The following is a 72,089-nucleotide window of genomic DNA, read 5'->3' as shown; positions in this document are numbered from 1 at the left end:
AACCTGCCACATTCCCTTCACCAAAAAATGTGTAAAATGGCAAAATTTGGCCTAAATTGCCACAATGCTTTGAGTAAATGGGCTTTTATTAATTTGGATTTTTTACCCACATTAAGGGGCAGGTTTATCAAGGGTCAAATTTCGAATTTAACCAATTGAAATTTATTTTAAAAAATCTAAGCTTTTTTTGGCTGAATAGGTCAGTTTTCGATCGAATAGGTCCGTTTTCGATGGAATTCGAATTGTGCAAATCAAAGTAATAGTGCATTCGAATCGTACGATTCTAAGTTTTTCCAAAAAAAAAAACTTAAATTTTTCAAAGTCCTCCAATTGACTCCAAATAGGTTCTAGGAGGTCCCTCATAGGCTCAAGCAGCAATTCAGCAGGTTTTCGATGGTGAATGGTCCAAGTCGAATGACAGTACATGACACATTTCCAAATTAGAATTTTCGAATTTTTTTCAAATTACAATCGAATTTAGACTATTCCCTAGTCGAAGTACACAAAAATGAGCTTGAAATTCCATTTTTTTAATTCTAATTTTCACTTCAACCTTTGATAAATCTGCCCCTAAATGCATTGCAAGAAGTGGGGTGGGGGGTTGCATTTTTTTCCAGCAACAAAAAAAAATTCCAGGTAAAAAAAGTGCATGAAGACTTTGCAAACAAAACAGAGAAAAAAAGTACCCCGCTCACAATCTTACTTAGGCAGTTACTTGTATAAATTGTTTCAATACCTGTTAGTTTAAGAATTGCATATATTTCAGTGCGAACCCTGTGATTGTTGTTTAGACCAATCCCATGAATTGTTATTAACTAAAGTGCCGTGCTACAAATTCATTATATAATAAATAAGAATTAAATGATAGGAATTAATTATAGATAAAGTGCAGTGCAATGGAATTGATTCAATTAAATGAATCGATTAAAAATTGTGGCAATATTGTATGATAAGTGATTATGGTAACTGCGTCCAAAATTGGACAACAATTAATTAGTAAAGTGCTTTACAGTGCTAAATCAAAAATTCATTATAACTCAGGTAATTGATTATAAATTAATTAGAGTAACCGCATTAACTAGGATAAATATTAAAAAACAATACTCAGGTTCTTGAAATGAAAATGGAAAAGGAGAGAGGTGGAGTTGTCCCAAATCTACTACCTAATTAGTTTTTAATCCCTGGGACACCACAAGGGCAAAGGGGCAAATGCACTAAGATTTGTAGTTGCGCCAGGGGTAACTTCGCTGCACTTCGCCGCACTTCGCCACACTTTGCAAGGCGTAGTTTCGCCAGCGCTCCGCAAATTCACTAAAATCCGAAGTTGCGCTCAGGGGTAGCGTAAGGTTGCGAAGTTGCGCTAGCGTTGATTCGCTAAGCGAAGCGAAGTTACGCTAGCGACGGTTAATTTGCATACGGCGTCAAATTCAAATTTCAATGGAGGAATACGTACAATCTCTACAAATGCCTGGAAAACCTTCAAAACATCAAATAAAAAAATGTAGGGGGGAAGGAGGGGAGCCCCAAAAAATTTTTCGATCTTTTTCAGCCTATCACCCATAATATAGAAAAAACGCCAGCGTTTTTTGGGACTTAGAAAAAATGTGAACTTTTTTTGAAGCAATCCCTATCTACTCTATTGCGCTTCGCCTGGTCTGAGGTGGCGAAGGAAGTCTAGCGTAAAAGGTAGCGTTCAGTACACTGCGCGCGTTAGTGAATTTGCGTAGTTACGTCCGTTGCGCAAATTCGCCAGGCTTAAGGGTGCGAAGTAACACTAGCGAATTTACGCCAGCGTTCGTTAGTGAATTTGCAAAGTAACTAAAATGACCAACGCTAGCGAATTGACGATTCGGCGCATAGTGAATTTGCCCCAAAGAAGGCAGAACAACAGGGACTGTGGTCTCAGATTTTAATCTAAGCCCTAAATTGTCAAGAGCTATAACGGCCTAAAAAAACACAAATCCATGGCCTTCTGTGAGTTCAGTATTGCGAGAGAAGAGAAAAAGTGAACCGAGTACTGAATTAAATCTCCACCACCCCTTTCATTCCCATTTAACCCGAATTTTTAAAAAGCTTTTAAAAATTGAAATCAACTGGATTCAAACGCCGACGCGCGTTTCTCTATACTAGCTTTTGTCAAGGCAGAAAACATGGAGAAATTGTAATAAAGCTGTTGCTACATTTCCTGGTGTAAAAACTGCACTTTTTTCAAGGGAAAAAAAATTCATGGAAAAACAATAATACTTCCATTGTGGGTTTTTCAGGCGGTACTTTTCTTGAGCAAAATACAATAGAAAACGCACAGCAAAATTCTAGATTTGCACACTTCATTTCCATATTGGATTTCCAACAGGTTCTGATAATTCTTGACAAATAGCGATGGGTTTAAACGAAGTAGAACTTTTGGTACAGGCAGCAGCCCAGACAGATAATGGTGTTGCCAAACTCTGGATATGTTGAGCATCATTTGTTATCGCCTTGGCTACTACCACCGCACCCCTCAATACATGAAATTTTGCACTTAGGTATTTTATTATTTATAGAGAGTTTAATGGTCCCTTTAAAAGAGTAGCTGGTGGAATACAGGCTACATAACTTGATCTAGAAAATGATCATTTAAAAAGATGGCAATGACATGGTAAAAGTCTAACATTACATAAATAATTATGATTTTTTTTTTTTTAAAAAAAAGTGTATTTGCATTTTGTTATTGCGAGCAGACAGACGCCATGCAGGTATCGACTTCCAGTCTGAGAATCCATGGATGGCGGTTAAAATGACAACATTGACTTGTGGTCATTCCAGAAAAGGTCAAAAACTATGTGGAGCTTAAAACTAAGATTTGTTGTCTCTTTAATTACTATAACACACAGAGGGACTTGTATAAAAATATGTGTCGTGGATATTTTAGCAATGAAACTGAAGCTGACAGTGAATGTGCTTATATTCTTCCAGCTGGCCCTCAAGTATTGGGATTCTTCTTTCAGATATCAGCTTCTCCTGTAGGAAACACAAGTGTTTACACATAATCAATATACGTAAAACATATATATATATACAGGAATGGGACCTGTAATACAGAATGCTCAGGACCTGGGGCTTTCAGGATAATGGATCTTTCCATAATTTGGATCTTCATACCTTAAAGGGCATGTAAAGGCAAAAAAATAAAATCCCATTTTTACTTTCTTTAATGAAAAAGAAACCTATCTCCAATATACTTTAATTAAAAAATATGTACAGTTTTTATAAGAAACCTGACTGTATGCAGTGACATTCTCCCTTCATTTACTGCTGTGGATAGGAATTGTCAGACGGTCCCTAACTGCTCTGCAGGGAAACAATCATACTTATGAACAGCAGGGGGAGCCCCCGCCTTACTTCCCAGCCATGCAGAACTCAAGCAGCTTTGTTTATGACGATCCCTAAGCAGCCCAGACCACACTGAGCATGTGCACAGTCTTAGTCTTGCAAAGATGTATAACAAAGTTACAAGATGGTGACCCCCTGTAGCCAACTTTGAAAGCATAAATCATTTGTTTGATTAGGCTTGTGGTGCAGTAAGTTCATGTTTATATTTAGTAAACAAATACAGCATTTCTAGTCTTGTTCTATTTTAGACTTTACATGCCCTTTAAGTCTACAAGAAAATCATATAAACATGAAATAAACCCAATAGGCTGGTTTTGCTTCCAATAAGGATTAATTATATCTTAGTTGGATCAAGTACAAGTTACTGTTTTATTATTACACAAAAAAAGGAAATATTTTTTTTTTAAATTTCAATTATTTTATTATAATGGAGTCTATGTGAAACGGCCTTTCTACATATATATTTCCAGGTCCAAGGTGCACACCATTGACAATGTTACTGCCCGGACATTGAGTCTCTTAAAGATTTTTTGTTTTTGCATAAAGCTCCCGTGAGTGCCTCATTCTGCATTATATTATATAAATATACATAAAAACTTTTTTTTTTTAAATTTAAAACATATATAATGAAATAATGACATACTACATATACATAATGACACATATATTTTGCTGGGTTAGGTTTCTGATAAATATAAGTAAATAAATATAAAAATAAGAGACCCGCTCACGTAATTATAACCTGCTTGAAAGCAGCATTTTTATTGCTGCAAAAGTCCTAGTCCTTCAGTAGGAATGTGCTGTGCACTGTAATAACCAAATTATCAAATGATATTACACTGCAAGATCCTCATATTTGTGCTTAATTTTATTTACTCCTTTTCATTAGATTCACATTCATTTAGTATCTGGTTGATCACAGCTTTTCCAACGTGCCATATAAAAGCAGACGAGAATGCTCTGGGCCAAAAGTGTCCTTTGGGGCAATATTTCAATTCTGTCTGTAATTTATACACAAAAGGATGATGTCTTTAACATCCCTAAATTCTATTGAGAAACATGACATAATAAACACAGAAATAGATCAAGGCTACTGTTTATTGCATTCAATATCATGTATGAATCAATTCATATTCCTCCTTAGTGGTTTCTCAGAGCGAGGGGATGAAAGTCCATAAAAAGATAACACAGTTGGTGATTGGTCAGATTCAGATTCCTTAAATAACTTACAATAAGTCTAGATTTTGTGTATCTGCTCCTTGGAACCTGCCAGTCTATCTCCCTCTACCTCCAGAGCCAAACGAACGATTTTATCGTACAATCGAACGATTTTACTTTGACTTAAAAAAACTTAGAAAACTGCTGTAGAAGGTCCCCATAGGATAACATAGCACTTCGGCAGGTTTAATTTGGTGAAGTATTGAAGTCGAAGTTTTTTTAAAGAGACAGTACTTCGATTATCGAATGGTCGAAGATTCAAACTATTTTACTTCGAATCAAATTCGAAGTAAATTCGAAGTCGTAGTATCCTATTTGATGGTCGAAGTATCCAAAAAATTACTTTGAATTTCAAATTTTTTACTGCGAAAATTCCCTCGAATTCACTTCGACCCTTTATAAATCTGATGATTCAAAATTATCAGAGGCTGCCAGTAAAGAGAAACACTGAAGTCCATACAGCATTGATACTATAGCACTGAAGCCCAATATTAAATGAGTCTCTACACCAGGAGTGCCCATACTTTACTAATGTGAGGTCTACTTTTAGTGAACTTATATATGATCTATATCTAGTGATGGGCGAATTTGTCTCGTTTTGCGATGAAATGTGCAAATTTCCTGCGAAATTCTCGAAACGCCCGAAAAATTCACGAAACCTCGTGAAAGTTACCTTGGTACCTGGTAATCAATTTTTTAATAGTCTATTTTTTAAAATGTTTTCATCTTTTCCAGATATTGATTCTTGGATGGATGTATGTATGGATTTGTTCCAGTGATTTAAAAGGAAGAACTTGATGTATAAAATGTTCCATGTCAATTTGCAACATTGTGCTTTTTAATTAAATTAAGGAATTTCATCTGTGTTTTTTCTAAGTGAAGTAGCCAATAGATGGCGCTATGTTGAGAGGTATAAAAACTGCTTATTAATGTGTACTCAGTAGCTTGAGGAAAGGCTGTGGAAACATTGTTATATAAGTTATATAACAGAGAGATTGGCTGAAATAAAGAAGAAATAAATGATGCTACAGAGCCTGGGGCTCCTCACCTCAGAAAGGTACCAAGTAGAATATGAACTGTATATAGGTTAGATAATGGTTGGCTAAAGTTGTGGAGCTCACTCTAGGCAGTGAGTGTGAGTAGTAGGTTAGTTAGATGAGCTTCTGAGGCTCCACCAAGAAGAGGCAAGAGGAACCAGTATCCTAGTTGTACCTTGCTCAGATAGGGACTCATTGGAAGAGGGGCTACATTGAGTTGAGCCTAGTGTGCCTCGAACACAAGGCTGACACTTGTGCCAAAAGTATGAAATAAGGTACAGTATTCCTGACTGGAAGGAAGGAGAAGGCAAGTAGACGGCAGGCTGGGACACCTTATGTTGGCAATATTGTTCCTTGGGGAATTAGTATTCCAAAACTGCGTTGGTGGCTGTAAATAAAGTGTTCCTGTGTTTATTTGCAACTTCATGTGAATCTTTAATTTATTCAGTACTAAGGTGTGTTACAAGTTTCCCGGGTGGATGTGACTGTGGAGAAAACACTAGTTGAGTGTTTCTAGAAGCTATAGGCCACAATGTTACATATACACCAGCAGAAATGTATCCTTATCAGCCTTATCAGTAGCCTTATTTTTATTTACAAGTCCTTTCTATCCGTCGCCGTATACTTCTCTGCCACATGGCCCTTATTCTATGTATCTCATCCTTTCATTGTATCAATGTCTTTTTTTTTTTCGCTAATAAGTGTATCATCCATACAAATATTTTATGCAAAAAAACTAACGTTTTCACACTCAGAGACCATTAATCAATCTTTTTTTACGTCATCAAATTTGAATGCACAGATGATTGAATTAAAATAATTGCAAACAGAAGAATTAGCCATCTAAAGATAGAACTGGCACATCCACATTAACAAAAATACCTGATGCTTTGTTCAGCAGCTAATTATGTAAATGATGGTGCTTCAATAACAACTTTGATGTAGGTTTGCCAGAAGCTGTAAGCCAGATGATTAGTGATGTGCTACTCCTAGTACAAAGGCTGCCAAGGAGACCAGACTCCAAAATACTTCACTGTACTTTAATGAGCAACAGACAATTCCAACGTAGCAAGAGAAATACGATTCCTACATTCTTCATGTAGCCCTGTCTTAATTTAACACCTATTACTCAAGATAATAGTTTTTTTCTGCTTTCTAAGGGAGTCAGGAGGCCATACTTCTCAGAAGAAAGAATTTCTCCAAATGTTTAAAGCTTTACATAGCCTTTAAATGATTATTTTAATTAGTGATGGGCGAATTTATTTGACATTTTTTGCGACAATTCCAACGCCGGTGAATATTTGCCGTAAATCCATGCCTGACGAATTTATTCGCCCATCACTAGTATCAAGTTATCAATATGAGCTAGTATGGTCACATCAATATTCACCACTTCAGAGGCAGGCTTGGCAGGATCCCACTTTACTGCAGTGATAGACTTTAATAGACCCAGGTCACCTTCAGTAGGAACCTCTGGAAAGTGCCTTTATCTTGAATTAGTAGTCAATGTGGTCACTAAACTAATAGGCAATATCAGCTGGGATAGAGACCTCCAATCTCATTTCTAACTTTTTTGCTGTCTTTCTTATCGTAGACTCACATTGAGGGTATTATTACAGCCACTTGTCTTTCACTGTTTAATTATCTCCCACCCAGGTATCCCGGTTACAGGTTCAAAATGCTCAGGACCTGGGGTTTTCCAGATAATGGATCTGCTATAGGGCTGTGGTTGCATTGGGCTGGTACAGAAGCACAAAACATCATGTATGACATTTCTGTCCCACTTCTTCAGTTAAGCTTTAGTTCTCCCTTAACTAAATTTTACATGGCATTATCATTTACCCTATATGTCCCCTGTAAGAGAAAAAAATGTTCTAAAAAGTTTACTTTTGTGCTCTGTATTGTTTTCCCTTCTCTGTTCCTATTTTGTTGCGTCGCATGGGGATCTGATCTGATTGATTTGCTGCGGATAACATTGTGCCAGTTGTGCAGCCATGAAACTATGATTAAAAAAGCATAACTACATAACTGAGCAGATGAAAACTTTGGCCTGCTTTAAGCAAGCTCTAATACAATCCAGCCCACAATCAGAGCCCTGCAGAACATTACAAACTGAAATAGAGCACAGAAACCCCAAAAGTTATTTTAGCCTTTCTTTCAAAATATTTATTTGATTATTGGATACCCTCTACTGATCATTTATATTCCCTGTATATATTTTTAGAGACAGATAATCCCCCAGTTCATACAGTGAATGCTGAAGACATGATTTCACATTTTTACTGTTTTTCTTGTTAAAGCCAAGTCATTTGGCTCCATACTGGAGACTTATCAGGTGTCCGGTCTGTACATATATTCCTGTCTATATTTTATAAACAATGTCAGAATTAACTTGCAGTTCTTTACAAAGATAATTTAGACTGAATGCTGAAAATCCTGGTGGGGAAAAAAAAGAACCTGAAATATTGTTATTGTTTTGGAAGTGTCTTTGCTCTGCCCCATCATTGTGACCTGAGACCTACTCTGTCTTCTGTAACCTGCAACTTTCCAGCTTTGTCTTCAATACTTTACTCATAAATGAACTGTTGCACTCTTTATTCACAGCCAGGTCCTGTCATTTATCATAAATCTGTAGCTATTTTGACCAGTAACAGGATAATGTAATAATACAGCAATAAGATGCTTGTTTTCAATCCCCTGCTTGGTGCTGGCAAATCCTATATTCGGTTTCTATGGGTTATTAGACCAGTAGCTAAATGTCACCTTTTACTACTGCAAAACTATTTAGGAAATGGAGCACTCCCTGGTACCCATAACCTTCCTTGTTCCTACCCAACCTGGACAGCCAGTTGCAACTCCCTGCAAATTCCTGTATTACATGGGGCTAGTGATGCGTGAATTTATTCTCCAGGCATGGATTTGCGGCAAATTTCCATGTTTTGCCGCCCGCAAATATTTTCATGAAACTGCGGAGAAAATTTGCCATGACAAAAAAAAATGTTGCCCGTCAAAATTGGTACGTTCATAAAAATTGTCAATTTTCCAGATGACCATTGACTCCTTTTAGACAAAATAGTCGTGCATATAAAAATTGTCGCTCATCAAAATTATTTTGACGCCCATTGACTTCAATGCATTTTGCAAATATTTCCAAGTTTTGCAAATTTTTCAGGGCAGATTGGCCCATCACTACATGGGGCTGTTTCCTTGAGTTGGGGCCTTGTTGCGCTGTTGCAGGAAATATTAATCACTTTGAATTACACACACAGAACTAATCTTAAAAATGTTACCTAGGTATAGTATTGGCAGATACCTAGAGGTACAGTAGTATTCACTTACAGTATAGGTGATTTAGTTCCCAGCGCTAGTGGATGCACACAGTGGTGCCTTACTCCAGCACTTTCTTATTTTGAACCTGAACACTTGAGTCCCTATACTAGTGGGTAGATGTTCTACTAACTATCCTGATCCAATTTCTTACTCCTAGCGCAAGCTGTTACAGATGTTTCATGACTTCTCCTACTGAGTCCTACCTCCACCTCAAGTTCTTCTGTTACCAATCACCCCTAGTAAGTGGAGTCCAAATAGAGACCAATGGTGTCTTCTCCATTTTAAAGACTGAGGAACCTGAAAACCCTGACCAACTATAAAACTGCCACTACCAGTGTTTTGTATCAGAATTTCAGGCCGGAATAAATTGATAAAAAACCCTTACATGATTTTTTATGTGAGCCATATCTACTGAGCCATTATGGGACCCAGATAACCTGTTGGCTATAATTCCTGTAGTGATTTACACACACACATCTGCTTAATTTGACCCAAGTTTGATCCATAACAAATGGAAGTGAGATGACAGGACTAATACTTGCAGGAGGTAACGCACATATTTTATATACTGGGCTTGATATACCAACAGAGCAAAGTGTTAAGTGCAAAAAAAGTCCAAATGGATAGTTTTTCCAAAATGTATCATTATTGTGCTGTCTGCAAGTTGAGTAAAAATTATGCTTATGGCATTAGGTCAGTAACTATTTTAAAATGTCTTAATTGTGCACAATGTTACATGCGTAATAAAGGGAGCACAGGTAAAACACAACAATGAATTCTGTAGTTTTGTTTTCCCCAGTTGCAAAGAAATTTAGTTAACATTTCAAATACTTAAGTTTCCCAGATACCCGTTTTTCAAGATTTGTACAGTAAATTGAAAAAAAATCTCAAAAACTTGAATGGCGGTTGTCTTTTCCAAATTGAAGCAATTATTTTCAAAATTAAAGTTTTCGAAATAAACTTTCGATTTTGCAGAAAATAAATAGTAGAATGCAACTGATTTAATGCTATCACTTTTCTTGTGTAATTTTTTTGCATATGAGCTGGAAATCAAGAAAAATACTGCATTAAAGCTGAATCAAGTTTTTTTTTACAAACGCCTCAAATATTTTTAGAAAAAACTGTTATTTTGGCATCTTGGCAATGCACTTGTATTTATGAACAGTATATATGTTAATAAAAGGGCAAATAAAGGTTAGTGATTCAAAAAATGATATATGGTGTCAATGCTTACCATATTAAGATTTTCAAGATTGTCTTTGAGATGCAGCTGGTACTCACATTCATTTTTATATCTAAAAATCAAACTAAAGATTTCAAATAACTCAGATTATACAAATACTTACAGTGTAGGCCACACAATGGATCCTAAAATGGTTAAACTCAATCCATATTCTCACTGATGACTTTGAAAGCCATTATGTTCATATAGATATTATATCTTTCAAAATAAAACCATCACTAATGTTAGCTGTTTTCCAGCCATCTCTGCTTAGAATGTAGTTACATCCTGATGTATGTGTTCCTAATACCACTACACCGTATGTCATTGATATTATAGTGGAGCTCGAAGTGCTTCTTTCCCAATCCCACGCATATCAGACTATTTTCATGAAAAGGCCTTAAGAAACATCCTACTAGAGAAATTGATCCACTGACATTTATTAAGAGCTATATAGCTCTAAAAATTTCATGAATTGAGATAAATCCTAGAAAATCAGTGCAAATATTGTCTACAGCTGAAAATCAATATCCACATGGATGGTAGACCAGGCACGAAAATATTTACTGAACATTGAATAGAAAAACAAAGTGTACAGGTATGGGACCTGTTATCCAGAATGCTTGGGACCTGGAGTTTTCTGGATAACAGATCTTTCTGTTATTTGGATTTCAAATATTAATATTTTAACTTTAATAAAAAAAAAGTCAGACCAAACTAGACTCCAAGTATGGAACTTATTTATTATTAAAATGTTATTTATTATTAAAATTTTATTATTTAATTGGATCATGGACAAACTCAAAAATATCGAGTGAAAATCCGAATCATACAATTTTCTTTGGAGTTTTTTTCCGATATTTGCCTGAAAAAATTGGTAATATTAGATTATAATGGAGTCAATGGGAGATGGGCTTGTCATAATATGGAGCTTTCTGGATAACAGGTTTCCAGATACTGGATCCCACAAAAATTAGACTCCGTAACAATATTAAAATGTGTAATTTTATTAAAACTCAATATTTTTATTGGAAATTGTCCAGCACTTTAAAATGCCATATACAGTAGTGACATTTTAGAATAATAGTTACTTACCCTTCAGAAGTCAGATGATAAGTATAAAAATAAAATAAATACAAATTTCTCAGTAGTTAGGGTTTTGAGGATGATGATGATGAATAAGGATGAACAAATGAGTTTGCCAAAAAATGTATGGTTTATTGCATTTTTGTGGTAAAAATATTAACAAATTTGCCATGAGAAAAAAATGACTAGTGATTCCAATGCATTTGGTGCAAGAAAAAAAATTGAAGAGTCAATTGACTTCACTGATTTCAGCATAATTTTGCCATTGAATTAATTTTTCTGACCTAAACAGGGCAGCGTTGCTCATCACTAGTGATCAAAGTTTAATGGAGTTGCCGAAAAAGGCAGAGTAAAGTCTTAAAAGAACATCATATTCATTAAAACCTCACACTAGTTTCTTGAATAAGATGATTTCATACAATTTTGCGTAATGTTTTCCATCTGGGAACTATTTTTACAAAATTAGAATAAAATTAAAAAAACACATCTGTATGAACAATTTAAGATGCTATGAAGATTTTTAGCATTATTATATCAATCAGCATCACGCCAACTTTTTGATAAAAAAAGCAAGTTTGTAGAAAGATAGTGTTAAAAATGTGAAATTGGAGATAATACTTTTATGATTTTGGTGTTTTTGTGGCATAAACATTTTATTCTGCTTCATTTGGATGAATTCATGTTTTTGGTTTTGTTCTTTGAAGCTGGAACATAACAGTGAAATTCTAAATAAAAAGGATCTATGGACATACTGTATCACCATTGCTAGTAAACTATTTCTATCAGAGGATGATTCAAGAGCTTCTTGAATTACACTAGTAGACCCATGTAATAAAAACCTACAGGAACTTCATGCAGCTTTAGAAGATTCTCTTGTTGGAATACAACAGACAGATATTGTCCCAGTGCATGTTACTTTATGCAGGGAGGGTCTATTGTTGCTTAGCAATGTGATGTCATGTTTAGTGATAGGCAAATTTGTCCCGTTTTGCTTCACTGAAAAATTTACGAATTTACAGCAAAATTTGAAAAAATTAGCGAAACGCATTGAAGGCAATGGGCGTCAAAATTATTGTTACAAATGTAAATTTTGACGCCTGCGACAATTATATGAACCCCTATTTTGTCCAAATGCATTAAAGTCAATGGGAGTCTGAATAATTTTGACCCACGATAATTTTTATGCAAGCGACCATTTTGACACGCGCCCAAATTTTTTTGATGCAATGGATTTTTCACTAGCCAAAATTTTCGCCGCAGTTTATTTGCTGTCAACGAAACATGGAAATTCACAGCAAATTCGCACATGCCAAATGTATTTGCCCATCACTAGTCATGTTTAACGTGCAGCCCTATATGATTTTCTTCTTCCCGTTGGTGTTCTCTCTATGAAAAGATTCTTGTTGCAGACATGTTATGCGGAAGTTTTTATGCTAAGTTCTATAAATCAACCGAGTTACTGTTTCACACAGAAGTTGGTGAGTCTGTCCTCACTTACACAGAAGCTGAACATGCAGTTCATCAGCTCTCTGCTAACATCTCTTGGGTGTTTTTGTGTCCCAGAAATGAATATGAGAAATAATAATTACACAAGAGGAAGAAACATTACTTAAGATTTCTCACTTACAAGGTCAAGTTAGAAGTGAAAGATGTGTATCTTGTGATTCACATCTACTACATAGTCTAATTACCACAATGTGAAAATTAGTGGGCATATTTACATATGGTCGAATATGGTGGGTTAATTAACCCTCGATATTCGACTGCTGGATGTAAATCCTTCAACTTCAAATATCGAAGTCGAAGGATTTACCGCAAATAGTTCAAAAAATCAAACGATTCGAAGAATTTTAATCCATCAATCGAACGATTTTTCTTCGACCAAAAAATTGTTAGAAAGGCTATGGGGACTTTTCGATTCGAAGTCGAAGTCGTAGTCGAAGGTCGAAGTAGCCAATTTGATGGTCGAAGTAACCAAAAAAACATTTGAAATTCGAAGTTTTGTTTATTCTATTCCTTCACTCAAGCAAAGTACATGTGCCCCTAGATGTCACTGCACTTTTTTGGATAAAAAAATTACAGTATTGTTTTATAATAAAAGATGCAAAAAAAACCCCCAGCCAAATACAAATCCTGTGATGTGGGGGATCAACCATACAAACATATAAGGGGTCATTCGTGTAGCTCCCAGACTGCAATGCAAGAGCAATAAGGGATACAAAAGTGTGCTCCTTAGAGCTCATTCAAAAGGCACTTCTGACCTGGAGTCTAACTGCCCCACAGAACCCAACATATAAATTACATGCAAGTTAGTGGTCTCCCTCTGCTCTCTCTATATGATTACAGCCCTGCTGAATGTAGTTCTTCTAGGCTTTAAATCAAGTTGCAAAGGCTAAAAACATGGTGGATTGCACTTTCCACCCTGCTTTACATGTCATAAATGACCCCTAAAGCCTTTCCTAAAATGTTTTGTAAATCAACAAACATTAAGTGGTCTTCAAACCACAGAGTTATATTACATTGGGGTAAATGCCATTAGGTGGTCATTTATCTACTAAAACTTGTTGAACTTGTTAAAAAGAGAGCATTTTTAACTAGTCACCAGTGTTAACATAAACAAAGAAGCAGTTTAAAACAAGTGATGCACAATTCGCCAGGCATGGATTCTGCATTTCGCCATCTGCTAATTCTATCGCACACCTGCAGCAACAATTTGCCACCAAAAAAAGTCAGCATTCAAAAAATGCTCATTGACTTTAATGGCTTTTGAGTGAGAAATTACTTGAGAAAATGGCCATTGGCTTTAATGCATTTGGACAAAAAGTCGCAGTCCATTGCATTTGGAGCAAGAAAAAAAAAGTTGAGCGGGTAAAAAATTGTCGCACATTAAAAAAAAAGTTGTTGCATTTTGCCAATTTTTTTGCCATTTCGCACATTTTTCAGCAGTTTTGCAAATTTGCTCATCACTATTTAAAACCTTGGTCTCCTCCATTTCCACTAACTTCACCTGACTCTAATAATGAGGCTCATACACCTTCTTGGTTCATTTGTGAGATTTGTTCCAACATCTTATTTTTGTCTCTTTAAGGTATTACTACATTTATCACAATATATTGATATACTCCTTCAACCATATGTTACTACTTTACCATACCAAGGTATTTACCACAACTTCTATTGTGTGTAGAATCAATTCCTTGCCTTGGTCAACAAGTTTAGAAACAGTTTCTAAATAGTGATGGGCGAATTTATTCGCCAGGCGCGAATTCACCGCCAGCAAATAAATTCGCGAAACGCCCCCGAAAAAACAGACGCCGGCGTCAAAAACGTTCCGCGGATTTTTCGCCGTTTCGCAAATTTCGCGCGAAATACGATAATTTTTCGGCAAAGCTAAACGGCGCAAATTCGCCCATCACTATTTCTAAACTTGATCATTATGTTCATTGTTGGCATTGTTGCTCAGAGTAACCAAGGTATCTCCAATGGAATCAATATATTTGTAAAATCATAAATTCATCACACTTTCTATAAGTCTTTTATGTTATCACTTGGGTTTCCTCTTTCCAACATCATGTTGTGTCCTCAATTTCTAACCATCTCCAACTGCCAAAAGAAGTAATTTCTGGATTTGAATGTTCCTATCATATCTCAGTCTTTTCGCTCTTCTTAGAAACACAAATTAAGGTCTTGAAGGTTTATTGTTATTTCAACCATGAATAATCTCTGGATAGCTTCTGTTTTAATATCTTTTTGTTGACTAAGCCTCCAAAGCTGAATGTAATATTCATGGTGAGACCTTACCAGTGGCCTATAAGGTGGAAGTAGAACCTCTTTCATTCTACTACTCATGCCTCCCCACATACAGCCTAGAATTGCTTTCTTCTTGTGGAAATCAAAAATTGACCATTATAATATTATGTAACAATATAGTATAATATCATGCTTAACATCATTAGGAATAACCCTTTGAAATGAAGATAAAAGAAGTATATACTGTATATATTCATATTTGATCTATTTAAGTATATAGGGCCAATTAAGCATACTCTGCCGAGTCTCTGGAACAATTCTTATAATTCCTGGCAAACAAATACATTTTTATATTTTTAGTTTTCTTAAATAAAGCAGCTGGGAAAAACTATGAACATGCATCATTGTAACCAAAGGAGAATTGCATTGTATGAAGTCATTTTAGGTAAATTGGAAAAAGATATTCAGTTCTACCAAACTGATTTTAAGAGACAGTTCCATAAGTGGTTACTGATTGTCCTGAAATGTAATTTCAGTACATTTCTATTGTTCAGCCTGATGAATCACTGTTCATTTTCGATGTTTAGTGCATGGAGACTTGTGAGCAATCACCGGAAGTCTGGTGCCCAAGACAACTGCTACAACTGTTAAGGCCCATATATCAGAAGATAATCATTTTTCTTTTGTGAAAATCTAGCCAGCTTTTTGTTATCAAGGAATATTTCCCTACTTTTTTTCAAAAGAAAAATTATTTTTCCAATATAAGAGAAGTGACAGAATTCTTGTGGTTTGCATAAATCCTCATTGAGGCAGAGTCTGGTATGGCCAGTGTTTGCCCATCGGGCAATTTTAGCCCTTTATAGGTTACTGCTTTATTATTTATATATGTTTTCACAGGTGATTTTTTAATTGATTGAGAAAAAATAGCAGAATCGCAGTAGAGATTTTTCACTTTCAGCAATTCCAAAATGGCCCAGATTTACAAACCAGGCACCCTTAGACCGACACCTCTCGTTGTCCTACCTTTTTCCCTGTTACTATCCCCTTCTTGTGCGCATTCTCCCACAAGTCCTATCTCGTTTCGTTGAGTCAGGTGAAGTGATGTCCGAATTTGTCCCGTTTCGCTTAGACACTGATTTCCCGCAAAGTTTGCGAAACTGGCAAAAAAATTCGCAAAACGACGTCAAAATAGGTGCCAGTGTCAAAGATGGGCGTCCATTTATTGACACCGGCATCTAAATGGGTGCCGGCATTGGAACCGTAACCGGCGTCAAAATAACTTTGAAACTGTCGCAGGCGTCAAATTTTTTTCAACGCTAACGAATTTTCGTGGCAAATTTGCAAATTTATTCGCCGCCGGCGCAACAGCCAAATTCACCGCAAATTTGCGTCCTGCCAAATAAATTTGTCTATCACTAGTCAGGTGCATTGGAGATAGCTAGCAAATATCCTGCACGTCTCCAGTGCTTGGAACTGTATAGTATATCTTGGAGGTGCCATTCAGTTTCTGATTTAGTTTCTGTGTGAGAAAGAACTGTGGCTGCTAAAACATCATCAAGTCAAAAAATGCAAATAAATGACATATTTTTATTCCACAGAAATAAACTGTTACAAATATGGTGCTTCACTCAGCAAGTAAACCCATTTACCCACTTAAAGGGATTCTGTCATGATTTTTATGGTGTCGTTTTTATTTCTAAAATTATACTGTTTACATTACAAATAGTTCATTCTACCATCTAAAATGTTATTCCTGAACCAACAAGTGTATTTTTGTAAGTTGTAACATTGTTGTGTAGGCAACCAGATCAGTGCATTGTGTCTGTTCCTATGAATTCAGAAAGAGCCAGCACTTCACAATGGAGCTGCTTTCAGATAAGCTATTGTATCTCCTATTCAATGAAGTGGATTTTTTTGCAATGGTACATGGATTTTTACTATTGAGTGCTGTTCTCATATCTACCAGGATTCTGTTATCTTCTTACCATGCCATTGTTCTGCTGGGGGAAAGGGAGGGGAGGTGATATCACTCCAACCCGCTGTGCAGCAGTAAAGAGTGACTTAAGTTTATCAGAACACATGACTACTACTAGGCATATTTATCAAGGGTCAAATTTAAAAACTCTCATAAACTAAAAATTCGAAAAAATTCAAGTCCACCAAATGACTCCATATTGATTGTAGGAGGTCCCCCATAGGCCAAAACACCAATTCGGCAGGTTTTAGATGGCGAATAGTCAAATTCGAATTCTTAAAGTGATAGTACATGATACATTTTTAATTTTTTTCAAACTTTAATTGAATTTAGACTATTCCCTAGTCTAATTACACTAAGGGGGAGATTTATCAAGGTTTGAATTGAAAATTTGAATTTTTTAATTCAAATTTCGAGTTTATTTTAGTGTAATTTCACTAGGGAATGGTCCAAATATAAACTCCCATAAACTTTAATTTTGACCCTTGATAAATATGCCCCTAAAAAAACCTCGATTTTCAAATATAAAAATTAGAATTTTCGGTTTTGCTTCCTATAAGGATTAATTATATTTTAGTTTAGTTTTAGTACAAGGTACTGTTATTACAGAGAAAAATTTGGAGAAAATGGAGTCTATGGTAGTGATGGGCAAATTTATTTGCCAGGCTCGAATTTGCGGCAAATTTGCAACGAACTTCTGCATTTTGCAGAATAAATATAATTTCCAGTGAATAAATTTGCGAATTTGCTGTGAAAATTTGCCGGCGTCAATTTTTTTACACCACTGACAGTTCCGATGTGGCGACAATTAAACAGACGCCCATTGACTTTAATGTGCGCCAAATGTCGCGTTTCGCTAAATTTTAGTGGCGAAATTTGCCCATCACTGTTCTATGGGAGATTGCCTTTCGTAATTCAAAGCTTTCTGGATAACGAGTTTCTGAATAACGGATCCCATTTTTGTTTAAAAATCTGTTTCCTCTTTTAAAAAATTAATAGTTGTGATTTACTTACAAAGAGAAATGAATACCCAATAGTCATAGACAATATTTATCAAAGAGCTGCTTTGTGTGTTCTAACTGTTCATGTTTGCTAGCGACTGTTCCTATTACTAATTCAGTCTTTCCTGAGCCCAGACTCAGCTAATCCTCTAATCCCAACTGAGAGGAATGACTTTCATTGCAGAAAATATTACCAGCAAATTTGCTATTAGTAGAGTTGCCAGTAGAGAGAACCAGTTTGGTTCTTCTGAGGCCTGTTTGGTTCTCAAGTTTATGTTCGGTTTCCAGCCTTGTGAAAACTGAACAATATTCTGGCCAATAAAGGAATTATCAAGTGAGGTTAATTTCTTATTACAGAAACAAACAAAAAAACGCAAATCAATCAAAAATAAGAAATAGTTTTTCTAAATTAGAATTGATATCTTTCACAGTTTTCTGGATAACTGATTTCTGTATAATAGCTCCCATACCTAGGGGCTGATTCACTAAATTCGAGTGAAGGATTCGAAGTAAAAAAACTTCGAATTTCGAAGGTTTTTTTGGGCTACTTCGACCATCGAATGGGCTACTTCGACCTTCGACCCCCTAGTTCAGCAGATAAAAGCTACCGAAGTCAATGTTAGCCTATGGGGAAGGTCCCCATAGGCTTGGCTAACTTTTTTTGATCGAAGGATAATTCCTTCGATCGTTGGATTAAAATCCTTCGAATCGTTCAATTCGAAGGATTTAATCGTTCGATCGAATTTTCTGCGCTAAATCCTTCGACTTCGATATTCGAAGTCGAAGGATTTCAATTCCTAGTCGAATATAGAGGGTTAATTAACCCTCGATATTCGACCCATAGTGAATCAGCCCCCTAGTGATGGGCGATTAAATTCGATTAAATTCGCCTAGCACAAATTCACAGCGAATATCAACCCATTATCGATATATTTAAGACAGAGACATTTTGTGCTACTGCTACTGAAAAATGCCTTACCCTTTAAACAAAACAGGGATTGTTTGTCCATATATTGCAATATATTTAAGCTGAACAACTACGTCACAGTCATCCCATATCTGGCCAGTCCTACGCTCAATTTTATCTGATTCATTAAGAATTCTATTGCTTCATTATACATTTTACAAAGGGACTAAGTTTTACCTGCAACTTACTTGCTGCTTTCAAAGTAAAACTCCCAAACTTGGCTGCACTTTTATTAGACACCAGTGGGATCACCTGACTATAGCCGGGAAGGGTGGGAGCTACAACATGGAGCTATAGTCAGGTGATCCTACTGGTGGATAAGAAAAGGTTAATCAAGTTTGAGAGTTTTACTTTTGAAAGCAGCGAGTAAGTAATAAATTCTGCTTTTCTAGTGCAGGAGAGCACATTTACACTCTGTGCACTGGCGACCCCCCTGACCCCTTCCGGCCCCAGAAAAGGTAATCGCTGGGGGGCGGAATTACAAGAGCCGCTTCAGGAGACTAAAGGTTAAAGGAAAAATAGGAAGGGAACCCTTTGGGCTGTACCAACAGGCTAACCAGGATTTGCAATAAGAACTTCTTACTGTTTATTAAGGCCAAAACAGGTTATAAGTGATTTCTGACAGAAGTTAAACCTCTTAGTTTGATATCATACATTAAATCAGTGGGAAAATATATATATATATATATGAGACAATATCTCTGTAATGGGCCGTTCCTGAACCCCCTAGTGAATACAACCAAATGGTCTGGTCCCTCGCCGTGCATAAGATCTATAGGAGAGGTAAGAGCTCTGTCAGGGGTCTGTTAATGATTAACTATTATATTTTGCTCTTGAAGTTAATTTCTCACGTGCAACATGTTGTGTATGTTCTGTTGTAGTTACTGTTTGTCGTGCAGCAACTTTACACAGTTTGCACTGCAGATTAGCTGCAGTTTATAGTGAAACCCTGCAGAGCACATGGTACATCCCAAGATGGCTGCTGTATGAGAAATCAGCCCAGTCTGAGCAGCACTCTGTTCGGGCACATGCTTTCCAATTTGGTCGTCCCTAGGCCACAGGGTCCTTGTGCCCACCCACCCTTGCAGTTGTGCCCCCTCCTGCACCTTAGAATGTGACTGGTCCTCACACCACCGCAGGCCAAGACCTTGTGGACTTACTACAAATCTGGGCCTTACTCTGTTACCTGATTATGAGTTTCTCATCACAATGCAAGGAGACCATGGGGCAGATTCACTAACGGGGGAATTTTCACCAGCGTCAGCTTCGCACCCTTTGCACCAATTCGCCAGGCGCAAATGCACTACGAATATGCTAATTCGCTTATATGCGAAGTTTCATCCTGAGCTTCAAACGCTGGCAACTTTTCGCTATCGTTGCTTCGGCAGTGCGAACATTTCATAGCGAAGATGCACTAGCATTAATTTCTTCCTACCGAAAATTCACTAATGATCTTGCGCTTAGGTCAATTTGCATACGGCGGGTATGAAAGTCTTTGTTATAAATGTTGTTATTACAAATGTTCAGGGAACCTCAATAAAGACAAGAGCGTTAATATAATGCCCTACACATGAGCCCACTGTAAAATGAATGTTCCTTATGTTCTCCAAGGGGCCGATTCACTAAGGGTCGAATATCGAGGGTTAATTAACCCTCGATATTCGACTAGGAATTAAAATCCTTCGACTTCGAATATCGAAGTCGAAGGATTTAGTGCAGATAGTTCGATCGAACGATCGAAGGATAATTCCTTCAATCGAACGATTAAATCCTTCGAATCGAACGATTCGAAGGATTTAAATCCAACGGACCTTCCCTATAGGCTAACATTGATGGCGAACTAGGGGGTCGAAGTTTTTTTTAAAGAGACAGTACTTCGACTATCGAATGGTCGAATAGTCGAACGATTTTTAGTTTGAATCCTTCGATTCGAAGTCGTAGTCGAAGGTCGAAGTAGCCCATTTGATGGTCGAAGTAGCCCAAAAAAAACTTCAAAATTCGAAGTTTTTTAACTTCGAATCCTTCACCAGAAGTTAGTGAATCGGCCCCCAAATGTGCAAACGAACGGTAGCGACGGTCTCTTTCGCTAACGAATTGGCACCTGCAGCTGTTAGTGAATTGGCGATGTCCCTGCGGGTGGCAACTCTGGCGAATTGCATTAGCCACTTCGCCCTTTAGTGAATCTGCCCCATGTGTTGTCAACTAATATTTAATGTATTTTACTTTATACTGTATACTCCATAAGGATATGAAAATCCTGTAATCTATTTCTGGGGATATCTAGTATCCTGGTAACTAGGAGGCTGTTGCCGTCTGAGGTGAGTATCTCAACTCTACTCATTGTAGTTACACCCTTGATAACTGCCTGTTGTGATGTAGGTGGGCTGCTGGCCTTGACTGCACTAGTGTATTTTCCTGCTGTTTTACTTGGCTCCAACCAAATGCACTCAATCTCAATAAATAGTTCTGTATGTTGATACTGGTTCCAAAATTGCCTTGGTGTGCCTCAAAGCTCTGCCTTGGTCCAGATAAGGTGAGTCAATCTATGTAAAGGAAGTAGAGCCAGGCAGATCAACTGCAAATAGTTTTATTAGTACGACATGTTTCGGGCAAGGCCCTTTAATAAGTAATATTATTACTTGATAAAGGGCCTTGCCCGAAACATGTTGTACTAATAAAACTATTTGCAGTTGATCTGCGAGTGCCTGGCTCTACTTCCTTTACATCAATAAATAGTTCAAAAACCCAGAGCATATCCACTTAAGTCCTTTCATCAGCAGCTTTGTGTCTATACGCTCAGTGACTGTGGAGATCCAGTGCGACAAGGTGGGTGACACTTAGAAGCCCATTTATCAAAAGTTGCATTTACGTGGCTTTAATGCAAGCCGGTGAACCCCCGATTAAACTCTGTTTCTTTAAAATGCCATGAAAGTTATTAAAAGATCCGAATTTGAAAAGTACGAATGAAAAAAAAAATATGCTGGATGATTCGCTAAAAATAAGAAAACCTTTAAAAATTCGACAATTACTAGTGTAAAAAATCAGAAAGTCTGTATTGATGAGAAACGGTCCATTAAGATCAGGGCAGCTCCCATTGACTTCTGTAGGATTTCACCAGCTTTTACCTGGCGATTTTTTGTATAATATACAAAATAATAATACATCTATACTTTTTAAAGTTCTAAAGAAATATTGAAAAAACACACATTTTTAGAGATTTGTGAATAAAAAATAAATTCAAATGTTAGTAAATAGGTCCCATAGTAACAGCGCTTAAGGAGATTGACACAACCATTAAAGGTTACATTTAACTATCCCTGGTCAGTCAACGGATTGATGAAAGGACAATCTCCCCTTCAGGTTTTCTGCTCTTTTTTAAATAAAGAGTGTTTTCCCCCACCAGCAGATATAGTCCTAAGTGGAACCAATTTCTACGCACTTGTACCCAACCCCCTACTGCCTTAAACACAACTCGATCTTTGGCCCACTGACCACCATTAAACAGGAAGTGTTGTTTCTGCAAACTGGAAGTGACATCATCAGTGGGTGGGCAGAAAAATATTATAGCAAATATTTTCTGCCCACCCACTGTTATAAAAAAGACCCTCAACCTGACCAGTGACCTGCAAACTTTCCAACTTGCATCTGCCACACACAACCGAATGTCCTACCTGCAAGTTACCTACTTTTTTGCCCAAACCCCAGCCCACTGCAAGACTCTACCAGAAGGTTTTTGTCAAAACTTAAAAGCTGGCCACCTGAAACTTGGCAAGTTTTTATTTTTAGTAAAAACCCAATTTGTGCTGTGAGATCAGGAACTAACTCATGAATCCATTGCCCAACCAGGGATGGTGAAAGGTATAAATCTGCCCCTTACTGTATGGGGTCTTTTCTTTGTAAATCAGACCCAATATGAATGTGAAGAAGCGGCGTGACCTTCATGAATTCTGTAATGCAATGCTGACTTCTGACCATTGGATTTTCTACTTTTCTTTTTTAATGATAAAAGAGCAGTGAACTAGGATTAATTATATTTTAGCTTTGATCAAGGTACTGTTTTATTATTACAGAAAAAAAGGAAATTGTTTTTAAAAATTTAGATTATTTGATTATAATGGAGATTACGGTTTCCAAATCTTTAATGTTCAATATTTATTACGTGCAAAAAACTTGAAAAACTCAAATGTAAAACTTCAGCGTCCACAAGCTTGAAAGTTCATGTAGAAGTCAATGGAAGTTATTCTAGCAAAAAAATAAATTTTTAAATTTTAGAATGAGAATTCACTGCATTTGAGATTTTTGATGGTTTTATTCACTCAGGTTTTTAATATATTTTTTTTAAATAAACAAGCACACATTCAAGTTTGTTATTTTTTAAATCAACAATAGATGGCAGGATGGCGCAAAATTGGACCACAGTCAATTACTGATACAACACCCCTTACACTAAAAAAAAAAAAGTATAGCCTTATGTATTGTATACCTATGTGGGGCACTTAATCGCTCATGAGTAGAGATGGGCGAATTTTTTCGCTTTGTTTCGCCGTGGACGCCCATAGACTTGTATGGCAGCGTGCACCGCGTAGACTTTAATGAGCGACGGCGACAATTCGCCGGCGGCAAATTTTTGGCGAAATGAAACGGCTCAAATTCGCTCATCCCTATCTATGAGCTAAAGTTCTGGGGAATGTGGATTATGTGGTGAGTTTTCCCACATACTGTATCTAAAGTGTACCAATTTCATTTATTCTTAAAAAATAAACCTGCTCTTGTTCTGCTTTAACAGAAAGTATGAAATGTGTTTTCAATGATCATCAATGCTATTATCAGAGATTTAATGATTAACCTGTACTTTTAATTTTTTCTTTTAAAAACTCAATCGTGGATTTTAAAAATGATTATAGAAGATTTTTTTTTAAAAAAAGATAAAGAAGTCTCTGGCTGTTTTTTTTTTTTTTGTAGTGGAAAAAAAACCTCACATTTTTTGTGATTTATTATACCCCGAGGCTGCTAAAAATCATGAATCTAAAAATACTCCATCTCCAAGCTGTCGGGGTCTTGTAGAAGTCAATGGCAAAGGTCTTGTTTCAAATTTGAAGATATCATGATCTGTGCTGAGATTTGGTCAAAAATCTAAATAAATTGTGCATTTTGACCGATTTCACTATAAATTTGAGCATTTGGGCATAAAACTTTTTTTTCCAGACCCATTTTATCGATTTTTTTTTCAATGATAAATAAGGTAAAATTGTGGATTCTAGTTTGGTCGGACTTTTTTTACATAAAAAATCAGGAAGAACTGGATTTTGATAAATAACTCCCTTAAATTTCCTTGAATGAATTACAGAAAGAAGACAATTCACATACTACAAAGCTATTCCGAAATAGAGCCAGCAGGTGGCAGCTGAAAAGCACTAAGTGACATAAAGCGTTTTGTAAAGGGAGGTGCATGAGCTTCTCAAGATACAGGAGCTGAATTACTGGGGAAACACACACATTGAGTGCAATGCTGGCATGTGAGAGAAGCTGAATAAGAGAGTAGCATCTCCAAAGATTTATGGAAAAATGAAAGCCTTGACTTTATTCAATATGGCCGTTTAATTTCTTCAGCCGCAGGATCATGCTTCACAATGACTACAGGGGAAAGGTAGAGTATTTATTTCCTTATATTGAAATGTTACATTTCCCCATTACTGTATTCTTTATCGTTCTATAAGTGCGTGACTATGCTTAGAGTTTATTGCAACCCAGAGTCATTAAGAAAGCCTTAACCTTAAATTTTAAATCAAGCCGAATTTCTATTTCTAATTATATACATGACATTACAGTTCAGGCACATTTCTCCGTTTCATATCATTTTCTCAAAGATTTCGATTAGTATCGTGCTCTGTCTTTTGATCACCTGGTGGGAAGTAAAGTGACTGAATGGAAATTACAAAGCACTTTATTTGGGTTTAATGTTTAATGCGGACTCTTTTAATCTGTGCAGTAGCTACAACTGCTTGAATGGGAATTCTCCTTTTAGAAAGTTCAATTTATGGGGCAATACCAGTTACCGTGTGTTTCCTTTGCATTTCTCTTTTTTTATGACTTGTGCAAATACCATTTACCCGCAAAAATCAATGAGCTATCTTGTGATGTATTGTTATTGTCTGTGTTTAACGGCTTGACGTCTCCGGTTTAGAGAGTTGCTTTTCATTTGTTGAGTTGCAAGAATCGGCTCAGTGCCTTTTTACCTTTATGTTATATTTTGTTCTGGTGAAATGCAATGGAATGGCAATCTATTATATAATAATTCTATTACACTGTCAAAGAAATGATCATTTGTGACATCTCAACATGCTAGGTGGCTTGAAATGCCAAACGTACTGCTATTAATAGACTCTATATTAATCACATAAAATGGATTCATTTCCCATGCAAACTTACCCTAAAAAAAATAAGAGTTTGTAGGGGACCCTAATATCCAGAATGCTCTGGACTTGGAGTTTTCCAGATAAGGAATCTTTCTGCAATTTGGATATCCATACCTTAGGGGCAGATTTATCAAGGGTCGAATTTCGAGGTGATGGGAGTTTTTTTAAACTCCCATCAGCTTGAAATTTTAATAAAAAAAGGCCAACCAAAATCTATTAAAAAAAATAGATTTTTTTAAAATTTGAGTGAATAAGCTGTATTTGATTGTTGAATCGAATTTGGATCATATTTGATTGAATTCAAAGTATTTTTTTTTCAAAGTCCATCAAATGACTCCAAATAGGTTCTAGGAGGTCCCCCATAGGCTAAAACAGCAATTCGGCAGGTTTTAGATGGCGAATAGTCAAGGTTGAATTTTTAAAGAGACAGTACGTGATAAATTTCGATATATGAATCGAATTTGGACTACTTCCTAGTTGAGGTACACTCAAATTAGCTTGAAATTCGACTTTAAAAATTAAAATTTTCAATTCAACCCTTGATAAATCTGCCCCTAAGTCTTCTAAAACTCACCTAAGCATTCATAAAAACAATAGGAGTGTTTCCCCACCAATAAGGATTCATTACATCTTATTTGGGATCAAGTACAAGGTTCTGTACAGAAAACAAGAAAATATGTTTTAAAATGTTGAATTATTTTATTGAAATGGAGTCTATGGGAGATGAGCTTCCTGTAATTCGGAGCTTTCAGGATAACAGGGATTGCCAGATAATGGATCCCAAACCGCTGGCTTCTATTTAGTGATCTCATCATGACCTCATTCCTATAGCATTAACTTGTGGTTTGCAAATGCTTCATTTAATGGAATAAGATGATATAGTCTTACCTTTCCCATCAACCTCATCCCGTACATCATAGTTCTTAGGGTTGGATAGTCCAGAATTTAAAAGAACACATGCTGCCAATTAAAAATAAAAGTAAATGATTGCACCAACACAAGTGCAGACAGATACAACGGGGTGAGCACAGCAGAATCCAAGGATCAAAGAGGTCTCATGATGAAGTATATGCAAGAGATCACAGCAAATGCAGCCATAATGTTATTCTTTGGTTATGTCTTGCACTATATCTTCTTCTCTACGTCCTGGAGGCAATTTGTAATGAAATATGCCAGTCCCCAGCAAGTGGTAGAATTAATGTTCAGCATATAATGACCCCTGCACACACCATTAACTAGAAAACATTTTCTATGCATGGTTCCTCTGTAGAATAATGCTCACCCATAACTTTCACTATTTCCACCTGAAGAGGTTAAAGCTGTGCAGGTAATGGACTCTACAGCCCAATGACATCCCAAATAAGCTACGGTTTTTCCTCACACAACATTGATTTGTGTTGGAAGGGAAAAGAACCAATTTGTATTCAACGGTTTGTGATTTCCTAAATGCTCTTTGTTTCCTGTTTAACAACCTTATGTAGAGCACATTCCTAGGGCAGATGTTTAGAACTAAGGAATATAAATTTCTTTCATTTCTTTAGTTTATAGAATACCGTAGAACCCCCAGGGGACCAGAAAAAATAGTGTAAAAGCCAGGAAAATGTAAAATCATAATATATAGCTGGGACTACTAAACAACAATGTAAAATGAGTGAAAACTTAATAAAAAAACTTAAACTTAATAATATTCAGGTTCCACTGTATTTCAATAATATTCAATAAAATGGCTTTTCCAGTACACTTTGGGGCTCATTCACTTAGCTCGAGTGAAGGAATAGAGGGTATTTCGACCATCGAATTGGCTACTTCGACCTTCAACTTCGAATCGAACAATTCGAACTAAAAATCGTTCCACTGTTTGACTATTTGTTTGTCGAAGTACTGTCTCTTTAAAAAAGACTTCAACCCCCTAGTTCGTCATCTAAAACCTACCAACGCCAATGTTAGCCTATGGGGAAGGTCCCCATAGGCTTTACAAGGTTTTTCTAATCGAAGGATAATCCTTCAATTGATGGATAAAAATCCTTTGAGTGTTCAATCGAACGAATTGCGCTAAATCCTTTGACTTCAATATTCGAAGTCGAAGTATTTAACTTCGACAGTCGAATATCGAGGGTTAATTAACCCTCGATATTCAACCCTAGGTAAACGTGCCCCTTTGAGTACAACTACAGGTATAGGAACTGTTATCCAGAATGCTTGGAATCTGGGGTTTTCTTCATAAGGGGTCTTTCTGTAATTTGGATTTCTATACTAACAGGGACAGATTTATCAAAGATTGAGGTGAATTTTTGATTGAAAAAAAAATCTAATTTCAAGCAATTTTTTGTGTACTTCGACTAGGGAATAGTTCAAATTCTATTTGAATTTGAAGAAAATTAGAAAATTAAAATATTCAAATTTATCATGTACTGTCTCTTTAAAAATGCGACTTCGACCATTTGCCATCTAAAACCTGACGAATTGCTGTTTTAGCCTATGGGGGACCTCCTAGAACATATTTGGAGTCAATTGGTGGACTTTGAAAAATTTAAGTTTTTTTGGGGAAAAACTTGGAATCGAATTTTATCTAATGCACTTTACTTTGATTCGTATGATTCAAATTCAGCCAAATATGGACCTAATCAATCAAAAACTGACCTATTCGACCAAAAAAAACTTTGACTTAATTTCGGTTGGTCTTTTTGAATTCGAATTTGAAGTTTCGAAATTCGACCCTTGATAAATATGCCCCTAAATCTCTAAATCTACTAAAAAAATATTTAAACTTAAATAAACCCGGTAGGATTGTTTCCCCTCCAATATGGATTAATTAGATTTTAGTAGGGATCAAATAAAAGGTACTGTTTTATTATTACACAGAAAAAAGGGAAATTAAAAATTGTAATTATCTGATTAAAACAGAGTCTATAGGCGATGGATGAACTTTCTTGATAATTGGTTTTCAGAAAATGGATCCCACACCTGTACTAATTTTTATGTTGGAGTAATACTGGAATAATTGTTGGAATAATAATGGCCAGGGAACATACTACTGTATGTAAGATTATGGGAGTTTGGCAGAGTAGGGGTAGCTTGGAGCAATATGTTTCTTTATTAAATAGAGACTTTGAATGAAGAAACCAGTTGTTCTGCTTATTGCAAAGACTAATTGGTTATGTCCAGGGTAAAGAGTGCACAGTGGAATGCGTCACCTTGCTTAAAATGCAACGTGGCATGATTAAAGTGCTAATAAACTGCATATGTATACTAGAAAACAATTACATCCTGATTTAACATGGTAAAATTAATGTTTCTCATTATCTCTACATATTCTACACTAAACTAGAGTACACTGATGCTGACACTTTTTGAATTTATTTTTCCATTTAGTAAGCTTATTAACTGATCCGTGTGCTAATTTGTTTCAGCACAGACTTGGACCAGGAAATGTTTACATTCCAACTCTTACGATACAGACTGAAGCAATGACTTGACTTGGAAAAACTCTGTTCCTATATTCTGGTTCTGGAATCCCAAGAAGTATCTTTTGGTGAGGACACTTGGATTAACCATTTCCAAGGCTGCATCTTGACGTATTAGCCATGGCTTTCAATAACCTGGGGGCGATGTATAGTCTGGACGAAGATTTCTATGCAAGAAACTTTACTTATCCGTTTAACATAAATTACAGCGATTATGAGTTTGATGATGATGATGTCACCAAGACAAGGACATTTTACGCAGCAAAGATAGTGATTGGGGTGGCCCTCGTATGCATCATGCTAATCTGCGGCATTGGAAACTTTATTTTTATTGCTGCCCTCGCTCGATATAAGAAATTGAGAAATTTAACAAATTTACTGATAGCCAACCTGGCAATTTCTGATTTTATAGTAGCCATTGTGTGCTGCCCATTTGAAATGGACTATTATGTTGTGAAACAGCTCTCCTGGGAGCATGGCCACGTCCTATGTGCATCTGTAAATTACTTAAGAACTGTGTCTCTTTATGTCTCAACAAATGCACTTCTGGCAATTGCAGTTGACAGGTAAGATTAACTCCCATTTGGTTCTGGATTGTCTAAGCCAGGGATCCCCAACCTTTTGAACCCGTGAGCAACATTCAGAAGTAAAAGGAGTTGGGGAGCAACACTAGCATGAAAAATGTTCTTGGGGTGCCAAATAAGTGCTGTGATTGGCCATTTAGTAGGATTGTCACCCTACATTGAGGTTCTGTTTGGCAGTACATTTGGTTTTTATACAACCAAAACTTGCCTCCAAGCTAGGAACTCAAAAATTAGTACCTGCTTTGAGGCCACTGGGCGCAACATCCAAGAGGCTGGAGAGCAACATGTTGCTCACGAGCTACTGGTTGGGGACCACTGGTCTAAGCTATTAACTTCATCGATTGCATGTTGGCTGTTAGAGTTGTTGGAGGATGGGAAGCAAAAAATATTTCCAGAATAAATAAAAATAACATTTATCTTGCTATATTATATTCACACGTGTTTTAGTTTTTATTTTTTTACCAAAAACTATCCAAACCCCAATGTTAACCATCATGTCCTTTTTGAAGAATTTGTGGAAATTTTGTAATATTTTTTGGTAGCCAATTTATGAAATGTAATAGAACTCTATTGTTACTGACATTTTTTTTTCTAAGAAATCCTGAGAATATATTTGCATGCTTAATACTGTAAGTTGATGAATCGGTTAAAATAATGACCAAGTTGTCTTGTAACTTTGGGGCAATAACAGGTTTTAATGAGCAGGTCCTTAAAGGGATACTGTCATGGGCAAAAAAATGTTTTCAAAATGAATCAGTTAATAGTGCTGCTCCAGCAGAATTCTGCAATCCATTTCTCAAAAGAGCAAACAGATTTTTTTATATTCAATTTTGAAATCTGACATGGGGCTAGACATTTTGTCAATTTCCCAGCTGCCCCAAGTCATGTGACTTGTGCTCTGATAAACTTCAGTCACTCTTTACTGCTGTACTGCAAGTTGGAGTGATATCACCCCCTCCCCCCCCAGCAGCCAAACAAAAGAACAATGGGAAGGTAACCAGATAGCAGCTCCCTAACACAAGATAACAGCTGCCTGGTAGATCTAAGAACAACACTCAATAGTAAAAACCCATGTCTCACTGAGACACATTCAGTTACATTGAGAAGGAAAAACAGCAGCCTGCCAGAAAGCATTTCTCTTCTAAAGTGCAGGCACAAGTCACATGACATGGGGCAGCTGGGAAATAGACAATATGTCTAGCCCCATGTCAGATTTCAAAATTGAATATAAAAAAATCAGTTTACTCTGTTGAGAAATGGATTTCAGTGCAGAATTCTGCTGGAGTAGCACTATTAACTGATGTGTTTTGAAAGAAAACATGTTTTCCGATTATCCCTTTAATAGTATATATATCTTAAAATGTATAAATACTGTAAATTGATCATTGTTCAATATTACAGGAAAGACAATCCTTTGAAGTATATCAGGCTTTTGAGATGTAATACAACTTATTTATGTAACATACATGTGTATTAAAAACAACCAATAATAAATCAATCGTTAATAACGTACAATTCAAATATCAGAAAGAAGCAAAAACAATCTGATTCAGCGTCAGTGATGACCCCCCCTCTGACTGAATTACAATTACAAATAGAATGTGGCATGAATGTAAACAGAAATGATTATGATCCCGGCTGGTGAAATCTTTAAATCAATTCATGTCACATATTCTTTATTGTACTGAGCGCAAGGAAACAGAATATAGTTATGGCTAAACAGCGTAGACAGCTAGTAATGAAAACATCCAGTCTAATCACAGCACGATGCATAGTCCCAAATAAAACAGCTGCAACAAAATAAATATATGTTAAGCTTTATTATAATCTAAATGATTATTAACACAATTATATACAGTATCTTGATTACAAGTCTGTATTTGGTTTCCATTCAATAACATCCTATTTTTTAGGATTTATATCCTAATCATTCAAAATTTTCACTGCCACATTTCCAATGGATAAATGCCTGAGAGTACCCTGGAGAGTCATGGCTTTTTACATTTAGATCCATGGATGGGACCCACCTGACAAGCTAGAAGTTAATTGGGAAGAAAATTTTTAACAATCAGTAGTGATGGGTGAATTTGCGCCATTTCGCGCAAAATTCGCAAAACGGCGAAAAATTCTCGAAACTGCGCCGGCGTCCGTTTTTTCGGAAATTTTTTTTTTGACGCAGGCGAATTTTTGCCGCGAATTTTTGCGGGCATTTCACGAATTTATTCACTGGCGGCGAATCGCGCAAATTCGCCGCGAATTTGCGCCTGGCGAATAAATTCGCCCATCACTAACAATCAGTCTTTGTGGCATTGCTCTAAAATTAAATGTTGGCAACCATCCAGCATGCCATTGCTCTTATTCATATATGGCAGATTTATCATGTGCCAATATTTATTCCCCAGTGGTAAGGATAATAATAGAAAATATGTATTATTTCAGAATAAATAATATGATTGTGATTAATAGTAAAAACAGTCATTAAATTTAGATACTTGCTTCACTTTACTTCACATACTTAAAAATATATCTATTTGGACAGCTAAAAGACTAAAATCCAACTATTGGTTATTTAATGATGTATATTTATACCGTGGTTAATTTTAATGAGGTTTCATGCAATGAACCATTTCAATAGTTTTAATGCTGAATTTAATATTTTTCAGGTATTTGGCAATTGTTCATCCCTTAAAGCCTCGAATGAATTATCAAACTGCTTCATTCCTGATTGGGTCGGTTTGGATTGTCTCTTTGCTCATTGCCATACCCTCAGCTTACTTTGCAACAGAATCGGTACTATTCATGGTAAAAAGCCAAGAAAAGATTTTTTGCGGACAGATTTGGCCAGTTGACCAACAGATTTATTATAAAACGTATTTTCTGTTTATTTTTGCCATTGAATTTGTTGGCCCAGTCCTAACCATGACATTATGCTATGCCAGGATCTCCAGAGAACTTTGGTTTAAGACTGTGCCTGGTTTTCAGACTGAGCAAATCCGGAAACGACTGCGCTGCCGCAGAAAGACTGTGTTGGTGTTGATGTGTATCCTCACAGCTTATGTTCTTTGCTGGGCACCTTTTTATGGATTTGCCATTGTTCGGGATTTTTTTCCAACAATTTTTGTCAAAGAGAAGCACTACCTTTCCGCCTTCTACATCGTAGAGTGCATTGCAATGAGCAACAGCATGATCAACACCATGTGTTTTGTCACAGTTAAAAATAATACCATGAAATATTTCAAGAAGATTATGCTTTTGAGATGGAAATCCACATACAGTGGAAGTAAAGGTAGCGCTGAATTAGATCTAAAAACCAGTGGGGTGCCTGTTACGGAAGAAGTAGATTGCATCAAGTTGAAATAAATATTTTAATATCTTGGTTTATTAAACATATATAATAGATTATCATTCTTTATTTAATCTGATTTACAGTAAAGTTAAAATATTTTTCTTTTTAAAACAAGGTTTTATAAAAGGAATAGTAACACCAAAAAAGAAAAGTATTTAAAATAATTAAAATATAATGTACTGTGCCATGTATTTGTCAAAGTTATATGTTTGCTTTAGAAATACTACTACCCTTTGGGGAAAAAAAAGGCACAGGTTACTTTGCGAATAACCCTCACTCTAATAGAATACAATGGCATTCTGTTGCTATGTCCCCTGAGCCTTAAATGGCTGCCCTTGTGGTTACACACCAGTTTTTTTTATATGAACTTTAGTAGTGTTTCTAAACCAAACATGCCAGTTTAATAGTGCAGGGCAACAACGCATTATGGGACCAATTCACCAAGCTCAAGTGAAGGATTTGAAGTAAAAAAAATTCGAATTTCGAAGTGTTTTTTGGGCTACTTCGACCTTCGTCTACGACATCAACTTCGAATCAAAGGATTCGAACTAAAAATCGTTCGACTATTCGACCATTCGATAGTCGAAGTACTGTCTCTTTAGGAAAAAACTTCGACCCCCTAGTTCGCCACCTAAAAGCTACCGAACCCAATGTTAGCCTATGGGGAAGGTCCCCATAGGCTTGGCTAAATTTTTTTGGTCGAAGGATAATCCTTCAATCGTTGTATTAAAATTGTTCGAATCATTCGATTCGAAGGAATTAATAGTTCGATCAATGGATTATTCCTTCAATCGTTCGATAAAACTTTTTGCGCAAAATCCTTCGACTTCGATATTCAAAGTCAAAGGATTTTCATTCCCCAGTCGAATATTGAGGGTTAATTAACCCTCGATATTCGACCCTTGATGCATCGGCCCCTATATGTTAATTAGTTTAATTCACTTTCATTTTGTGGTGTTACTATTCCTTTAAAATATCGCTATACCTTCTCACTTTGTATTTGTCTATTGGAACAATAAGAGGTGAGGGAATTCTTTTATAATTATTTTCCTGTTGCCTCCTTCCCCTCCAGTTTTTATTAAGGCTCTACTAGCTTGCCTTGTTTGCCTTTCCTAAACTTTCATTGTCTATCAGTCTGGTGGACCACCAACATCCTTGTCAACTCCAACAGCTTTATGCTTAGGTATCAAAGAGGGGGAGGTTGTGATTCAAGAAGATAGTGGCCATTGCCAGCCAAAAGAGATTGCAAACTCTACATAATAGAGACAAATCCATAAGCTTTTTTATAGCCCATACAAAGAGATAAAATAATATGATGCCATAATAGTTTTTGTTGAACTTAGAAAATGTTCTAGTGAAACATTTAGGAGAATGGTAGACTTTAAATAGATACACAGAGATAGGGTAGTTGATTACATAACGTAACTGTTTTTTACATGAATTAGCCATTCAGAATGGGATGGAAATAATGTCATACATATGGAGTAGTGATGGGCGAATTTATTCGCCAGGCGCGAATTTGCGGCGAATTTGCGCGTTTCGCCACCAGCGAATAAATTCGCAAAACACCCGCAAAAATTTGCGTCAAAAATTCAGCGGCGTCAAAAATTAATTTTTTCGAAAAATGGACGCCGGCGCCAAAAACGGGCGCCAGCGTCAAAAACGGGCGCCAGCAGCGAAAAACGGGCACCGGCGTCAAAAACGAGACGCCGGCGCCGTTTCGCAAATTTTTCGCCGTTTCGCAAATTTTGCGCGAAATTCGCAAATTTTTCGGCGCAGCAAAATGGCGCAAATTCGCCCATCACTAATATGGAGCAGTCAATCTGGATTTACTCCAAATAGAATCAGTTGAAGTGTGCTACACAGAAGAAAGACAGCTCTTAGCAGCCCCAGGTGGTGCAGGCTGTACCCTCTGCCAGGGTAAAATAATACAGATCAATGAAACAAAACAGCAGCACTCCGGCAAAAAAGTAGAAACAATTTTAATTAAGTGGCAACATTTCGGGCTTCACCCCAGCCCTTTGTCAAGCCTGGATTTACTCTCAACAGCATATTTGATTTCCCTTCTAAGTATTTGTGGCAATGCAAGCTGCTTTAAAGTAAAAAGTTATGAGATACGTACACTGAGAAGAGTATTATATATTTTCTATAGTTTGGGATTCTGGAGTTTGTATACACAAACTATAAAAAATATATTGACAATTTTGCCACAAACTTTTATTTGCCACTTGCGATTTCTCGCTTTGCTGTCCGTTAAAGGCTGCCATGATCTCTATGCACCGCAATGTAAAATGAAGTAGTAAAGTGCATGATAATTCCAGTAGATATTTTATATTATAAAATTTATGTAAACATCACATTTTATTTGCATAGAATTAAAAAAAATACCTTTAGGTCCTTAATAAGATACAGTAAAATATTTAATGCAATAAGTTGTCTTTCTTAACATTTCTGTTTGGAGCATTGAGTACTAAATATGGTGCATGCCATGAACTTGTGTTTTTGAATGGTGTGAGAGTTCTATTGAACAGAGCTGGAAAAGATGTGCAGCTTGGAAATGATAAATCTATTGATTAAACAGAAATGCAGCTACCTGCACTACAGAGTCACAGTTCTCTTTTAAAAATGTAGATTGTTATACTCCCTGTATGCACTAAGCAGGGAGAAGCCCTTCAAGGCTGCAACGTATTTCTTTTAATAATTAAACATAATTTAGTGATTGAGTGATATTGTACATAACAGTTGGAACTACTATAAGTGACATCTATCTTCATGTAATAAATACATGAATTTCCTAGATATGAGTAAGCCATTCACTTGAGACATTTCCTTGGGCCATAATGGCAGGACAGTTTCTTTCACTAAGAGCAAAGGCCCATCACACTTACTAATCACATTCCTCATGGGAAGAACTGCAGCAATGAAAATGTCTTTTCCCCACCAGAAATCATTCATCTTAAAGGAAAACTACACCCTGAACAATGTAGGTCTCTATAAAAAGATATTGCATAAAATATGTCATATGTAAAACCCTGCTTCGTGTAAATAAACCATTTTCATAATAATATACTTTTTAGTAGTATGTGCCATTGGGTAAACCTAAATAGAAAATTGCCATTTTAAAAAATAAGGGCCGCTCCCTGGGATCATAGGATTGACGGTGCACACAAACCATACATGTTAGGTCACATGAGCCAATTAACAGACAGAGTTGAGTCTTTTGCTTCCACACTTCCTGTTACAGTTAGAGCTGCGGTATTTCTGGTCAGGTGATCTCTTCCTGTTACAGTTAGAACTGCAGTATTTCTGGTCAGGTGATCTCTTCCTGTTACAGTTAGAGCTGCAGAATTTCTGGTCAGGTGATCTCTTCCTGTTACAGTTAGAGCTGCAGAATTTCTGGTCAGGTGATCTCTTCCTGTTACAGTTAGAGCTGCAGTATTTCTGGTCAGGTGATCTCTTCCTGTTACAGTTAGAGCTGCAGTATTTCTGGTCAGGTGATCTCTTCCTGTTACAGTTAGAGCTGCAGTATTTCTGGTCAGGTGATCTCTTCCTGTTACAGTTAGAGCTGTAGTATTTCTGGTCAGGTGATCTCATCCTGTTACAGTTAGAGCTGCAGTATTTCTGGTCAGGTGGGCTCAGATTCTAGCAGGGAGGGGGAAAAGGGAGGTGGAGTGGAAGAGAGGAGCAAACTGAGCATGCTTAAGCCCTAGCCCTGGAGGTTTAAGCTGAAAACAGTTAGTCTAATACAGAAGCCCATGAGTACACAATAGAAGGAAAGACATGTGCTGTTTCTTTTGACAGAGGACACAGAGCAGCATTACTTTGAGCATTAGTGGTGTATTTATAGAGATCTTTCTAATAAAGCATACTTTATTTTAGCCTTTTCTTCTCCTTTAATAAAATATAATAAACATATACAGTTAACACCTTTTAACCAGCCAAATAATTTTACAACTCTAAGTCATTTTCGCTGGAAATGTTTAACCAATAAAGAAAAAATTAGCAACTAAGAATCATAAAACTCTCATTCTTTTACAATCTCATTATGTAGATTAATTGCTTGTGGAACTGTGTCTTTTATATTTAAATACTGTGGTATTGCTTGCTTTGCATATGTTGAATTGCCTTGTTTCTACCACTCTTTAAGCTAGTTTTGTTGCAAAATATATGTCATTGTAATGCTCACTGAGGTTGAAGGTGCTTGAAGCCTTTATTTGGATTACCATAATATTCTGTTTATTTCTTGCAACAACAGGCCTGTATAAGGAGGCTGAACCAGTCACGTGTACATTGTCATACAGTGTGAATTAATGTGCTTTCTCCTGCTGGAGGTACTAAGTACAGCTGTTTAAGAATTTTTATGCTGCTCAGTTAAACAACAAATAACAAACTCAACAAATTATAAGAAAACGTTTCATTCACAGAAACGTTCTTGTTCACTTCGTTTTCATACAATAAAGATTTTACCTTTTGTAATGCTTTTTGTCGGCTGTGTTTCGTGAAGACCTTTTATTTTTGCATCTTCCTATAGTTCTTTCAAATGCATTTATCGTGTATACAAAAAGCAAATGTCACGTTGTACTAGCCAACAAAGAAAAAAGATTACACAAATGGAAATTCAGCACAAATGTATTCCCATGGCACTTTTATTATTAAGGTCAAGTGCATTTGAAAGATAATTATGTTTGTTTTGCATTACTATGAATATATAAGTTGAATATCATTATGTTTGCAGATACAGGGTAATATCAGCACTAGTGATGGGCGAATTTGTCCCGTTTTGCTTTGACGCTAATTTCTTGCAAAATTCGCGAAACTGGTGAAAAATTTGCGAAATGGCGATTTTGACGCCAGAGCCCATTAAAGTCCATGGGCGTCCATTTATCGTTACCCAGGTTTAAATTGGTGCCAAAAATATGCGAATTTATTTGCCGCCGGCAAAACAGGCAAATTTGCGCCTCACGAATAATAAATTTGCCCATCACTGATCAGCACCTAAGAGAGTATAAGAAAACACTGTCCACTCAATTAAAAGTCATCAACAGATCAGGAATGGACATTCACTCTAGCTGTATAATATAGAGGGAATGCAGAAATCTATTTGCCATTTGTAGTTTAATTTTTATTCTTTAAGGTTTTTTACTTTAATTGTGTTTTTGTTCTAAAGCTCAATAATTTGAAATGTAAAGTGTTTTCTGCTTGTTAGGTTCCATCGTACCCAAAAAAATGTGGCAGTCTAGTAGATGAATAGTGGAGGGTCTATAGAACAAAAAGACCAGTAATAAAATATATATTTAACAATAAAAATAATGTTCCAGTACTCAACTGTTTTCAGGTTACTAGGCTTTGCAAGATTAAAATTTTAATTTAAGGTTAACAAGAACAGAACAAAAATTCACCAACTTAAAAACAAAAAGAGAAGACCAACTGTTGATTGTATCAATGTTTAAATTTTAAATAAAGTAAATATAATGTAAAATTGCAGAACCCCCTTTCAATGGCCAAGGTAGTAGCGATCCATTGTGCCTTAGAACCTTCCACTCTTGATACAGGGCCAAGTTGAAAGGTTGAAAAGGGTTGATATAAGTGCAGAGAACATTACTGTGAAGTTTTCACCTTCTCAAAAATTGTTCGGTACATAAAAACTGTGTGAATATATGGATTTCTTTTGATTGAGCCCAGTATTGTGTATATCTTACTACTGGTATTCCTAAATTGTGGGTGTGCCTTAGAAACAATGGTTGTGGAGACCAAGGCTGAAGGCCATTTATGCTGAGATATGGGGAGAGTGCTAATGTGCTAGCTTGGATAGTTGTGAAAGTCATATTTGAAGGTTCATTAAGGCTAGACTTTTGTTGCTGCCCTGCATATTGTTGGAACACTAGCTGAATAACAGATACAGATATGTTTTTATAAATCTGGGATGAGTTAAGGGGGGCCCCAACCAAATGTCTGCCCTCAAAGTGGAACTTGAACCAAAAAAAGTCGCTGAACTGAGCAGGTCATCCAATATAAAACCCACCCGAAAGTTTATTAAATAATGTGTGCAAATTTATCTTAATACAGCAAATTGCTCTGATGCAATTTTACAATGTAATTATACACTAGTGGTTTTCTTTGGCATGTGAGAGTAGACAGTTTATTCATTATATAAATCCCATGGCCAGGGATAGTAACAACTGCCATTCCCCAAGTAATAGCATGATACCCATTAAAATAAGAAAAGACAGATTTCTCCCATGTCTTATTTACTGTGTTTTCTAATTGCAACGTGAAATAGTTTAATACAATTAAAGGGCATGTAAAGGCAAAAAAATAAATTCCCATTTTTACTTTTTTTAATGAAAAAGAAACCTATCTCCAATATACTTTAATTAAAAAATGTGTACCGTTTTTATAAGAAATTCTCCCTTCATTTACTGAGATGAGATAGTGGGCAAAGAAAGGGAAAATGGGGGAGGAGATTTGGCTAGGGATACTGTTAAGGATAGGGAGGACCACATGTCATATGTTCAATATGGTGCGAGTATTAAATGTATGTTTACAAATGCAAGAAGTCTGACTGGTAAAATGGGAGAGCTGGAGCTGCTGGTGATGGAAGGAAAATATGATGTGATTGGTGTGGCCGAAACATGGCTGAATGAGTCGCATGACTGGGCAGTAAATATCAGTGGCTATACTTTGTTTCGGAGGGACAGAGGCAATAGAAAAGGAGGAGGGGTATGTCTGTATGTTAGGCAGGATTTAAAAGCTCATATAAAGGAGGAGGTTGTGTTAGAAAATGAGGGGCCAGAAGTCGTATGGGTGGAGTTCTTCACCAATTGTAAAGAATCCAGCAAATTAATTGTAGGCGTATGCTATAGACCCCCTAATGTAAGTGAGGAGGAAGAGACAAAGCTCCTAATGCAAATAGAAAAGGCTGCTAGTTTAGGTAAAGTAATGATAATGGGGGATTTTAATTACCCAGATATTGACTGGAGCAACGGTACTGCTAGATCAGTTAATGGGAACAAGTTTATAAACTTATTGCACGACAATTTTTTAGCACAGGTTGTTGAGGAGCCTACCAGAAAAAATGCTATTCTTGATTTAGTGATCTCAAATGACCCAGAACTTATAGCAAATGTGCAAGTCATTGAACCCCTGGGTAATAGTGACCATAATGTTATATCTTTTAATGTCTGGTGCAAAAAACAAAAATATACTGGGGCAACAAAAACCATGAATTTTGCCAAAGCTAATTTTAGTGCCTTGAGGGCTGCCCTACAGAGCATTGATTGGGGCATTAGGTTTTCAGCTAAAAACACAGAACAGAAATGGTTGTCCTTTAAAATGATATTAAATCATTACTGTTCTCAATTTATTCCCTTAAGGACTAAATGTAGAAGCTCTAAGAATCATCCTGTGTGGCTTAATACAGAGGTAAAGATGTTAATGGGAAAGAAGAGTAGGGATGTAGCGAACGTCGGAAAAAAAGTTCGCGCACATATTCGCGAACTTGCGCAAAAATGCGAGCGGTTCGCGAACGGTTCGCGAACCCCATAGACTTCAATGGGAAGGCGAACTTTAACATCTAGAAAAGACATTTCTGGCCAGAAAAATGATTTTAAAGTTGTTTAAAGGGTGCAACGACCTGGACAGTGGCATGCCAGAGGGGGATCAAGGGCAAAAATGTATCTGAAAAATCTGCCTGTTATTGCAGCAGTCAGCAGATGAGATCAGAAGCAGGACAGCTGCCCACTGCAGCTACATACAGAGCACTGCAGTAGAAGGTAGATTACTAGCCAGCAAAGCTACCTAAGCTAAAATGTCCCTCAAACCCCTGCAGACTTCTGTCCCTCCAATAACAGAGCAGTATCAAAACGATTACTAGCCAGCAAACTTTCAACTGTCCCTGAAATCACTAACAGGTAGCAGCTCTCTCCCTACACTATCTCTTCAGCACACACAGGCAGAGTGAAAAAACGCTGCAGGGCTTCGGTTTTTATAGGGAAGGGGAGTGGTCCAGGGGAGAGCTTCCTGATTGGCTGCCATGTACCTGCTGGTCTGGGGTGAGAGGGCAAAAAAAAGCGCCAACAATGGCGAACCCAAAATGGCGAACGTCGCGCGACGTTCGCGAACTTCCGGCGAGCGCGAACACCCGATGTTCGCGCGAACAAGTTCGCCGGCGAACAGTTCGCGACATCTCTAAAGAAGAGAAAGGCATTTAAAAACTACAAATCTGTAGGGACAGAAGCTGCATTTAATGAATATAAACACTGTAATAAATGTTGTAAATCAGCAATCCGGAAGGCTAAGAAAAGAAATGAAGAGTTAATTGCGGTGGAGGTGAAAACTAACCCTAAAAAGTTTTTTAAATATATTAATAGTAAAAAGATGCAGGTTGAGAGTGTTGCTCCATTAAATAATGGTACCAGTATGGTTGTAACAGATACAGATAAGGCAAATGTGTTAAATCAGTTCTTTTCTTCAGTGTATACAATAGAGGAGTCTGGGTTCACAGGCTCACTTAATAACTGCACGAATGGTTCAGCTCAATCTAGTCAGTGGCTGACTCAGGATATGATTCAAAAAGCTTTAATACAAATTAATGTAAACAAGGCTCCAGGGCCTGATGGCATACACCCCCGGGTTCTAAGAGAGCTTAGTTCAGTTTTAGACCAGCCCTTATTTCTGATTTTCTCAGATTCACTGTCATCTGGTATGGTGCCTATGGATTGGAGAAAAGCTGATGTTATTCCAATATTTAAAAAGGGATTACGATCTCAGCCTGGCAATTATAGGCCAGTAAGCTTGACATCTGTGGTGGGCAAATTATTTGAAGGCTTGTTAAGGGATCACATTCAAAATTTTGTCCTAATGAATGGCATTATGAGCAACAATCAGCATGGCTTTATGAAGGATAGGTCATGTCAGACGAATTTGATTGCATTTTATGATGTGGTAAGTAAGATTCTGGATAGTGGGGGGGCAGTAGATGTGATCTATTTGGATTTTGCCAAAGCGTTTGATACTGTGCCCCACAAACGACTGCTTTCTAAACTAAGGTCTGTTGGGCTTAATGAAGTCGTTTGCACATGGATAGGAAACTGGCTACAGGATCGGGTACAGAGGGTGGTTGTTAATGGGACATTCTCTACTTGGAGTAAGGTTCTTAGTGGGGTCCCCCAGGGCTCAGTATTGGGTCCACTTTTATTTAACTTGTTCATTAATGACTTAGGGGAGGGTGTTGTAAGTAATGTATCAGTGTTTGCAGATGACACAAAATTAATTCCATCCAGGATGTGGCATCCTTGCAACAGGATCTTGACAAACTGGCAATCTGGGCAGCTAAGTGGCAAATGAGATTCAATGTTGATAAATGTAAAGTCATGCACCTGGGATGTAAAAATATCCAAGCCACTTATACCCTTAATGGGACTGCACTAGGCAAATCCATTATGGAAAAGGACCTTGGAGTCCTTGTAGATGATAAACTTGGCTGTAGCAAGCAATGCCAGTCAGCAGCATCAAGGGCAAATAAGGTCTTGAGCTGTATTAAAAGGGGCATAGAGTCACGGGAGGAGGGGATCCCACTGTATAGAGCACTTGTAAGGCCCCATCTAGAATATGCCGTACAGTTTTGGTCTCCATCACTCAAACAGGACATTATTGTATTAGAGAGGGTACAGAGAAGGGCAACTAAGCTGGTAAAAGGTATTGAAAATCTTAGCTATGAGGAAAGACTGGCCAAATTGGGGATGTTCACGCTGGAGAAGAGGCGCTTAAGGGGTGATATGATAACTATGTATAAATATATAAGGGGATCATATAAAAATCTCTCTAATGCTTTATTTACCAGTAGGTCTTTCCAGCTGACACGAGGTCACCCATTCCGATTAGAAGAAAAGAGGTTCCGACCTAAATATTCGGAAGGGGTTTTTTACAGTGAGAGCTGTGAAGATGTGGAATTCTCTCCCTGAATCAGTTGTACAGGCTGATACATTAGATAGCTTTAAGAAGGGGTTGAATGGCTTTTTAGCAAGTAAGGGAATACAGGGTTATGGGAAATAGCTCATAGTCCAAGTTGATCCAGGGACTAGTCCGATTGCCATTTTGGAGTCAGGAAGGAATTTTTCCCCCTCTAAGGCAAATTGGAGAGGCTTCAGATGGGTTTTTTGCCTTCCTCTGGATCAACTGGCAGATAGGTAGTTAATAAACAAAAAAAAAAAAAAAAGGTTGAACTCGATGGACATGTGTCTTTTTTCAACCTTACTTACTATGTTACTATGTTACTATGTTACTGCTGTGGATAGGAATTGTCAGACAGTCCCTAAATGCTCTGCAGGGAAACAATCATACCTATGAACAGTAGGGGGAGCCCCCGCCTTACTTCCCAGCCATGCAGAACTCAAGCAGCTTTGTTTATGATGATCCCTAAGCAGCCCAGACCACACTGAGCATGTGCACAGTCTTAGTCTTGCAAAGATGTATAACAAAGTTACAAGATGGTGACCCCCTGTGGCCAACTTTGAAAGCATAAATTATTTGTTTGATTAGGCTTGTGGTGCAGTAAGTTCATGTTTATATTTAGTATACAAAATACAGCATTTCTAGCCTTATTCTATTTTACATTTACATACCCTTAAAATGTTACCTTCAGACATAGTTCGTGTTAGTTTGTGTTAATACAACGGATAATAACAAATTTAACTGACTAATAACACCATTTTTTGTACACTTTAAAATAAAGTGTGCTCTTTGTGATGTGAATTTACAGTTGAATTTCAAGCCAATGTAGATACTTAGGGGCAAATTTATCAAAGGTAGAAGTGAAAATTCTAATTAAAAAAAAAAATCAAATTTTAAACTAAACTAGGGAATAGTCCAAATTCGATTAGAATATTGAAATTTATCATGCACTGTCTCTTTAAAAATTAGACTGTGACCATTCACCATCTAAAACCTTCCGAATTGCTGTTTTAGCCTATGGGGGACCTCCTAGAACCTATTTGGAGTCAAAAACTTTGCTTGGTCTTTTTTAATTGAATTTCGAAGTTTTTTAAATTAGAAATTTGACCCTTGATAAATCTGCCCCTTAATGATATCAGTTTCCAAAATAAAGCAGAAATAGATTATAAAATTATATTGTGCCATGTTTAACTGTATCAATATATCAAATTAAGTCAGCATTCTGCATTTCAGCTGCTCCAGGTTTCAATCTTTTTCTTTATTTTTGCCTTTAAGCAGTGGTGACAAGAAAATTGTATTATTAATATAGTGCTGTTCTTATCCAACGATTGAGCACCTCATCTCATGTATTTCTTGTTCTTATAAGGTTTTACCCTTAACTGATAAACCGGAGATATGATTATTGCACTCAAATAATTGTTCTTCAGTCCTGAGACTTCCTATAAAATGTTATTACAGTTTCAGAATGTTTGTGTATCTCAAGCTATTTATATTACAGCTTCGATATGAACTTCTGATAAAAATGCGCAGTTTTCTTTCTCAGACAGGAAATATTGATCTTTTCACCTTGTTTTTTCTTAAAATCAGATTTGCTGTGGTGGAGACCATAACTTCTTGCTTTTATAGAACTGTGATTTGCATTGTCAAATTTTATTGTAGCTATTTTGCTCTTTGTAAACCTTAATAGACTGCACACCTCCACCAATTGTGGGGTTTTTTTTCAACTCATATTTTTCATATTTATTTTCGAAGAAGCAAAGGAAAGCAATCCAAAACCATTGATAAATATGCCCCTAACAGTAAGAAAAAGAGAAACTAAGAAAACAATATAAGATGCCTCCTACCATCTTCACTTCCCTACACAATTTAGAAGATGCCATGTAACTAACATAATTATTCAAAATGAAATTGTTTAGTAGTAACATGTGTTGTCTATAGTAGTCAAATTGTATAAACAAAAGTCCAAGGTACCCTCTAAAAAGACAGAAAGCTGTTCCAAATTTTACATCACATGGATTTTACTTAAAGTTTACTGCCAAGCAATGTCTGACTATAATTAGATAATAGCCTGGGTCCATTTAGCAGCAGATAATATATGTCTTGTCAGTGCGCAGATTTCTTTAAACACTTTCTGGGAAGATTAAGAAGCAGTCTCCAAGGACTGAGAAGGAAAATAATGGAAAATCTTAGTACTGAGTAAGAAGTAACCTCTTCCAATATACCTAGGCGATGGGGCAGTCCCACTAATGTGCCAATAGTGTCACAGCCTTGGAAACAAAGGGGAGAACATCTGAGACCAGTTATGATTTTTAGAGACAAAACAAAATTTGATATTTGAAATGGAATGAACATCTCTGTTCTTTCTACTGTTTATTCAAAATTAAAATTTAATTCAGGGACACTATGGGGTCCATTTACTAACAAAAAAATTGCTATTTCTTTCCATAATTCTTGAAAAATTTCTGTTTTTTGCTTCATTTCTGAAAAGCCCTACAAATTTTAGATTTATTAAGTGTTAAAAAAACTACAAAAACTTCTAATATTAAACTGCACCATGTAAAAGTTGTAAAGGTCCTATATGAGCTCTGCTGTTCTGATTGGACCGCTTTAAATCAATCTGGATTTTTACAGGTTTTTTTCTCTAGGAGAAAACCTCACATTTTTAGAGGTTTGCACCGTTCAGTGCTTTTATGTGGATATTTAGTGAAACTCGATTTTTTTTCTAGTAAAGTTTTTTTGGTGAAAAAACTTGAATTTTTAGAGGGGAAAAACTATATAAATACTTCATCTAAACCCTGTTTAATTCATGTAAAAGTCAATGGCAGCTTTCCCTTTAACCATATTAAGATGTTTTTAACCTTCATGAAATTTGGGCATTTTGGGGTGTTCAACAATTGTTTCTGTTCAAAAACTTGATGAATTCAAGTTTTTTGATAAAGGAGTATGATTCAATTGAAACTCTAATTTTTTGAGTTTTTTATTTTTAACTCAAAAATGTTAGGGTTTTTTCGATCCAATTTTTTTGAACTGAAATATTACTAAATAAGCCAAATTCATGGATTGTTAGGTTGATTTTGGTAAAATATGTGAAAAAAATTAAGTTTTAATAAATTCAGTGACAGTTGTGGTTTTAGAGTTTGTGAGTTTAGTCGTGGTTTCAAAAACCTCTAAAACCAAAAAAATCAACCTTCAATAAATCAGCCTCCACATTATTGTACTGCTACATTCTGAAACTGAATATTTAGTTCCCTAAATGAAGCTAAGCTTATATAGCTTACGGACATCTGCCTATCAAGTTGTCTTGTTGTGAAATCTGGCACTACATAAAATATTAAAAAAGGAAAAAAGTGTTGATGCTACATACTACTGTGATATGGATTGGCAGGCAGGTGTTATATTTAGTAATATGTTGCAGTCATCAAAACATTGAATATCTGTGCTTCTAAATACAGCGATTTTCTTGAAGGCCTAGAATTCAGGTCCATAGTCTTTCTTTATCAGTTTAAAAAAAATTTAAAAAAAATCCAAAACCTACTCTAAAGTCAACAGAAAACACAATTTTACTTGAGGTCAGTTTTGGAGAACTACTATAGCAATGCACATGGGAAAGATGGAAAATTGTGGCTCAATCTGAGTCAAAGATCGCTGGCTCGGCTTCAGTTAGTTCAAAATGCTCGGCTGCTAAGGCGATTTGAAGCTTTACACAATGTGGCTCCAGAATATCTTTCGGAGTTGCTGACTGTTCATAATGGCACTAGGTTTCTAAGGTCCTCCAGTCAAGGACTGTTAAAGACTCCAAGAACAAGATTGTGCTTTTGCCGCATATGCTCCAAGACTTTTGGAATAATTTGCCATCGCATATTAGACAAGCCAGTTCTGTTGATATTTTTAAAAGGTGACATTTTGGCTTTTAAGTAGTGTGAGTCAAATTTGATGTAATATAGTGTGGCTGTTATTGATTTATGGGGATGAAATGATGACTTATTTTACTTATTTTTGTGTGTAAAGTAGGGATGGGCAAATGTTTTCGCCTTGTTTTGCCGCTGAAATGATGACCATAGACTTGTATGGCTTTGTGTGTCAAAAAAATGTTGACGCCCATAGACTTTAATGGGCTTCAGCGACATTTCACCACTAGTGAATTTTTGGCGAAACGAAACGGGTCATATTCGCCCATCCCTACTGTAAGGCACTTGTAGCTATGCTTTCGAAAAGTGCTATATAAATAAACTTTATCATTATTATTATAATTCCAGACGTAAAAATGTATGTTTTAAAGTGTGGCTCACCCGATGCGAAAATGGACCTGGGTGTTAAATCCACAGGTCTGTTGCATCCAGGCTCAACCTCCAAACGTAGACAGTATATATATATGTATTAGGCAATAAATGTACTACACTCACCGGGTGCAGCTTAGGGAGAAAAGCAAACGACAATCTGAGATGAACACGCACTCCTGGAGCCAACCAGTCTTGATAAAACTTGATTTTATTTCAAGTAGCTAAAACAATAGGTCCTAATGTATTTCATATCTAGAGATACGTAATCATGATACGAGTGCATAATCAGTTCAGATTGTAGTTTTGGAGAACTGTTTTGCTTTTTTTGTGAAGAAATGAGAACCATCATTTTGTCTCTTGTAACCCTTTTAAGGAGGCAAGCTCTCAAAACCACAGATGCCTGTGACATACAAATGTCGATTTTAAAAAGTCTTTATCAAATAGGTTGGAGAAAAAAGATATTTCATCAACAAACGCCAATGAAGGATTCATGGCTATAAAGTCACATGGTTATAAAACTGAGTAACGGTGTGTGAGTAAACATTGATTCATAAATCCCCAAGGTAGTTTTAAAAGAAAATAACATTTGCAAAAACCTATCCATTTAAATTAACCTCTTGCCCACCGACCAAATTTAACTCCAGCTGTGTATAAATTAAACCAAAAACCCAAAAAAAGAAAGAACTCCGACACACCAATACATGAATGTAATTGGTGGAATGTTATCTTGCTAAACAGACATAGTAACATAGTAACATAGTTGGTTGAAAAAAGACACATGTCCATCGAGTTCAACCTTTTTTTTTTTTTTATTAACTACCTATCTGCCAGTTGATCCAGAGGAAGGCAAAAAACCCATCTGAAGCCTCTCCAATTTGCCTTAGAGGGGGAAAAATTCCTTCCTGACTCCAAAATGGCAATCGGACTAGTCCCTGGATCAACTTGGACTATAAGCTATTTCCCATAACCCTGTATTCCCTCACTTGCTAAAAAGCCATCCAACCCCTTCTTAAAGCTATCTAATGTATCAGCCTCTACAACTGATTCAGGGAGACAATTCCACATCTTCACAGCTCTCACTGTAAAAAACCCCTTCCGAATATTTAGGCGGAACCTCTTTTCTTCTAATCGGAATGGGTGACCTCGTGTCAGCTGGAAAGACCTACTGGTAAATAAAGCATTAGAGAGATCATTATATGATCCCCTTATATATTTATACATAGTTATCATATCACCCCTTAAGCGCCTCTTCTCCAGCGTGAACATCCCCAATTTGGCCAGTCTTTCCTCATAGCTAAGATTTTCCCTTAGACCTCGAAAAGAAAAGGACGGCACTCCGAATACACTGGAATGTACTTTTATTCCAGTTTAAAACAAGGATCCAACGCCCTTGTTTGGGGCGTTGGATCCTTGTTTTAAACTGGAATAAAAGTACATTCCAGTGTATTCGGAGTGCCGTCCTTTTCTTTTCGAGGTCTATGTGAATTTTAGCAGCGGGGACGCTGCAGACAGAGCACCCGACTGGAGCAGCAAAGGGGAGTGTAAACTGGAGCGGCCCCTTTTGATCGAGTCAGTAAGATTTTCCCTTTACCAGCTTAGTTGCCCTTCTCTGTACCCTCTCTAATACAATAATGTCCTGTTTGAGTGATGGAGACCAAAACTGTACCGCATATTCTAGATGGGGCCTTACCAGTGCTCTATACAGTGGAAGAATGACCCCCTCCTCCCTTGACTCATAAAACATCTTCCAATATATTTTAAGTGGACAAGACAGGATAAACAATCCATGTGTCATGTTGTACTTGGTCCCTCCATGTAAACAAAAATTCTTTCAAGAGGTGAGTGGTGATTGTTTTAGAGGCTGTGTAGATTGGAGAACATTCTGCCATATTTGGAAGCACTGTTTGTGCATATTTCACATAAAATGCAGACTTTATTAGATAAATCAGAACATACAAACAACAACATTACATTAGTCTAGCTTCTAGCTATGACTTTAACTTCTAAGTGAAGATATCACTATTCATGTGATTCCTATATTTGGATGTGTGTGTTTCTGTGTGCAGTCTAGAGCATTAAACCATTTACTGTCTTCAGAATAAAAGTGTTTTGGGTGATAAGCATACACATGATTTACAGAAAATAAAATAACTTCTGTAATATTTGAGTCTCATCTACTATATATCTGCCCATCCTTTCATACTATCCAAAGTAATTTAGGAAACAAATACAGAACTATAATTCCACAACTTTGGTGGAATTATAGTTGGTGTAAACTGAAAATATGAATGTGTTACTTTCTAACTTACCTGCGTTATCATGAAAGGACACCAGGGCCAGAACTAGGGTTAGAGAGAAGAAGCACATGACTAAGAGGAGAAGCATGTTCTTAAGATGAAACACTAAGGGAGGGTAGAACGCAGACCAAGTATCTCCTCTGCCTATTCTTAGTTCAGGGATTGCCAAACTCCCATCTTCAATTGCACAAAATGATCACTGTGGGCAGGTAAAGGATCATTCAGCAGCATCCTTGGGTGCAAATTTTGCTAGGCCTGGCACTGAAGGACACCTTTCCACACTGGAGGTGCAGGCAGGGATTTACCACATGTGGTACTTTTAGGACCATAGGGGAACTTAACCCCATGGGTCCCTACACTATACATTAAGGGGCCGATTCACTAACTTCGAGTGAAGGATTCGAAGTAAAAATACTTCGAATTTCGAAGTTTTTTTGGGCTACTTCGACCATCGAATGGGCTACTTCGACCTTCGACTACGACTATCGAAGGATTCGTAAAAATCGTTTGACTATTCGACCATTCGATAGTCGAAGTACTGTCTCTTTAAAAAAAACTTCGACCCCCTAGTTCGCCATCTAAAATCTACCGAAGTCAATGTTAGCCTATGGGGAAGGTCTCCATAGGCTTGCCTAACTTTTTTTGATCGAAGGATATTCCTTCGATCGTTGGATTTAAATCCTTCGAATCGTTCGATTCGAAGGATTTTATCGTTCGATCGAAGGAATAATCCTTCGATCGTTCGATCGAACTATCTGCGCTAAATCCTTCAACTTCGATATTCGAAGTCGAAGGATTTCAATTTCCAGTCGAATATCAAGGGTTAATTAACCCTCGATATTCGACCCTTAGTGAATCAGCCCCTTATTGTTATTGCTACTTTTATAACTCGTCATTCTATTCAGTCCCTCTCCAATTCATATTCCAGGCTCTTATTCAAATGAGTATGTGATTGCTAGATTAATTTGGACCTTATTGTTGAAACTGCAAACTGGAGAGCTTTATAAGGGAAATGTTTTATGTGAGTTATGGCAGAGTTTTGTTTATTTAGACAAGAAAATGAATATTGTTTGAGAAAAATGAATAACATTGGATTGAGACACGTCTGCCAGTGGAGGAAAATCTTATTCACAAAGAGAGAGGGAGTTGCGTAGTGAAGAGAGGTTAGGCATAAGTAATAAGAAATCGTTTTCTTTCATTTAATTTTTGCCTTTTAAAACCTTGTGGCCTTCAGCAGAAACATGTATTAAATGTTCTGTTATGTAAGGTGAAATGTTACTCTGCTATTATAATGATGTCTCTCTGTATTGCAGATGGCATCGTGTAATATGGAGCCTTATTTCTTTTAGTGTTACATGTAATTGCCTATGCCGCTGACAATTAGCAAGTAACCATTTATATGAATACTGACACCATTTGGAAATGTTCCCAGATTTTAGAAATAATAGCATACAGTAATCCTTGTGATAGTTCCAATATAAATTAGTATAAAGCTATTATATATCTCTGAAAATATTATGTAAATTAAGAAAAGATTTATTAGCTTGGATTCTTAGCTGCAATTATCAGAGAGTCATGTGGTCTTTTTCAGGTTCCATAACTGCAATAAACAAATAAAAATAACACTGATAGAAGTAAGACAAACACTTTTGATCTCTACAGCAATAATGCATTTTTACATACTATGGTCAAAGGTATATATCGAATATCGAACTCGAAGGATTTAGCGCAGATAGTTCGATCGAACGATTGAAGGATTATTCCTTCGATCGAACGATTAAATCCTTCGAATCGAACGATTCGAAGGATTTAAATCCAACGATCGCAGGAATGATAATTCCTTCAATCGAACGATTAAATCCTTCGAATCGAACGATTCGAAGGATTTAAATCCAACGATCGAAGGAATATCCTTCGATCAAAAAAAGTTAGCCAAGCCTATGGGGACTTCGGTAGCTTTTAGATGGCGAACTAGGGGGTCGAAGTTTTTAAAGAGACAGTACTTCGACTATCGAATGGTCGAATAGTCGAACAATTTATACTTCGAATCCTTCGATTCAAAGTCGTGGTCTTGTTGAAGGTCGAAGTAGCCCATTCGATGGTTGAAGTAGCCCAAAAAAAAAACTTTGAAATTCAAAGTTTTTTAACTTCGAATCCTTCGCTCGAAGTTAGTGAATCGGCCCCCAAGTATATGACATCATTGGAATGAAGTACAGGGGGGATAAAATTGGCATTTGTGAGGGCAATGCATTTTAGTGTTAATACATATAAAGGGCTTTCATATTATTGTCATAGAAGATGTGATGTAATAAATATGTTAGATGGTTCAGTCTAGAATCAAGATTTAGCTCAGAAGAAAATAAAAAAAATGTCTGAGCAGAATCCAGAAAAGAGATACATGGCAGCAGTGATAATGTTAGTAAATACACCATGTCCCTTTTGTTTTATGGGAGAACTTGAAGAGAGAATCAACATCTATAACTACATACACAGGTATAATCCATGGTCAGAATGTCTTTAGTTTTTGTTGGCACTAGCTACAGTATGCTCCCTAACATCTAGCACAGGGGTGCCCAAAAGGTAGATTGGGATCTATCAGTAGACTTTTTGCTGGTGATCAGTAGATACCAAGACACTGTCAATAAACGGCTTGTCTATATCATCCTCCTGTTTTATTATTTTCATTCAGATATTTATTATGTTAAGGTCACATAAGAAATAGTTGTTTGTTAAATATTGCTATATAAATTCAATATAATATTTAAGTAATATTTCCCATGGAATGCTAACAATGTTTTTATGGATGTAGATCATAATTGGACAACATCACTATGTATGTGGACTCCTGACCTAGCCTCAAATAAATCCTATTTTTCCACCAATCAACAATTTCATGATAAGGGGACTGCTCAATTGACCTTTGGCTTTCAGCCATTTCACTTAACCCCATTGTTACATACTTTAATGAAACACCAGGTGACAGGAATGGGTTAAAATTTATTCACATTTTATCAAATGAATAGGCTTGCCAGCCTTAATCCAAAGGCAATATTCTAAAGGCAGAATTTTATAAGAGATCGCAACTATGCTCTGCCGCTCTTCACTGAAGACTTTCATAGTTGCCATTTGAGATCAGCACTATGTGATTATATCCATAGGCTGCCTCTAACTACGAAGAGGATGGTCCTAAACTCCATCAGCAAGAGCTGCATCTCCCACCATGAGAGAAGTTCAGTAGCCCTGCTGGCGGCCCTGGATCTGCAGAGTCTTGATGATAGAAATCCATGCAGCTGTCACCGAGCACAAGCAGTAGCAGCATCTGTATCAATAAACCCACCATGCAGACACAGGAGAGAACCTCCTTTCTCCCTTTTCTAAACTTACTCTGGCAGTACTCTGGCAAGCTCCTACTGCTAGAGATGGGCGAATTTTTTCGTTTTTGACGCCGGTGCCCTTTTTTTACGCCAGCTCCCGTTTTTGACGCCGTCGGCCGTTTTGACGCCGGCGTCCATTTTTTCGAAAAAAACATTTTGACGCCGGCGAATTTCTGCCGCAAATTTTCGCGGGCATTTTGCAAATTTATTCGCTGGCGGCGAATCGCGCAAATTGGCGCCTGCCGAATAAATTCGCCCATCACTACCTACCGCTACTGTGACAAATAAAACTTGAAATACAGTATCATGTATCCACTGTTTTGGTCCAGAGGAAGGTAAAGGACCCAGCCTGAAGCCAGTGCCAATTATGCCTCAATAATAGGAAACAAATTCTTTCCTGGCCCCCAATGGTGATCAAAAACATTCCCTGGATCAAGCATTTGGAATTAACATGAATTAATACAATGCTGACTCTCACTTTTATACTGTATAAAGATACAAAAACCCCAATAGAACATAAAGAAATAAAAACTCCTGAAATTTTGCAAAAATATACAAAAAGGGGGAGGGTGGCATGTTTCTACCTGCTCAGAAGATCAGGAAGTGAACTGCTTCTACCCCTGACATCACGTCTCTCTCTTTTTCCTCCGATTATTTCTTGTCCAGAGAATCAAGTTTACCATGGATTCATGAGAATAAAGGTTTATTTTGATGTGTAGCTATAAAACTCCCCTGCCTTTATACTAAACTCTAACAGACCTGTTCCTTGCATTAAATATATTACAAATCTTCAGTTTATGAAGCGTCTATGTACTTTTGGAAATAGTTAAAATGTGATTCTGTATTTCTGAGAAAAGTAATCTGGCACCACCTTGTGTTAAATGGATAATAGCACATTTTAACAACCTTAAATGTGAAGATAAGAAACTTTATCAGAAAAATTATTTAGACATTTCAGCAGCCAAAATGAATAACAGGGAACACATAGGTGTTCATTAAGTCACATTATTCATTAAAAAGGCTGAATTCTTGAACCCATCTGATATTCCACTTCTGCCAAACATCTGGCTTCTCTCCTATGTGATCTAATATCCAAAGGAACAAAATATCTCCCTATTAGTTTCAAGAGTTGTTTCCTTTAGATAAGTTAAGTGTTTTTGGTTCAAAAACATGGTTTTCTCTTTTAATGTTTCCGTGCTCTGGAAGATACATTTCTAACCAAACTTTTAATAAAACAGGTTTAATAAATATACAGAGATGATCTGGGGGACACATTCAGTTGTTCAACTTTGTTTTAAACAACACACCTCCAAGGATGACTTGTAAAATAGCTTTTGATTTTGTTTATTTTACCATTTTACTTAAATATGTATTTTTAAAAATATATTTTTCCCCTTCCTTATTTGTTTGTTAAACATATAAAAATTTTAAATGCAAGTTTTAGAAAAACTTAAAACATAAATTATTTTGTAGTAAACTGTTTAGTATTATTATAAAAAGTATTGTTATTATTACAGGTATTGTAAAGGGCTGCTTACCATACAACTCAAAGGCTGATCAGTAGAATTTGGCTAAAATGCAATGATTTGCTCTTTTGGCTGACATGTTTATCAATAATATTACTGTATGAAGGTGTGGTTCAATTCAAATGGAGATCATTGGACAAAATAATTGTTCTCCCAACAAAATCTTTATTGGAGACCAGATACTTTGGTAGATAACCTCTTCTGCTCACGGCAGAATGCTCATTAGTCAGAACTCTGCTGGGTATTCCTGTACCGCTGCTTTCTTTCTCTGTTTTAGGTTTTATGTTTAGGCTGATTAAATCAAAGATCATTTACTGTGCAATTTATGGTTCTCGAGTAACTTCATCTTCTGTTAAAATTAGATTTCCACATGTCTGAGAGGTTTGAACAAGTTTAAAGCTTTGAATTTTGTTTGAAGAACTTGGAAGGTAATGTACTGTAATTAACCATTAATTAATCTTGAAGGGGCTGATTTATTAAAATTCTAAGTACATTTTTTGACTCAATTTTAAAGAAATTGGCAAAAAAGTTAAATTTTTCTGCTGTCACAGAAAAACAGAGCAATTTTGGAAGATGTATTACACTGAGATTGAGTAAACATTAACATTGCACTACAAACATTAATATTTAACTAACATTACTATGATGTGTTAACCAGTAGATTAGCCACAAAATTAGAGTGGGGTAAATGTGAAACCTTGAATGGCCAATGATAAAGAAATATTCCAAAGCAAACCTGTTGGGCTTTCATGTGAGAGAAAATTATGACACTGATGTTTTTATTTACTGTAAATGTAATAGTTGCAAAAATTACAATGAGAGATGGTACAGAATAACTAGATGATCAGATAAACACTAGGTGGAAAGCATTGCAGATCAAACATTGGTCCTTAAAAGCTATTTTACATCACAGAGATATAGATCTGGGAATTGAAAGTTATGAATATGTTTTAGACTTTAAAAACACAAATTAATATATCTTGAATGTAATCTTAATGTAAACTTCATTTGATTTATCTTGAATTTATTTCTTTTTATGATGCTTAAAAATCCACAAGTGTCCTTGGCCAATTAAGGTTATCAAGCACTCTAATTAAAATTGTCACATTTCTTATCTATATATTTACAGTCCAGAACATTTCAACTCTGAACACCTCCATTGGTTTTATTTTGTTTAAACTCTTTTATTGATTTTCAAAGAGAAGCAGAACTTAGAAAATTAACAGGTTGGTAGTAGGTTAAGCAAAAATATCTGCCTTTCAGATATTGCAGCAGTCCTGGCAAAGTCACATAATCTGATCAGGATTAATTGAGACAATACATTTATCAACCTGTCTAGATTATACGACGTAAACCATATTGAATGAAAAGGTTCGACAAAGGGGAAATACAGAGAAAAAGAGAAAGAGAGAGTAGTATAGGGAAGAGGAGATAGAAGTATAATAATATTATACCAATACCAATATATTCTACAATAATTTACCAGCTTTAGATACTGAAAGTTTTCATTTGAGTTTTCATGGTTTTTTTTGCACTAAATAAATCATAAAATAACTCAAATTTGCATTTTGAGAAATCTGTTCCTAAGACCCCAGGAGGGCGGTAAGGTTAGTCATCTAGAGCTTTAATGTATCCTCCTAATACAAGATGCGAATAACCCAGTGAGTGCTGACATTGAGTTGTAATCACATTAGGTATAATACAATGTTCTATTGAGAGGAATGCTAAAAAAAGAAAGGAAACATTTTGTGATGATTTCTGGTTCAGAAAGCAATACAACATTCACGTCAGTCCTAAAATTTGGCTTGATTGATATATTTCCAAGGCTATTTAAAGGAAGCAGCTTTTTCTGTGATAATAGAATAGAGAGCACAAAATATATTTAAATATGAAAGTACATTTTGAACACAGCACTTTTTATTTCATTATTTGTTCCTTGTTATTTATAAAAGATGTCAAAATAATTTGTTGCTGTGATTGTTCTTTTTTGAAACAAAATACAAATATAATAATGTGGGCTTTATTGAGCCATCAAAATGTGTGTGTATTTGTTCTTTGTGATTGGGTTTTTGTAAATAATTGTTATTTAGAATGGATTGAATGTTTTTTGAAACTATAATACCCCTTCTTTCTGTTCTGTACTTTATAACAATGGCTTTATATCTCTTGAATATAATTAACCGTGATGGATTGATCATTAACATGTCATCCTGATTAATGTTACTGTAAAGTGGAAAGTGGAAGTGGAGAGGAAAAGAAAATAACATCTGCATGCCACAGTTATTCTTCACCTTCACAAGACAATTTTTTGAAATCTTACCAATTTAAGTTGCTGTTTCATTTTATTCTTTAGCTCTGGGCTATAAAGGAATCCTACTCTGTTCTACAGTCTGCTCAAATGCATAGAAAAAAAAGTTTATATAAATGTGTATTATTGAGTTTGAAATAAACTAGCAGTCAAGGACACAATAGCTAAATGAATTATATATCCTTATCTATATTTAATTGCATGTTCACTACCCCAAGCATTACTGAACCATGTATACAGGAGTCGGCGCACATATGCATACAATGCACCATCTGCGGGAAGAAAAGGGAAAACTTACTGACAAGGTAAGTGGCCAGAAAAGAAAAATCACAATATGTATGAAGACATTTCCCTTTTAACCCTGGCCACACCATGTCAGCTGTGCATGGGAAGTGCCCAAGCTCTATTGGGAAGAAGACACCAGAAACTTAATTGACTGATGGCTAGTAATGGGCGAATTTATTTGCCAGGCGCAAATTTGCGGCAAATTTGTGGCGAATTTGCAGGGAATTTGCTCGATTCGCCGACAGCGAATAAATTCGAAACGCCCTTCAAAAAAAAAAAGTTTCGTGAATTTTTCGCCATTTCGCAAATTTTTCGGCGAAGCGAAACGGCGCAAATTCGCCCATCACTACTGATAGCACCAAGATTTATTTAGACCATCTGCAAATTTTTTATTTGTAAATGGCTAAAAATAGGAAAATAGAAAGCTAGTATACCACAAAAAAATCCAGTACCTAGGCTTCCTTCCCAGCGAAGCTCCACTGACTGCCTTCTATGGTGTGGCCAAAATGTAACTGTCACAGGATTTCAGTAAATTTCCCTGGTATTTATGCACAGGAAACAAGAAAGAAGTTTGTATCCAACCCAGTAGCAGAAGAGCTTTTGTTTATACTGACAATCAGGGAAGGTATGTTGTAGCCCTCTTGCTATTTGTAATAACAATAATACTTGGGTCAGATAAATGCCTTCATGGCCTGAAAACTTCCTTCCCCTCTAATAAATTTATGGATGCATAGCTTTCATCTATCCTGGACCTAATACCCTGCTGCCCCCACACTGATCTTCCCCAGATATCTGTGTTTCACTTGACATCTGGTCTTTACTAATGCCTTTCAGCATTTTATTTCCAGATTGATCTCCTGCCCCTCTCCTGCCATCTGATCCCATGCTGATCTTCTCCTATCCCATTTCTGCCATCTGATCCTTTCTTGCTCCTGTCCTTCCTTCTGACTTATAATGATCCCTTGCTGCCAGGAAAGGTGCATCACCTCCAGTAGTCTGTCCTTACCAGCATAACGGCAGTCCTCTTGTGAATGTGTTATTTCCCCCAGTGTTATGTCTGTTATACAACCAGTATGCATTGTCAAGTTGTCCATCTATACTCCTGACCCATTACATGTTTTGGCCACAAACTCACTTTGGTAACAAACTCACTCTGGCAGGAATCAGCTGCCCTTCCCTTCAGTCCCACCAATCAAGGGTAAATATACATTTTGGTTAGTCCATTGGCAATGGTTTACAACTAGACACATCCTGGCAGACTTTCTAGCTTTAATACAGTATAAAAAATGTTTTTTTACTCTGAAGTTCTGAAGTGCACAACTATGAAGCGTCATCTGAAAAATGAATGTGGTGGGTCATCACCTCCCATCACTAAAGTCTCTAGTGCTATATAAATATCATATGAGAAGTCAGCCCAATCTAAAATAATTTTTTTTTTTTAAAAAAACAAAAAACAAAAAACACCACAATTACCCCACAGGGCTGGACCTTTGTAAATCCAAGACGGACTACATCTAAAGCTAAAAACTAATATTATCCTAATCAGATGTGTGAATGGACTTTCACATTGTTTAAATAAATGATGTTAATTACAATCTAACTTTATTATTAGCCTTCTTATGTTCATAATAGCGGAACTGGTCAATCTAGTCCAATCCATAATCATAAGAGGTTATTATGTAATGTAAATGTAATTCTAATTATTCACTATTAAAGGTCCTTTAGTGTTATACATTCTTGTAAACTGTAAACTACTCACATATTATTAATGCAAATGAAATGTGCAGCTTTGTGGGGTTTATTCATCTTTCCATATTCATGAAATCAGTGGTTTATGTTAATTAATTTTCACATATTTTAAAGAAATCTTGGCTTGGGGTTTTATCTTTATATTATATTATAACATGAAAGCATGCTCTTATAACAGGCATGATTGATAGAAATGGCAAGATATGGACATTCAGTCCCTCAGGAGCCCCAATTTTTTCCACCCAGTACAATTGTTATTACTTACCACATTCTACATTTTTAGAAGAGAGTCATTATTACTGATGGAGTACTTAGAATTTCAAGTCTTTCTTTCTAACTGCAAAATTCCTAAATGGGAATTCCACCTGAAATTAACTTTTCCGATTTTTATAGACAGAAATAAACTAAATAGTGTTGCTTTTAGTTTCTAATATTTATTTATATTTTTGTCCCTATCCATTTTGCTTTTGCGACCTGAAATGTAAAACGGGGCTATATAGTTATAATCAATTATATGACAGACCTTTTTAATAGGTAATTAAAATCCATACCTTGCTGTAAAATTCACTCACCCTGTCAACCAGCATATATTTAATACATGAGGCTTTCATAATGTCATTATTATTATTTAATATTATTATACATGGCACTCAAATTTCCATTTTTTACATTCAGACCATACAAAAAAGTGTTAAAAAGTTTTCAATATTTCTAAATTGGACCTGCAACCAAAATCAAAAGTGTATAACAATAACAAGACTGAAGTGGAATTGGCAATCAGAATTCTCACTGAAGAATCCTCTGTGACTGTAATTATACTGTGTCTGACTACTTTGGATATTTATGGAACACAGTGGGGAAGTTCTGCGGAATATTTTCTTTCCCTTTGAAAAAATCTAAAAGTGATTATTCAAAACCACAGACAAAAAAAAAGAAATAAAAGCCCAAAGAATTGCAGAACATCATAGAATTAACATACCGTATACATAATAAATGTTGAAGAACTTAAAATATCTTCGCTTTAATTTTGAAGTTAAATAGAAGGCCAACTTTAATAGATTTGATTTTCTAATTACATTGCTAAAATAGGATAACTATTGCTTACTGATTATTAGTGATGGGCGAATTTGCGGCGAATTTGCGCGATTCGCCACCAGCGAATAAATTTGCAAAACGCCAGCGAAAATTTGCCCCGAAAAATTTCGCCGGCGTCAAAAAAAGTTTTTGCTGGCAAATTTGCACCATTTCGCCAGAAAATTCGCAAATTTTGCGCGAAATTCGCGAAACTGCAAAAAATCCGCGAAACTGTCTCGTTTTTGACGAAACGGCTGCCGGCTTCAAAAAAACGGCCACCGGCATCAAAAAAACGGGCGCCGGCGTCAGAAACGGGCGCCAGTGTCAAAAACGGGCGCCGGTGTCAAAAACGAGACCGTTTTGCAAATTCACCCATCACTACTGATTATCCTTGTTTTATATTGTGGCTAATTAAACCTTATTGCCGCTATAACATAGACTTGATTCTTGGTGACATTTTGCATTTGGCTTGCAGGAGCAATCAATTCAATCTTGGAAAGTTTATGTCTATAAATCATTAAATATTAATGTGTCCATTAAATGAAAGTGATTACAGCTAAATTACAGGAGAATTATATTTAGTACATTTTGTGCCAGAGGAACATTTAAGAATTGTGTTGACTTCTTCTGCACTGACAATAAACACTGCCATTACTAGATCTTCTTCTATACAACAAGCTCGTTCATAGTGTTGTGTTCTTCAAAATATAGATACACATTTTAGTGGTCTGTTAACCAGAAATATTGAATTTGAAATGTGCAATTTTAATTCACATGTATAGATAAGAGTTGGAGTCATGTTTGCATAAAATTAAAGGGTGTGTAACACCATAAAAATAAAAATAATTAAGGAGTCATTTATGAAAAAGTGCAAAAGTGCCCTACAACCCTACAGCAAGTTCAATGGTGCCTCCCAGTACTAATAATGTATATAAACTAGGGAAGAAGCATTCACACTAGAAAGGCATAAATGCTTTACCCTACAGATTTATTTATAACTCAGATTTGATGCATTCTTTAAATCTAATGAATATGTCAGAGCTCTGCAAATCACTGTTCTGTGTAGCCTGATGTAGCACTTTCAAACACTGGATAAACGTGAAAGTGAAAAAAAAGATGAAAAACAGAAGTAGCAATTTCAAAATCCAATAATAAAATAGGTGAATATGATCCCCCTACTAAATTAAATTAAGAGAAAATGGTAATGGGTTGAGGGATTAAAGAGAAATATCAGAAGAAAACAATTACAAGTAGAAGATAGAGTTTGTATAATGGGGTAAAGAATTTATTGAGTGGAGGATTTAAGCACTGATCTAAAGAAAAGCCTCAGAAATAAATGTAGAAGAGAACATCAAAAAGGAACTGTCTGGGAATGGGCTGAAAGTGCATTACTGCTGATCAGCTAAGAGGTTGTATAAATATAACAAGGAAAAGGGTCAACAAGAAGACATTTAGAAGATGAAGGCAAATCACTAAAAATAAAAAATAAAAGAATAAACTATGATATTAAATTATAAAATGTATAGCTATAGCTAAATTGCTAATCTTACAGTTTGGGGTTTTATTTTTTTATTAGCATTTATGCCACACTTTTTTCTAGCCTGCAGTTGAAAATGATGGCTAGACTGGAAAATGTTATTGTTCTAGTTTTTATTGCTTATGTTTCTTTTCCAGCTCTCTACTATATGTATTGCGCATATTGTAACAAAACTATAATTAGCCCTCTAGCAACCAGATAACATCTCAAGGTATATGAAAGTGTTTGAAGGATGTCCAGAGAAATACATTTTGAAGTTATAAAAAGTTCCATTCTTTCAGACCTGTGCCTTGTGCCGAAAAAGTCACAATAAAATCGTTAAAAAAACTGAATCCTACTATTTGTTTGGATTTTGAATTGAAAGCAAAGTTTTTTTTGTAAAATCGCCTGAAAGCCATGATTTTTACAGAACTTCAGCGCAGCTCAGAAAATCTTCCAATTGTGAATGAGACATCTGCCATTGACTTTTACATGTTCTCAGGCAGGTCTGAGTTGGAGTTATTTTTTCATCTGACTTTTAACACCATCGGACTTTAAGGGGCCGATTCACAGAGGGTCAAATATCGAGGGTTAATTAACCCTCGATATTCGACTGGGAATTAAAATCCTTCGACTTCGAATATCGAAGTCGAAGGATTTTAGCGCAAATAGTGCGATCGAACGATCGAAGGATTATTCCTTCGATCGAACGATAAAATCCTTCAATCAAAAAACTTTAGCCAAGCCTATGGGGACCTTCCCCATAGGCTAATATTGAGTTCGGTAGCTTTTAGATGGCGAACTAGGGGGTCGAAGTTTTTTCTTAAAGAGACTGTAATTCGACTATCGAATGGTCGAACGATTTTTAGTTCGAATAGTTCGATTCGAAGTCGTAGTCGAAGGTCGTAGTAGCCCATTCGATGGTCGAAGTAGCCCAAAAAAAACGTCGAAATTCGAAGTTTTTTTACTTCGAATCCTTCACTCGAAGTAAGTGAATCGGCCCCTAAACGTCCGACTAGAAAAATTTGGAGTTTGATAAATAACCCCCTTTATGTAAATTTATGTCCTCAGTATATAAAATAAGACTACTTATACTTTTGATGTGGTTAAATTAGCTAAACCAGTGATGACCATACTAAAGCTGTAGCAAGAAATGTCCATTGTATCAAAGGGCAGCAAGGTATTGTCCAGTAAATACTTTATACATTTATGAGAGAAGTTGATAATTGTTCCTTTTTTATTAAGAACTCCTGAGACCCTAACTACTTTAATATATACAGCGCTGTTTAAGACTCTTATACATTAATGGCGTTGAGACAGATCACAGAAGAGTGACTTAGCTGATAAAGGGTATAGAATATATTAGTTACAGAGAAATGTTCTCTAAGTTGGGATTGATTACACAGGGGAATAGATGCTCATAAGGGGGATTTCATCACTATTGATACTGTAGATATATAATTAACTCATTGGGGCTATATAAATAAATGATGCTACATAAGAAGACCATACAATAATTAGTGATGGGCGAATTTATTCGCTAGGCGTGAATTCACGGCAAATTCCAGCGATTTGCCGCCGGTAAATAAATTAGCGAAACCGGCACAAAAATTCGCCGGCATCCAAAAAAATGGACGCGGGCATCAAAAACGCCACAGATTCGCCCATCACTAACAATAATCTCTTCAATGCCATATTTACCAGTAGATCTATCAAGTAGACACAAAGCCATCCCTTGAGATTAGGCACAATTTAAGTTTTAAAAAGTATTTTCGACAGTGAGATGGTGAAGTTGAGGAATACTATCCCTAAATCAATAGTACTGGCAGATAAGTACTGATAGTTTATAAAAAGCGCTGGATGTGTTTTTAGGAATCATGAAAATATATGGTTACTGATATTAATACTCTTACTACAATGTCATCCAAGGCATGGCACAATGGGCATTTTAAAATCAGGAAGAATTTCTTCAAACTGGTGAAGCTTCAACATTTTTTCAGCTGCCACTTGATCAACTAGACATGTATTTGGGCAAAAGTTGTTCTTGACAGCTGTGTCTTTTTAACCTCATTTACTTTATAGCTATGTAAAAAAAAATGTTTTTATTAATATTGCATCTCTGATGACCTTCATCACGATCCCTTTCTGTTAATGACTGCTATAAGCAAGGGGGGCCACGACACTGCACTCGTTTTGTATGGGTGCGATGACTGTTATGTGCCAAATAAGCCATTTGTATACTGTTTGGCTTTGCTGTTCCTTTGCTTTTAATAACCATGTTTCTTTCCTGTTATTATTATGAATCCAAAAGAAACAAAGCTACTTTGTTTGTTTATTAAAAATCTGCTGCAGACTAAATGTAGGTTTCAATTATTTTCCTTTTTTCTCTTCTTGTTTACAGCATGTTGCATGATAACACTTGTATAATTAGGGCAATGCTACTTGTTATGATAAACAAAGCATTGTAGGAAATTCACATGAGAGCTCTAGGGCCCTATGAAATCCCTACGTAGGAAATCTTAGAGAGACACATTGTACTGTTGGAACTTGGGATTTGTTAAGCACATTTAGTTCTTTCATTGTAGTTCTTCCATAAAATAAAACCCAAACTTACTGTTCTAGAATATATTGGCAGGCCAACTTTGCTGCTGCTTTGTCTCCAGTGAAAGTAATTTGATTGGGAATGATGTGATCACTTTATTCACCGAACAATTTTTAGACATGCGAATGTCATTGCTTAATAACATAGAACCAGCGTGTGCCTTTTGATGTTTGTATGGAAAACGGCTCTCTGCTTTTTAATTATGGGCGCTGAGTGAAGTGTGTATTGTTCCAGGATTTCCAAAACAAAACAAACTCTGATCCATCAAGGTTAGGAAAGGTTGTACTCAAATAAGAAGTGAGTGAATACAAATCATTGCTGCAGCAGTCTAGATATTAAACCAATGCCAAGTTTAACTAGAGTCAGATAAAGGTCAGGTCCCAACGTTACATTAGGATTGCCACCTTTTCAAGAAAGATTTATGGCCCTTTTTATGCTTCTAGCTTATTTATCTTACCTATTAATAGCATACACCTCAATTTTACTGATGGAGCCTATAACATTCAAGTTTTCTGGCTACTGTTTCCATCAATGGTGCTACAATTTCGAATTTTCGCGTCAATTTTTCGAATAAATTCGCCCATCACTAATTTCAACCACAGGCATAACTCAGTAGGAGGTTGAATGAAAAGCAGGATCGATCAATTCACCCACTCAGACTCTTTAGGTTACAACCCATTCACCCGCATAGATACCCCTCACCAAAGGGTTGACAGATCAAATTTACATAAAAATTATAAGTGTGCACCACTGAATTGGTATTTGTTCCGTCTGTGTATAAATCTATAGCAGAAGCACTATAAATATATTGAGGAATGGTTGGAAAGCTCTACCCGCAGGCACTGATGAGCAATTGTTGAGCAGTTTATGAACACTGTTCCAAAATCCACTTTCATGCCACCCCCTTCACCCACAGCACAAACCTTCCCAGTTCGTGGATATCTGCCCCTTAATCTAGCAGTAGGTTATCACTGTCTGAAAGTACTGCTGAAGCAATTAGTAAGCAATTTGTGATGCTACCTCAAAATCCACATGGTTTTAAAGGATTTAGAAACTACGAATAAACTCATTTTCTCTAAAACCATGAATGCCATGAAATGTATTCAAAGATCCAAATATAAAAAGCAAGAATGATACCCTAAAAAAACACTGATGGGTCCATTAAAAATAAAAAATCTCTAAAATCTCTAAAACTTTTTAGTTTTTTGGATAATTACTACTGGAAAAAATGAGAAAACCTCTAAAAGTCCAAATTGCTTAAAAATGGGCCAATAGGATCAGTGCAGCTCCAATTGACTTCTATAGGACCTCAACAACTTTAACATGGTAAATTTGTGCATTGGAGATTTTCGTGGTTTTTATTTTTCATAAATCTTGACTTTGTAAAGCTTTAGTGAAATAGGAAAAAACACAATTTTTTAGAGATAAATGAAGAAAATAGACATTTGAATGTTAGTAAATAGGCCCCATTGTATCACCATGACAAAATAGCATTCAAAGAATTAAACTGGATAAAGTCAGGACTTTGAGTGCATAATTTCTTCTACATTCTTAGAATTCAGTATATTTACCTATCACCAAGATACCAAGAAGCATCCAAAGTCATTAAATAATTTGTAAAATAATTCCAAACCTCAGTAAAGCTAGAAATGATCAAACGTCTGGTATCTTTCAGCAGTACAACGGCTATACAGATTGAAGAGTATTATGGGATTGCTCCATCATTTAAATGTGTTGATAGACATCAGAGTTCCGAAAACTGGCAGGTGAACGAGACTTATTCTGAGCCAAATACTCTTTCAGTTGCTATTCCCTTCGGTATGCTATGTTTTAAGCATTTTCTTGCTTCTTCTTAGACATGCAATGCAGAATTCATCCAGTTAGATCATGGCCTTCAAGTCATTTGAAGGCTATATATATATATATATATATATATATATATATATATATACACAGATACAAAGAGTGTGTTAACATTGGCTTATTGTAGAAAGGTCCAATGCATTTCCTACACCCACATAACAAAATTAACTAACAAATCCATTATTTCCTAGTATTCTTTTCCATATTCCTAGGCAATGGCACATGGGGGGGGGGGGGTTTAGGATTTAGCCACCCATCCACATGTGTATAATACGCCGTAGCAACACAATACTAGAAATTTCTCCATTGTATGTGACAACATGTATAACAAACAAAGAGAAGCCGACATTGCTGCTATTGATTAGATACATGAACAGCTGTTAATTCTCTATATTTAAGCAAGATTTACTACAACAATCTGTTAGGAAACAGAATAGCTTGTTTTCTTGTAAAGCATAACTTCCCTTGATAATTTGTCATTGATCTATTGATTAACTGCTCAAGTTAAGTCTTCCATACTTTTTTCTGCCCATAAATTCCAACCTGGCTTAGAACTAATGTCAGGAACAAAGAATCAGGTTTAATGTATTCTCTTGCTAATCCATAGTATTTCAATCCTTCTGTATTGTAATTTACTGTTGGTGACATCTCCTTAAACCAAGGCTCATATTATATGTCCAAAATGAACACACACCCAAACTTTCTACAAAGGTTATCAGTGTCACTCTCATCACACCTTCTTTCTATTCCCAAAAATTCTTTCCTTCCTTCATTTGAATTCTCACTCCATAACTCACTTCTGTTCATGACCTTTTCATTCGTTATTCCTTCTGTCTGATTTGTACAACCAAAGCACATTCATCTGCAATAGATCATTTTCTTCCTTAGAGACCTACGTATAGGCATAATCCCAGAAGTTGCCAGAACTAGAGATACGAGTGGAAGTGGAATGTTTATGATTGTTCTTTCACTACCTTTCATATATCATTGTCTAGCATGTGCTTTCTACCTATTACCTTATTATCTTTAGGTTTGGCCGGGTTTAGATTTTTTTGTCTTGTGTTGTTTGACTCCTCTTACAGCTACAAACATGCAAGGGTGTGCCACTTTATTAGTTTATCTGTACAAATAACCCAACCCCCCACTCCTAATTATATATATATAAATAGAAGTTCATTGGACAGGTGTAAACCAGAGACCAATTAGGTGATTAACTGCATATCTTCTTCACATACGTAGGGGCAAATTTATCAAGAATCCAATGTGTGAGTTCTGTGAAGGTTTTTTTTACATGGACTTAAAAAGTATTTGGGTATTTATGAAAAAATCTGAATTTCAAAACAATTATGAAAAACGACGGGAAAAATAACCTGTATGATCGAGTTTATGTCCCAAAAAAACTTGAATCGCTCAAATTGATCTAGTTTATGTCCCAAAACTCAAATTGGTTGAGTTTACAGATAAAAACCCTCAAATCAACCAAAAAAACGTAAGCTTTGCCTAGGATAACTTCCATTGACTTTTACACAACCTCGCTAGCTTTTAGATGGTGAATTTATACACTTGAATTTTGCTTAATAAATACCAGACATAAAAATTTTGAATTGTGGAAATTTGCCCCTTAAAGAACCGAGGAAGTGGGTTCAAGTTATTTGGTCCCACTGTTCTGCACTGTTTAGTATCCTGTTTTATTAACAAACATTAGAGATATGTTTTATATTTATTCAATAGGCAGAATGTGGGTCCAACGCAAATTCAAGGTTTTAAACTTGTGTTGAATCCAGCTATATGTTGTCCCTTTAAAACCACACTAAGGGGCCGATTCACTAACTTCGAGTGAATGATTCGAAGTAAAAAAACTTCGAATTTCAAAGTGTTTTTTGGGCTACTTCGAACATCGAATGGGCTACTTCGACCTTCGACTACGACTTTGAATCGAAGGATTCAAACTAAAAATCGTTCGACTATTCGACCATTCGATAGTCGAAGTACTGTCTCTTTCAGAAAAAACTTCGACCCGCTAGTTTGCCATCTAAAACCTACCGAACTCAATGTTAGCCCATGGGGAAGGTCCCCATAGGCTTTCCTAAGTTTTTTTGATCAAAGGATATTCCTTCGATCGTTGGATTTAAATCCTTCGAATTGTTCGATTCAAAGGATTTAATCGAAGGAATAATCCTTCGATCGTACGATCGAACTATTTGCGCTAAAATCCTTCGACTTCGATATTCGAAGTCGAAGGATTTTAATTCCCAGTCGAATATTGTGGGTTAAATAACCCTCGATATTCGACCCTTGGTGAATCGGCCCCTTGATATTTGACACTGGATTTAATTTATGGGTTTATTAATAAAAATGTATTTGGTTTTAGGGTTTTATTTCTACTTTTAATAAAATTAACAATTTTTTTAAAAAAACTAAATGATTGTTTGTTTATTAAAAAATCTGAACACAAAAACCTTGGTTGAATACAATTGGGAAGAAAACTTGAAAAACTCAAGCTTCAAAATCTCGAAGTTAAAAATATATCTTGGGCAACTCCCGCTGACTTCTACATGAACTCACAAGCTTTCAGATGAAGAAGTTTTACATTCAAGTTTTTTGTGCTTAATAAATACCAAACATTTGAATTTTTGAAATTATAATTCAAATTAGTGAGTGTTTGTGCAAAAAAATTCAAATTGTTGCAAAAATTCAAATTCAAACTTTGATAAATTACCCCCAAGTATTCTGCTGATCTCTTTCTTGAAAATTTAAGTTCAACTCCAACTTTTCATTTGCAGCACACCACTTACTTCTTATTGCAGGGAGCATTCATGTCCTGAGTTGCTTCCAAGCCCAATATTCCAACCAGGTTCCATATAGGGAAGAATCACATCAACTCAGCCAGGCAATGCCTTTATCACATTTAATGCAGAAGTATTAAAGCACAAGCTTTCAGGGACCAACCCCTTCCTCAGGTGCAACACACATTAGTAAACACAACACATTTTAAAGACCTCCACAACCATGTGATGCTAACATGTGATTCATTAACCCTGTCTTAGTCAATTTAAAATTCCATGTGGTTTTGCCTCAATCCATATTAAAGGTTACAAATAATCTGGATTCCAAAGCAGTCCTCATATTTTCTTATCTGAAAAATTGCAACAATTTTCAGATAAGAAAATATGAGGATTGCTGGAGGTCTTTAAAATGTGTTGTGTTTATAAAAACTCCCATAAACATCGATTTACTCGATGTTTTTAAATTTGGGTAAATAGGATGGCAGACAAAAAGCTACAAACTCGAATCGAAGCGATTTGAGTTTTTCCAGGATCAAAAAAAAAAATTTTTTTTCAAAAGTCCACCAAATGACTCCAAATCGATTGTAGGAGGTCCCCCATAGGTTAAAACACGAGTTCAACAGGTTTTAGATGGCGAATAATCAGATTTCGAATTCTTAAAGGGGCAGTACATGATAAGTTTCAAAATTTGAATTTCACATTTTTTTATACTCAAATAGAATTTGGACTATTCCTTGGTTGAATTACACTAAAATAAACTTGAAATTTGAATTTAAAAAATTATATTTTCAATTCAACCCTTCATAAATCTGCCCCTAAATCTGTACGTTCCTAACGAGTGGGATTATTTTGCAGAATAATTCTGTTCCTTTAATTCTTGTTGGCCAGGACACATTAACATAGTTTCTAAGAAATTCCTTACTGCCAAAATCTGCTGTTGCACTTTGAACTCAGCCATCTGCATCTGTTTCAGGAAAAAACATTAATTACAAGGAATGTACATACGCTGCTGGTTTTATATAATTACTTACTGACCTATGACAAGTAACACATTTGCTATATTTATGCAGCAATGTTAGTAAATATTTCTTCTCCACTCAACGGACGGCACTTTAAACCTTGGAAATGAGTAAGCTTGGCTAAAAACCCAGCATGTGTGTGTGTGTGTGTGTATATATATATATATATATATATATATATATATATATATATATATATATATATATATATATATATATATATATATATATATATATATATATATATATATATATATATATATATATATATATATATATATATATAGATATAGGTATAGATATAGATATATATAGATATATAATAATTTTTTCCCATTGGCAAAAGAGGGTGCTTATAAATGCCAGACACAGTCATGGGCAGTAGTGATGGGCAAATTTCGGGCGTTTCGCCCACCGAAAAATGTGCGAATTTCGCGAAATAGCGAGAAACTCGCAAAATGGCGCCGGCGTCTCATTTTTTGGACACCGGCGCAAAAAAAAAAACGGACACCGGCATCAAAATGAGACGCCGGCGCCATTTCGCGAGTTTTTCGCTATTTCGCAAAATTCGCACATTTTTCGGCGGGCGAAATGCCCGAAATTTGCCCATCACTACTGCCCATGACTTCGTCCATTTTTTTGACACCATCGAATTTTCACTGGCGAATTTTTGCAGCGGTTTCGCAAATTTATTCGCCTGCAGTGAATCATGGGAATTCGCTGTAAATTCGCCCATCACTATTGGGCAGTAATTCTTGCAATGACAGAAAACAAAATTGCATTTGCTTATAGGAAATTGGAAACGTGTGGCAAATGGATTTTTAATGTACATAAAATTGCTGCTTAAACAAAAGTGTCTTGAATTGTATTTACTGGCAAAAATGATTTGTATGGTGTCACAGTACTAGCTGAACTAAAAACTGGACTCAAGTCAGAAAGTAGGAAACATCTGCTGCATTATTAATGCTGACTTATTGGTCCTGAAATTTCATAAAGAATCAAAGAAAGAACATTTGAATGAGCATTGCTGCTATTTTGGAAATGGATGATACTTATCTTTCAAGTGTGCATGGCAACAAAACAAATAGGAAATAACAGTGCTCAGAAGTGAATTATCAATGTACTAAAAATGGCTTAAAATCCAGAGATCTTTCTTATTTACTTATTGCCAGTAAAATAATGCTGCAAGGGAAACAAATGAAACTGATAAAAATAAGTAAAAATCAATTATGCAAAATGAAAAAAAAAATGAAATTAGCTTTCCAAAATATATTAATTAAACATTTTAATATGTTGCAAATTATTTGTCAATATATAATCGCTATTGAAAGTAATGGGTTTCAACCAGGGCCAGAACTTGGGTTAGGCAGAAGAGGTACCTGTCTGGGGTGCAATGATGGGGGGAGTAGGGCAGGAAGCTAAAAAAAAAAATCTTCTTCCATCCCTTAGGGGGTTCTTTACCAAAGTCCAAATTTGTCTAAATATTTTCTGCTACAAACTCTGATCAAATCCAATTGGGTTTTTTAAAGGGATACTGTCATGGGAAAAAATATTTTCTCCAAAATGAATCCGTTAATAATGCTGCTCCAGCAGAATTCTGCACTGAAATCCATTTCTCAAAAGAGCAAACAGATTTTTTTATATTCAATTTTGAAATCTGACATGGGGCTAGACATATTGTCAATTTCCCAGATGCCCATGGTCATATGACGTGTGCCTGCACTTTAGGAGAGAAATGCTTTCTGGCAGGCTGCTGTTTTTCCTTCTCAATGTAACTGAATGTGTCTCAGTGGGACATGGGTTTTTACTATTGAGTGCTGTTCTTAGATCTACCAGGCAGCTGTTATCTTGTGTTAGGGAGCTGCTATCTGGTTACCTTCCCATTGTTCTTTTGTTTGGCTGCTGGGGGGGGGAGGGGGTGATATCACTCCAACTTGCAGTACAGCAGTAAAGAGTGATTGAAGTTTATCAGAGCACAAGTCACATGACTTTGGGCAGCTGGGAAATTGACAATATGTCTAGCCCCATGTCAGATTTCAAAATTGAATATAAAACAATCTGTTTGCTCTTTTGAGAAAAGGATTTCAGTGCAGAATTCTGCTGGAGCAGCACTATTAACTGATTCATTTTGAAAAAAATTTTTTCCCATGACAGTATCCCTTTAAGAGTATTTATTACTACATTTTGCCGCTTTGCAGGAAAAAATCTTATTTTCAAAATTTTTTCTGATTTTTCAGTCGAAAACTCTGTTTTTTGCCCAAAAACTACGAAAACTTTGGGGAAATGCACGAACACCCAGTGCACATCAATAAATCATTGGGGCTTCTCTCGTTGACTTATATGCAACCTCGACAGGTGTGAGATGCACCCAATGCACTAAAAAAATACCTTGAAGAATTCAAGTTTGTTGGACAATTTCTAGTGGAGTAAAAAATCTGAAAAACCTCCAAAAGTAAGAATTGGTTTAAAGCACTCCAATAGGATCAGTGCAGCTCCCACTTATTTATACTTACTTACTTATAGTACTTTGACAACTTTTACTTTTTGCCTTAGAAGTTTTTATGTTTTTTTATGTTTCGAGTTTTTAGAAATATAGAAAAAACAGATTTATGTAAAAATCAAAATTCACTAAGGGGTAGATTTATCCAAAATCAAGATGAATTTTCATATTCAAAAAATTCAAATTTCGAG

At 36.2% G+C, this 72,089-nt stretch overlaps 1 protein-coding gene across 2 annotated transcripts; it reads left to right on the top strand.

Moving 5' to 3' along the window:
- Positions 1-24,419: 24,419 nt before the first annotated feature.
- On the top strand, positions 24,420-33,189 carry LOC108717528 (prokineticin receptor 2). 2 transcript variants are annotated; one of them, XM_018264762.2, is made up of 3 exons: positions 24,420-24,605; positions 28,790-29,404; positions 32,086-33,189. In XM_018264762.2, the coding sequence occupies exons 2-3, from the start codon at positions 28,959-28,961 to the stop codon at positions 32,780-32,782; spliced, it is 1,143 nt and encodes a 380-aa protein (XP_018120251.1). In that variant the 5' UTR covers positions 24,420-24,605; positions 28,790-28,958; the 3' UTR covers positions 32,783-33,189. The 2 variants fall into 2 exon arrangements, with proteins under 2 accessions (XP_018120251.1, XP_041421120.1); XM_041565186.1 differs by having other exon boundaries at positions 28,785-29,404.
- The last annotated feature ends 38,900 nt before the right edge of the window (positions 33,190-72,089 follow it).

This window comes from Xenopus laevis, chromosome 5S, assembly GCF_017654675.1.
Source record: "Xenopus laevis strain J_2021 chromosome 5S, Xenopus_laevis_v10.1, whole genome shotgun sequence".
NCBI classification, from domain to species: Eukaryota; Metazoa; Chordata; class Amphibia; order Anura; family Pipidae; genus Xenopus; species Xenopus laevis.
The sequence above is the reverse complement of the archived record's forward strand: the minus strand, read 5'-3'. Positions and strand labels throughout refer to the sequence as shown.

Coding starts and splice junctions, on each gene's coding strand:
- LOC108717528 (XM_018264762.2), top strand. CDS start 28,959: ATGGCTTTCAATAACCTGGGGGCGATGTATAGTCTGGACGAAGATTTC. Junction 29,405..32,085: donor CTGGCAATTGCAGTTGACAG/GTAAGATTAACT, acceptor AATATTTTTCAG/GTATTTGGCAATTGTTCATC.